The following is a 71,671-nucleotide window of genomic DNA, read 5'->3' as shown; positions in this document are numbered from 1 at the left end:
CCTATTATCTGAGCACTGGATGGCGATCAGAGAAGAAATGACATGGTATATTGGTAATTACTCAGTAATAATAACCTAGGAATTACTTGTTTCTTTGGGATTCATAACATTAAGCACCACTAGGTAGTGAGTGTGTTGTAGGAGCGGTTGTGATGTGGCATGTGAGTGATGTCTTCTGTCCCCCAACAGAGGCTGTGCTGTGGCCGTCATCATCTTCATCCTGGGACTGGGCACACTGCTGCCATGGAACTTCTTCATCACTGCCATGGAGGTACCACAGCTTATTTGTCACACCCACACAGCATCACTGCCGTGGAGGTACCACAGCTTATTTGTCACACCCACACAGCATCACTGCCATGGAGGTACCACAGCGTATTTGTCATTACCCACACAGCATCACTGCCGTGGAGGTACCACAGCTTCTCTGTCACACCCACACAGCGTCACTGCCGTGGAGGTACCACACCTTATTTGTCACACCCACACAGCATCACTGCCGTGGAGGTACCACAACTTCTCTGTCACACCCACACAGCATCACTGCCATGGAGGTACCACACCTTCTCTGTCACACCCACACAGCATCACTGCCATGGAGGTAGCACAACTTCTCTGTCACACCCACCCACACAGCATCACTGCCATGGAGGTACCACACCTTCTCTACCTCATCACAACCTGTCACACAGACTCACAACAACAATCTTAACTGATTGACATGGATGAATATTACACATTCAGGCAATACTGTCTAATATTAGTTTGTTCTGTGATGAGAGTATGGGGCTTGTGTCACCTCTGTTCTCCCATTGTTTTCTGCTGAAGTATTTTGACGACCGSCTCAAAGGGACCGCGTCAAGTATCGGAGCGACCTTGGTTACTAACGAGACCACCCCGGTTACTAACGGAACCACCCCAGTTACTAACGGAACCACCCAGTTTACTAATGGAACCACCCCGGTTACTAAAGACTACAAGTTTGCCAGCTGGATGACTCTTCTAGCACAGTTACCCCTGCTCCTCTTCACCCTGGCCAACTCCTTGCTGTATCAGCGGTGAGCAACATACTACAGGGTTCTATGTGTGTTACTGTTGTTTCCACCTCTATAGTGTAGTGGTCTAACTCAACCTTTTTCCTGTGTGGCGGTAGTATCAAAGAGAAGGTCCGGATTGCTGTCAGTATGGTCTCCATCCTCTTCCTCTTCCTCCTCACTGCCATCATGGTCAAAGTGCCCATGCAGCCCCACAGCTTCTTCTCTATCACCATGGCAACTATATGGTTCATCAACTGTGAGTTGGTTCCCACCCGTCTTCATGTCTATGGGTCCGGTTCCATATAATGTAATTAGTAATCATATACACTACTGTTCAAAATTTTGGGGTCACTTATAAATGTCCTTGTTTTTGGAAGAAAAGCAACAACAAAAAAGTCCATTAAAATAACATCAAATTGATCAGAAATGTAGTGTAGACACCCGCAAAACACCAGTCTCAACGTCAACAGTGAAGAGGCGACTCCGGGATGCTGGCCTTCTAGGCAGAGTTGCAAAGAAAAAGACATATCTCAGTCTGGCCAATAAAAAMAAGAGATTAAGATGGGCAAAAGAACACAGACACTAGACAGAGGAACTCTGCCTGGAAGGTCAGCATCCCAGAGTCGCCTATTCACTGTTAACGTTGAGACTGGTGTTTTGCWGGTACTATTTAATGAAGTTGCCAGTTGAGGACTTGTGAGGCGTCTGGTTCTCAAACTAGACACTCTAATGTACTTGTRCTCTTGCTCAGTTGTGCACCGGGGCCTCCCACTCCTCTTTCTKTTCTGGTTAGAGCCAAATTGCTTTTCTTTCCAAAACAAGGACATTTCTAAGTGAGCCCAAACGTTTGAACGGTAGTGTAAGTAGTAGCATCATTGTTTTGACTGTTTTACCTGATGAAAATGTGTTCCGAGGAGATTCCATGTGTAAATACACTAATTTCTCACACATCCRCTCTCTCTCACACATCCCCTCTCTCTCTCACACATCCCCTCTCTCTCACACACATCCCCTCTCTCTCACACACATCCCCTCTCTCTCACACACATCCCCTCTCTCTCACACACATCCCCTCTCCCTCTCTAGCTTTTGGAGCAGTGCTCCAGGGCAGTCTGTTTGGGCTGGTGGGTCTGCTCCCCCCGAGGTACAGCACATTGTTTATGAGTGGTCAGGGATTGGCAGGGATCTTTGCTGCCATGGCTAGTCTGTTCTCTATCCTCAGTGAGTACTACATTTCCATACTTTCACCTCTACCTTGTTATTATGTCAATTGTGTTTCCATCCTGATTAATGCTGAGTGTCTCTACATCCTCTGTGTAGGTAGAGCAGACAAGGCCAGTGCTGCTCTTGGGTACTTCATAACCCCCTGTGTGGCAACACTGATCACCCTGCTTAGCTACTTACTACTGCCACACCTGGTGAGTGGCTACAGCAGTTTCATGACAGGAAACAGGCAGTTCAACTACTATTGCTTAGGATATTACAGAGGAATGTACTCATAAGATTTTCTGTTGTGTTCTAGGAGTTTGCCCAGTTTTACTTTGAGAAAAGTAAGTGTCACCATGACCAACCTGAGACCACAGACGAGCTTCTCAAGGGAGCCGGTAGGTTTGAACACTATCTTCCATCTGTCAACTAACAGTATCTACAAGATAAGACATAAAAAAAGAGTCTTAAATAATACATCTCAGTCTTATCCCCGTCCCCCAAAACATGCACTCCCTTTACCTACTAGCACTGGCTTTCCTGATAACTACCTGATTGAGGAGAAATGTACTTACTACGACTGTGATATGTGTTTGTCTCACCTAGCGATCTTAAGATGAATGCACTAACTGTAAGTTGCTCTGGATAAGAGTGTCTGCTAAATGGTTAAAACAGGGGTGTCAAACTCATTCCATGGAGGGCCTAGTGTGCGGGTCTTTTCCTTTCAATTAAGACCTAGACCACCAGGTGAAGGGAGTTACTAATCAGTGACATTAATTCATCAATCAGGTACAAGGGTGCAGCGAAAACCCGCAGACACTGCCCTTTGTGCAATGAGTTTGACACATGGACTAAAATGTCAACATTTAAAACTATTAACGGGGCTTCCCAAGTGGCGCAGGATGTCTTAACACCATACCCAAACCGTGCGTCCGTGTGCGCCATCGTGGGCAAACGCGATCACGACACGCAGGTTGAAATATCTAAACAAACTCTGAACCAATTATATTAATTTGGGGACAGGTCGAAAAGCATTAAACATTTATGTCAATTTATCTAGCTAGCTTGCAGTTGCTAGCTAATTTGTCCTATTTAGCTAGCTTGTTGTTGCGATCTAATTTATCCTGTGATATAAACATTGAGTTGTTAGTTTACCTGAAATGCACAAGGTCCTCTACTCCGACAATGAATCCACACATAAAACGGTCAACCGAATCGTTTCTAGTCATCTCTCCTCCTTCCAGTCTTTTTCTTCTTTGGACTTAATATGGCGATTAGCAATTCACTTTCATAAGGTGTATTACAACCACCGACCTCCATTCATCTTTCAGTCACCCACGTGGGTATAACCAATGAGGAGATAGCACGTGGGCAATTGCTTCTAAAAGCCAATGAGGCYATGAGAGAGGCAGGACTTGCAGCGCGTTCTGCGCCACAAATAAAAGCAACTTCTATTTTAGCACCTGGCAACGCAGACGCCCGTTGGCGTGCGAGAGCAGTGTGGGTGCAATGATGGAATAACATGTATGTGTAAATTTATTTTGTGTGCGCGAGCGGTGTGGTCAACATGTAAGGCACTGCATCGCAGTGCTAGACACGTCACTACAAATCCGGGTTTGATCCTGGGCTGTGTTGCAGCCGGCCGCGACCGGGGGACCCATGAGGCGGTGCACAATTGGCCCAGCGTCGTCTGGGTTAGGGGAGGGTTTGGCCGGCCGGGATGTCCTTGTCCCATCGCGCTCTAGCGACTCCTTGTGGCGGGCAGGTACGGTGTTTCCGGGTTAAGCGAGCAGTGTGTCAAGAAGCAGTGCGGCTTGGTAGGGTCGTGTTTTGAAGGACGCATGGCGCTTGACCTTCGCCTCTCCCAAGTCCGTACGGAAGTTGCAGCGATGGGACAAGACTGTAACTACCAATTGGATATCCTAAAATTCGGGAGAAAAAGGGGTAAAAAAAMAATAAAAATAAATGATTAACAAATACCATATACCTTTATAGAGGAGCTATTAATAATTAATTCATTTTTGTGCAGTGATTTTCCTTAAAACTAAGTATTGTTACAGCCTAAAACTAAGTACTGACTATTTTCTCACTTCCTCTGAAAGACAAAGAAAAATTAGCGTTMGTCAATGGCGACCAAAATGGCTTCAACAATAAACCCATAATAACCAATGGTGATTTTGAGGCCAGTGGGACCAAAGAAGCCCTGTTCATGATGCAGCAGACTGACAGTCACAGCAGGTCATCTGTCCTGGCAGTCTTCAAAAAGGTACCTTGTCCTCCCTCTATCCCACTGTCATTCAAATCTCAATTCAAATACCATTATTTTCTCAAACATTTCCCTAACATTTTGTTTGTTACTGTTGTACAGATTTGGGTGATGGCCCTCTGTGTGACGTGTGTGCTGGCTGTCACACTGTCAGTTTTCCCTGCTGTCACAGTAAAAGTGAAGAGTGTGTATGGAAACAAGGAATGGGGTGAGCAAACAGTTGGGATAATAATAATAGCCTAGTTGTGTCCAGTTAAGACAGTTGTGGTTGAATAAAGCAGAGAGGGCGTGGGATTTAACTTTTTTAGCACGGCTCTGCTGCAGTCGAAAGCCGATTGGCAGCTTGCTATGCTGAACAAACTGGATTACACCTGTATGTCTGTCTTTCAGACCGATACTTTCTCTGTGTCTGCTGTTTCATCGTCTTTAACGTCATGGACCTGATTGGCCGCAGTGTCACCTCTATGGTTCAGTGGGTGAGTGACGTCTGCCCTCTGTCCCCTTCCTTTACTACCAGTAACTGCAATAAATAGCTGCTCCAATACCTCAAACATGTTTCTCCTTCCTAACAGTCTCTGTTTGTCTTTATCCATCCACAGCCCTCAAAGAGAAGCGGTCTGTTCCCTGTGCTCGTGGTCTCCCGTGTGGTCTTCATCCCTCTCATCATGCTGTGCAACATTGACAAACGCCAGTACCTGCCAGTCCTGTTCTCCCATGACATTGCCTTCCTTGTTATCATGACATTATTCGCCTTGTCCAATGGATATTTCATCTGTCTCTGCATGTCTTATGCACCTCAGTGAGTCACCAAATTGATATCTACCTGAATTTATTTAACAGTTTTGTCAAATTCTTCCTTCTGCTGTTTTTGATTAATTCAATGTAACTTGTTATTACGTTGTAGTAACAATTTGGTCAGTTTGTTCCACAGTATCTGAGCTGTCCTCTGTTCTCTTCCCCAGGTTGGTGAGGACTAAAGACTGTGAGACAGCGGGGGCCTTGATGACCTTCTTCTTGGCTCTGGGTCTGTCTCTAGGGGCAGCGCTCTCTTTCCTCCTGAGGAACCTGCTCTAGAGGCAACTGGCCCCTCACAAAAATGTTTTATGAATATTTATGATTTACTCACTGAAGGGAAATAGATGAGACACATCTTCCYTAATGCCAACGCATTATTGTACACTGTAAGGTTATTGTACACTGATCTACACTGAACAAAATATCAACGCAACATGCAACAATTTCAAAGATTTTACTGAGTTACAGTTCACATAAGGAAAACATTAGGCCCTAATCTATAGATTTCATATGACTGGGAATACAGATTTGCATCAGTTGGTCACAGATACCTAATAAAAAAAGTAAGTAAGTTAGGYCGTGGATCAGAAAACCAGTCAGTATCTGGTGACCACCATTTGCTTCATGCAGCGCAACACATCTCCTTCACATAGAGTTGATCAGGCTGTTGATTGTGGCCTGTGGAAGGTTGTCCCACTCTTCAATGTGTGAAGTTGCTGGATATTGACAGGAACTGGAACAAGCTGTTGTACACGTCGATGAAGAGCATCCCAAGAATGCTCAATGGGTGACATGTCTGGTGACTATGCAGGCCATGGAAGAACTGGGACATTTTCAGCTTCCAGGAATTATGTTCAGATCCTTTTGATATGGGGCCATGCATTATCATGCTGAAACATGAGGTGATGGCGGCGGATGAATGGCACGACAATCGGCCTCGGGATTTTGTCACAGTATCTCTGTGCATTCAAATTMCCATCAATAAAATGCAATTGTTCATTGTCCYTAGCTTATGCCTGCACATACCATAACCCCACCACCATCATGGGGCAGGCACTCTGTTCACAACGTTGACATCAGCAAAACGCTCGCCAACACGACGTCGTACACTCTGCCATCTGTCCGGTACAGTTGAATCCGGAATTCATCCGTGAATAGCACACTTCTCCAGCGTGCCAGTAGCAATCGAAGGTGAGCTTTTGACCAGGACAARGAGCACACAGACAGTTTGTTCAGAAATTCTTTGGTCGTGCCAGCCAACAGTTTCATCAGCTGTCCGGGTGGCTAGTCTTGGGACGATCCCTTAGGTGAAGAAGCCGGATGTGGAAGTCCTGGGCTGGTGTGGTTGTGAGGCCGATGGATGTACTGACAAATTCTCTAAAATTATGTTGGAGAGAAATGAACATGCAATTCGCTGGCAACAGCTCTGGTGGACATTCCTGCAGCCAGCATGACAATTGCATGCTCCCCTCAAAATTGAGGCATCTGTGGCATTGTATTGTGTGACAAAACTGCACATTTTAAAGTGGCCTTTTACTGTCCCCAGCAGAAGGTGCACCTGTGTAATGATCACGCTGTTTAATCAGATTCTTCATATGCCACACCTGTCAGGTGGATGGATCATCTTGGCAAAGGAGAAATGCTCACTAACAGGGATGTAAACAAATCTGTGCACAACATTTTGCGAAATAAGCTTTTTGTGCATATGGAATATTTCTGGGATCTTTTATTTCAGCTCATGAAGCATGGGACCAACCCTTTAAATCAAATCAAAATCAAATGTATTTGTATAGCCCTTCGTACATCAGCTGATATCTCAAAGTGCTGTACAGAAACCCAGCCTAAAACCCAAACAGCAAGCAATGCAGGTGTAGAAGCACGGTGGCTAGGAAAAACTCCTAGAAAGGCCAAAACCTAGGAAGAAACCTAGAGAGGAACCAGGCTATGAGGGGTGGCCAGTCCTCTTCTGGCTGTGCCGGGTGGAGATTATAACAGAACATGGCCAAGATGTTAAAAGTTCATAAATGACCAGCATGGTCAAATAATAATAATCACAGTTGTCGAGGGTGCAGCAAGTCAGCACCTCAGGAGTAAATGTCAGTTGGCTTTTCATAGTCGATCATTAAGAGTATCTCTACCGTACCTGCGGTCTCTAGAGAGTTGAAAACAGCAGGTCTGGGACAGGTAGCACGTCCGGTGAACAGGTCAGGGTTTCCATAGCCGCAGGCAGAACAGTTGAAACTGGAGCAGCAGCACGGCCAGGTGGACTGGGGACAGCAAGGAGTCATCATGCCCGGTTTGCCGTGACGTATGGTCCTAGGGCTCAGGTTCTCCGAGAGAGAGAAAGAAAGAGAGAACGAGAGAATTAGAGAGAGCATACTTAAATTCACACAGGACACCGGATAAGACAGGAGAAGTACTCCAGATATAACAAACTGACCCTACATGTTGTGTTTATATTTATGTTCAGTGTATATACATTATATCTATATATAAGGTACAGTACCAGTCAAAAGTTGACACACCTACTCAATCAAGGGTTTTCTTTATTTTTTACTATTTTCTACATTGTAGAATAATAGTGAAGACATCAAAACTATGAAATAACACATATGGCATCATGTAGTAACCCCCCCCCCAATTTTTTTTTTTTTTTAATATTTGAGATTCTTCATAGTAGCCACCCTTTGCCTTGATGATAGCTTTGCACGCTCTTGGCATTCTCAACCAACCAATGTAGAAAATAGTCAAAATAAAGAAAGACCCTGGAATGAGTAGGTGTGTCCAAACTTAACTGTTATTGTATATATTTTTTTTATGGAAGTATTTTGTTCTGGTTGAGGAATTTACTTTTMTATTTTTATACTGTATTTATTATTTTCCTTTTCACTATATTGTTATTGCATTTCATGATKATTTAAAGTTATTTCATACACAATATTTCAGCCTTTGTCGAGACAATTTTTACGGGAAAAGTCTGGGGTCTATGGCACATAGACATCATGTATTCAATTCATTTTTTGTCACTATCTGTGACATTTCGATGGTTTAAAAAAAAGTAAATTAAAACGTTTGCAGAAAGACAAAGAATGTTTTTCCTCTGTCTCTCTTCCATGTCTGTTAGCTAATGCAGGCAGCAGGGGAGTGTTGGATTCGGGGTACATTTTGAACATTGAGATATTGAAGACATGACAGATCAAACGCATAGTATATAAAGGAGTGAGAAGGTAATGGTTCTGTAGTAAGACAACTAAGGTTGGAATGTGCTGAGTGCAGGAAAACAATTGCATGTGACAGTACTGATAAGGGGAGAAACCGTTGAAGGCTCATATCACTTAGTTCCCTGCTTAGCAAGGATGCAATGTTTAGCGATAAGGAGGAGGCTCCACCCAAAGTGGGTTATGAATACCACCACGGGGGAAGCCATGTCTTTTGTCTGAATKCAGCTGTATCGACCCTTTGGGGAGAATTAAACTTGGTTAAGCTTCTCTAGTGTTCGTGAGTTATTTACTCTGATAGAACATAACAGGAGTAAATATGGTAGCTAATATCAAACTCCATGTGCTCTTATCCTAGGAGACATTACATGCTTGTCCTGACGAGAGGACAGTTAAACGTGTATCGAAAGCGTAACTTCTCAAATCATGCACTAATATAGGATGGTAAAGAGATGCAAAAAATACKATTTGAATGTGATCAAACACTTGTGTCATTTAACATAGTAGTAAAACCATGTTGTCTTTGTCAGGGTTCCTCCCATAGAGTTATGCCACCTCAGRGGAGTCTGCAGGTTCCTCATAGAGATGAGTATCCTCTCAGGCCTCCTGTGTGTCCTCTAGCTGTAAGTTCTGTTCCTGGAGCATAGCCTTGCTCCACAGCAGAACCTTGTCCAGCCCAGCCTGTTCCAGGATCAGGAAGAAACACTGCTCTGCCTCCCTCCGGGCCTGACACAGGACACACAACACAATTACCCTTTGATGTCATCTCCACTTCCTGAGACCGGGCACTGACATTATACAGTTGTAGGTACCTGACTTTAGATGTGCTTAACTCTGGCTGAATAGTGATTACTGGTAAGGAGGGATATCAGCAGAGTTGCTACTCTATGAGTAGAGTTGAACTCTGACCTGCCAGTGGTGCGGGAGCAGCAATGGTCTGCTYTTGACTTTCTCCATCACCTCTGCCAGCTCAGATTGATACTCAGCACTATGCACCCTCATCTCRTTCCTAAGTCACACAAAAGGAGGGCTGAATATTTTTCAGCACAGTATTCTTCTGTGAGCTGAGCTCCCCTCCCCCCATGGTCTTCAGATACAGTTACACCTGTAGTTGTTGTTGCCACTGTGCCCTGGCAGTGCTGTGTCTTGACGTTGAGCTACTTGGACACCTCTTTCTGAACCCTACACCTGGCTTCTGACTTCTGCTGCTCTGCTCTCAGGGTCTTCTCCTCGCTAGTTGCTTGTWATCATGTAATCAGAGAAGAATATGTTATCATTAAGTCTAGATAGAATCCTTCCACAGCTAAAAAGTATTTAAGTGAAGTTAAGAATTTATCAGAAATTCACATACTTCACTGCCTTCTCTCGTAACAGTGCAGGTAAGTCTTTGTGAGCTGGACATAATTCTAGCTAGGTCCCACTTCACCACCGGGTATGGGGTCTTCTTGACATTCTTCATGGTTTCCTTAGATGTACTGACAGCCTGATCCCCTGCAGCATTCACCTGGAAACTAGAAGGCTATGACACAGTGGAATACATTCCCTGCAACCTCRCTAAGTCGGATGTAGTCCGGTTGATGATAGGATGGAATGTGAGCTTCTTCTCCACTCTCGTTGGAAGGGGGCGACGAGTAGCCAGCTGGACACATCTTTCTACCTCTTATCACTCCATTCTCGCCGCTTGGAACAACTTGTTATTCTGAGAAGTAGAACACGCAGCACACCGCCTGGCACGTTATTTCACATGGGACAAACAATTTCAAATGATTTTTAGCTATCACATAATTTGTACCATTCATCTACAAGAGCAAAATATCTGTGAAAGCATTGGACTTTTTCTCAATTGTATCGCATTGAAATGAATATCCTCGGCCAGCCTTCTGTTCATGTCTACTTATGTTTAATGTGTTGTCGTCTTGTACCACATTGTTGATTCTCTCGACTGAATATGAAATCCTAATCGTAAGTACGAAGTTTAAAAGACATATTTGACACTTTTTTGTTTGTGTATGTGAAAGAGTGAGAGAGTGAGCGTGCAGGGGTTGGGGGAATTAGACACTCAACATATGAATTATGTTTGCCCAGTCAATGCTTCTGCATGTGAACCTAGCAGAACGATAGGCTACTGACACTGCTGTTATATGATGGACCAAGAGTAGGAAACCTTTCTTCCTCTCAGACATGGGCTGCACTGGAMGGTGGCTGGTCTGGGTTGTGTGCCTGGTGTCTCCCCCCTTGGAGTATGGTGAGTTGAGCTGTGGGGTTAATAGGAACAAGGGAACTGTAAAATATACATAACCAAACCTGATTATATGTTTTGTTGCCTCTCAGTAGGCTATCATTTCACTGGGTCATGATTATCATCTGCTATGCTAATTATGTTCTTTTTTTTAGAAGTGTAAGGATCATTTCTTTTTCTTAAGTTGGCTAAATGTTTTATGACTATGTGTAACCATTCATAACTCATTATGTAATGACATAGCCCCCCAAAAATCTGTTGAAGAGAAGATGCTTAAATTACCGTGTTAATAAATAATTTAATCTTTAAAACAAAATAGTATCTAATTGACAAGCACTAACTCCTTGGGGTCACTGATATTGGGGGGAGTGTAGCCCTCTCCTGTATGGTGGCTGAGGGGGTCCCCACCCCCGAGATGCGGTGGAATAAATTGGAACTAGAGCAAATCTCATTACCCATCCACATGGATGGAAAGAGTTGCCATGGTTACATTTGTGMTTATACGCAAATCCTTAAAAAAAAAAACTGTAGGTTCTGGGCTGATGAAACATACCTGAAAAGAACAGGAAGGCCAGCACACTGAATATGCTTCTAATTAGCATCTTAATTGACATCYTTTCAAAGGATCTTCTTCAGGTCAGGTCTGGATCAAAACGTTGTAAATATAAGGTGGAAATTGGGAGCATATTCKSTGTGTGGGCCTTGCGGTTCTTTTCGTGCCCCAGACACATCAACAACATGCTGCAGGAGCAGTAGAGCCTGTCTAATGGAACCTCATTCCCAGGCTCAACTGCTACGGCAGAGAGCGAGCCGGCTGCTGGACCAGTTAGTCTAACTGTAGTTTCGGCTACAGCAGAGCAATCAGAAAAAGACAGTTTGTCACTCACACTATTTTGATGTCACATGTTTAATTTAGGAATCAAAACAGTACTGTATGGTAGTAAATACAAACCAATGTTTGTATCCAATAATAACTGTTGTTCTGACAGGGGACCTATCAYGCTCTGTCCAGATAGTCAACATCTCATCTGGGAACTCTGGTCTGTAACGCTGCACCAACCTCCTGGGCACCCACAACTGTTACGTCAACCTGTCCATATACAGCTGTGAGTCCCTGCATGYTCCACATGCTCTTCAGTTCTCTTACCTACCAATTACTTATCAAATCATACGCATTCATAAAAAGGCATTCATAAAGATTTTGGGATGTTGATTAAACCTGTCAGAGCTACTGTAACTACTGCGCTGTGTGTTTGGAGTCTGAGTACCGCTCACTGGCTGTGCTCTTGCTGCAGCTCCAGACAGTTCCCCTGGGATTCTCCAGGTCCATGGSCCTGGTGCTGCTGTGGCTCCACCGCTCTGGCCAGGAGAGGATGTGGAGGGGAAGGAAGAGGAGTGTAATGAGGTAAGGTACACTCCCTCTCTGATCAAACACTCCTTTGTTTGATCCCTCAATCCAAGGAAGACAAACATCCATACACATTCTACAAAAAATAAGATAAAACTCATTGACATTGTACAAAAACTCATTGAACTGAACATTTGTTTCATAAAGTATTAAGAACGAACAAGCATTCCATTGGTTACCTCATTGTGCCCTGCAGGTAGACATTAGCTCCCATTTCAGGCAGGCAATCACATAGAAGCTATTGAAACATTTCAGCATAGAATACCTGATAACTGTACAATTTGTTTAATACATCATTTTGAAACAAATGTGTTTGGGTTTCTGTTCAAGACCAGTTCATTGCTAAGTTCTGAATGATAACATTGCCTGACAAAGGTTGAGGAACGGTAAATGAAATCACCCACAGCATTTAATTTGCAAATGATTAAACAAAAATCTTTAATTTAAATAGGGGGTGGGGGGAAAATCACACAAAAAAACTGTTAAAAAAAACTGTACAGAACTTTAAATGTCAACTGACAGTTTAAATAAAACATCCCCCCAAATGACTAAAATAATAACATTAAAAAAACATGTGGGATGGTGTACTAGTATACAGCATTAGTGCAAAGTAAGTATTAAATCGATTCTCCCCAAACTGCATGATTCAATGTGAAGAACGCCCTTCCACCCAGGAGCCAGATCTCTTCTGAGGGGTAAACATAAGAGAACCCCCTCTAAGACTCAACATAGTTTTCCATGAAAAAGAACCAGAAATGCACTAATAATAAAATAGATTTATATATATATTTTTTAATGTATATTTATATACAAAACATGCTGTACATAAATGGTAGAGATTAAGAAATCGCTTTTAATATTGACACCCAGGTCTGTCGAGTAACAGGTCTGTCCAGTGCTTTCCTTTCTCCCAGTAYTAAAAGTACTCCCTGTTGCTTTGGATATTACACTGAGAATGAGAAAAGAGAACCAGAAAAGGGCCCTGATCAGAATGGCTCTGCTTTTCCTAAGCCTAGGGTGGGCACACATGTTAAATTCTGGAAGGTGCCAGCTCCTCCTCAACAATCCCCATGACAGCCATGGAGTTAGATCCAATGATCTGACAAACAAAGAGACTAGATCTACATTAGCACAGTGCTTGTTCCAAGTCCTTTAAGATGTGTTTCAAGATGGTTCTAAGCCTGAATGGAATCACCTTGACTGCAGAGGAGGCTAGTGAGAGGAGCTATAGGACGGGCTCATTGTAATGGCATGAATGGAATGGAGTCAAACATGTGGTTTCCCTGTGTTTGATACGGTTCCATTCCAGCCATTACAATGAGCCTGTCCTCCTATAGCTCCTCCCAGCAGCRTCCACTGCTTGKCTGGTACTTTGAGTAGTGACCCATGAGTTCAACCATGAGGCTCAGACTTCCAATATCCAGACTAAAGTAACTGCTACTGCATAATTACCCATAGTCTAATGTATCTAGATACCATCTAACATAGTGCTGGAGAACTCTCATCCTTTTGTGTCTGTCCCCTTATAGACACAGTAAGATTAGTACATGGCATAGAATTCCCATTCTTTCCCAATYGGAGACCCTGTGAATGCCCTTTTCCACATATTAGTTGTCATTCATCCTGTAAGGACAGATCTAAGAGAAAGTTTAGTAGACAGTTCAGTCTAACTAAAAAGGTGACAAACAACTAAGATGGTTAGGGGTGAAAAGGAGCATACAAGGCAGTCTTCTAGGTCCAGCTTTACACCATGGCACAAGGTTATTCCAGATAGCTCTACCATTGATATAAAAGACTTGTCACAACTGGCCAGGGGACAGTCATGTGGATTACTGTAGTGCTGTAAGACCCTATAGCTCTCGGGACAGAACAGAGTTGGACAGCCAGCTTGWRTGATATGTGCTCTGGGTAGAGAGAGAAAATCATGGGAGCAGGACTCAGAAGTACATCAGCGCCTTAATTTGACCCTTAAAGCAGGTATGGCAAATGCAGGAGTGGGAGCAAACATTTTAAAATGACTTCTCAGGAACACTTCCAGTTATATTACACACCTTAGAAGAGAAACCTTGGTGAAACGTGTCAAATGACACCAAACGTGTGGCAAAAAAATWCAATTAAGAGCCAAGTCCAATCTCCACATTTCTATATCACATCAGCATGTCAAATAGACAAACCCTTTTAACAGTCTTCCAGACGTTATCAAGAAATCCAATGAATATGCCAACTTTGTTTTTCAGTATTTATTTAACTTGGTTTCCAACTAAAACGCTGGAGGTGTGTGTAGCACAAACAGTAGTTGTAAGTGTAGTAGTAGTAGCAGGAGGGGCTGTAGTTTAGTAGTAGGAAGAGCTGCCTGGAGCCAAGGAAAGCAGAAGGGCCTCTTGCTGGTGGCTATTCCACACAGAGCTGTCTGAGCCCCTCCCACTGCATAGAGTCCACAGCTGATTGGATCAGGTCAGGGAGGGAGCGTTTGGTCACTAGGGCAACTCAGTGGACTGGCCTATAGCCACTGAGGAAGTTGTGATTCTTCAAGTAAAGTAAAAAGACATTCCACTCACCCCAACAATAGGACACAAAAATCTAAAAGGCTTTAGAAAGAAGATTCCCAGTTTAGAATCCTGTGGTCTGAACAATGTCTCTGCCTGGTGAGCATCTCTTCTCTTTTCATTCTCTCTGTCCTGGTCCATCAGCTGTCCAGAGTCACCCCCCCACCACATCTCATTAGACCTCCCCAAATTCAGAACTTTTGTCCAGGCCTGACAGGACTGTAAACTCCACTGGGAAAAAGCACCAAATGTTGGGAAAGGTAGGAGTAGGCGGGAGTCTTATCCCTGAAACAAGCTCTTTGACAGAACACTTGAGATTGTTGATTGTGGTCAAGTGCCTCTAATAAATATCCAAATGAGTATGAGGATGTTTTTACAGGGAGGGGTGTTGGATTAGTTTTGGAATGTGTGTGTTATGCTAGTGATGTGGGGAGTTGATATTGACTGGTCATATGGCAGGGGTAAGCAACTAGATTCATTCACGGGCTGATTTTTGTCAGAGAGAATGGCGGAAAATAATTGTAATAATTTGTCCACTGCAAATTGACCAAAACTAAGCCCAAAAAGAGATTGTATTTGAAAATAATAATGTCATACAAAATTACATTCAGACACAATCATGTCTCTTTTTATTTGTGGGAATACTTGGGAACAGATTTCCTAAATATTTGTATATTTTTTGCTGAATTCCTGGTGATTTTACAGTCTTGACCAAAAACTATATAAAAATATATTATTTATATTTTTGCTAATAAAATGTTTCAAATCTGCCTGTTGCCAACCCCTGTCATATTGTAGCTGTTCAAGTCACTTGATGTGACCCTTGCAGTTTCAGAGAGGATATCCCCACAGTGGTGAACGTGAACTAGTTCTACAGTGGTGCAGCAGGTTGGTGCAGCAGGTTGGAGCAGCAGGTTGGAGCAGCAGGGATGGGCAGTGTGGGTAAAGAACAAGGCTTGTTATGGTAGTAACTCTGGCTTCACCTGTACATACAGCAACAGGGATATTACAGTTCCCTTTTCTGAGTCATTATGCTGTTGCTGGTAGGTCTCAGGTGAAGGAGAAGACACACGAACTAAACTAATTTTTAAAAAACTAAACATTACATAAGGAAAAACCTCCCTTACAATTGCACTGGCTTTTTGGCCTGCTAGGGTTACCATTGTTACAGAAACTCTTGAGGGCCTATCAAATAGAGGTCCAGTTTCAAGTCCTAGGAGGGGAGATGGTGGGATGGGTTAGGGATGGGGGCGTACATTTAGTTTTGACATGCATCCTTGTGGTGGTTCACTGAGGAGAACAGGAACGTATTTAGACCTCAGATCCATCCAGCATGGCAAAGGCTTGAAAAGAAATGTACTCGAAAACATGTTGAGATGTTGTGATTTGCCATCAGAAACGTAACAGACCTCAGAGTCCAGTCTCTTTGAGAGAGAGAAGAGCATTGGAATGACTCTGGGAAGCTGGAATAGGTCCGGTCGGAGCCGGTCAGGCCCACTCTAGAACTGGCCATGGTGGTGCTGTGCTTTGGCTGCAGGGGTTCTCCAGAGCAGACTCAGCCCAGGTGCTCAAGTAAAGGCAGCTCGGTGGACTCCTCCCCGGGCGTGGTCTCAGTGGACTGGGTGACCCCCAGGGGGTCCTGTGTTGGGCTGGCCCCAGGCGGCAGTGCAGGAGGAGTAGACTGAAACACAGATGTAAATATCCYCAACTAATGAAACCTCTTGAGTTTCCATCGCAACAAACAACCGTCATTAAGCTGATCTGAAAGCCATAACATCCTGTTGTAAGAGGTAGCTACATTATTTTCATGCTGTTGACAGCATACTCCACCTTCCAACAGACTATATATTGAGTGTACAAAACATAAAGGACACCTTCCTAATATTGAGTTGTGCCCGCCCCTCCCCTTTTCCCCCTCAGAACAGCCTCGATTTGTCAGGGCATGGACTCTACAAGGTGTCGAAATGTTCCACAGGGATGCTGGCCCATGTTGACTCTTAATACTTCCCACAGTTGTGTCAAGTTGGCTAGATATCCTTTGGGTGGTGGACCATCCTTCATACACACGGGAAAGTGTTGAGCGTGAAAAACCCAGCAGTGTTGCAGTTCTTGGCACCTACTACCATATCTCATTGAAAAGGCAAATATTTTGTCTCAATTTSTTCAAGGCTTAAAAATCCTTCTTTAACCTGTCTCCTCCCCTTCATCTACAGTYTTTGAAGTGGATTTAACAAGTGACATCCATAAGGGATCATAGCMTTCACCTGGATTCACCTGGTCATGTTTTGTACACGCAGTGTCTGTTCTACCTTCACTCAACATGTTASACCGTTTCACCATCCTCACCTGTGTCCGTATGAACTGAGAAGCTCCACCGTCACTCTCAGCTGCYGCTGGCCCGTTGAAGCCCTTCCTGCCTGACATGCTCCACTTCCCGTAGAGACCCTCGTAGGGCAGGCCATGTCCCAGTCCTGCCCGCCCGGACCCTCTGTGCGCTCCGTCCAGGAAGCTGCCTGGGCCAGGCAGGGGAGCCATGACCACAGAACTGCTGAAGGACAGCTGGGAGCTGGACAGGTGCTGACCCAGGAGACCCTGGATGGATGAGGTCCGGTGGAGGGAGGTAACTAGCCCAGCGTCCATCCTGCCCTCTGACTGGCTGAGCAGAGCCAAGGGGAGGGGCTGAGGGTGGTGGGGCCAGGTGGGGGTGGGGCCCACAGGGTTGTCAGTTCCTACGGAGACAAAGCAACTTATTTCATTCACTTCAAAAATATCATTATACAAACATTGCTATGTTATCAGCATACTGTCAGTATTGATATTGTTATAATAGCTAGCTGCAGCTGAACAGTAGACATCATTAGAGGTTGTAGTTGAGTGGTGGGGTCCTGGGCTCACCCATGGGGGGGTGGATGAAGGTGAAGTGGGGCTGGGGAAGGCTGGAGGCCGGGGTGCTCTGGGTGGTGTGAGCCAATGGGTTGTTGGAGATGGATGTGGAGCCGCCGCCGCCGCAGTCAGAGTCCTCGATGTTTCCCCCACTATTACAGCCAGCTCCACAACCCTTCTGTAACCTGCAGGAGAAACACAGGGATTTCAACAGTCTTATCACACACGGTCAGTGTGTGTTGTATGTACAGTGCATTTGGAAAGTATTCAGACCCCTTCATTTCCCCCACATTTTATTACGTTACAGCCTTATTCTAAAATGGGTTAAATGGTTGTTTTTTCCCTCATCAATCTACACACTACCTCATAATGACGATGCAAAAACAGGTTTTTAGAAATGTTTGCAAATATAAAACAAAAATCGTAAATATGACACTTACATTRAGACCCTTTACTCAGTACTTTGTTGAAGCACCTTTGGCAGCGATTACAGCCTCAAGTGTCCTTGGGTATGAAGCTTGGCACACCTGTATTTGGGGAATTTCTCCCATTCTTCTCTGCAGATCGTCTCAAACTCTGTCAGGTTGGATGGGGAGCGTTGCTGCACAGCTATTTTCATGTCTCTCCACAGATGTTAGATCGGGTTCAAGTCCGGGCTCTGGCTGGGACACTCAAGGACATTGAGACATTCCTGCATTGTCTTGGCTGTGTGCTTAGYGTCGTTGTCTTATTGGAAGGTGAACCTTCACCCCAGTCTAAGGTCCTGAGCGCTCTGGATCATGTTTTCATCAAGGATCACTGTACTTTGCTCCGTTCATCTTTCCCTCGATCTTAACTAGTCTCCCAGTCCCTGCCGCTGAAAAACATCCCCACAGCATGATGCTGCCACACCATGCTTCATCGTGACAGTTGGCATTCAGGCCAAAGAGCTCAATCTTGGTTTCATCAGACCAGAGATTCTTGTTTCTCATGGTCTAAGAGTCTTTAGGTGCCTTTTGGCCAACTCCAAGCGGGCTGTGCCTTTTACTGAGGAGTGGCTTCCGTCTGGCCACTCAACCATAAAGGCCTGATTGGTGAAGTTGATGGTTGAGATGGTTGTCCTTCTGGAAGGTTCTCCCATCTCCACAGAGCTCTGTCAGTGTGACCATCAGGTTCTTGGTCACCTCTCTGATCAAGGCTCTTCTCCCCCGATTGCTCAGTTTGGGCGGGCGGCCAGCTCTAGGGAGAGTCTTGGTGGTTCCAAACTTCTTCTATTGAAGAAAGCAACCGTGTTCTTGGGGACCTTCAATGCTGCAGACATTTTTTGGTACCCTTCCCCAGATCTGTGCCTCAGCACAATCCTGTCTCAGAGCTCTTCGGACAATTCCGTCGACCTCATGGCTTGGTTTTTGCTCTGACATGCACGGTCAACTGTGGCACCTTATATAGACAGTAGTGTGCCTTTCCAAATCATGTCCAGTCAATTGAATTTACCACAGGAGGACTCCAATCAAGTTGTAAAAACATCTCAAGGATGATCAACGGAAACAGGATGCACATGAGCTCAATTTCGAGTCTCATAGCAAAGGGTCTGAATACTTATGTACAGTTGAAGTCGAAAGTTTACATACACGTAGGTTGGAGTCATTAAAACTTGTTTTTCAACCACTCCACAAATTCTTGTTAAACAACTATAGTTTGGGCAAGTCGGTTGGACATCTACTTTGTGCATGACACAAGTCATTTTCCCAACACTTGTTTACAGACAGTTATTCACTTATAATTCATGTATCACAATTCCAGTGAGTCAGAAGTTTACATATCACTAAGTTGACCCTGCCTTTAAACAGCTTGGAAAATTCCAGAAAATTATGTCATGGCTTCAGAAGCTTCTGATAGGATAATTGACATAACTTGAGTCATTGGAAGTGTACCTGCGGATGTATTTCAAGGCCTACCTTCAAACTCAGTGCCTCTTTGCTTGACATCATGGGAAAATCTAAAGAAATCAGCCAAGACCTCAGAAACAAAATTGTAGACCTCCACAAGTCTGGTTCATCCTTGGGAACAATTTCCAAAACGCCTGAAGGTACCCACGTTCATCTGTACAAACAATAGTACGCAAGTATAAACACCCATGGGAACACCAGCCGTCATACCGCTCAGGAAGGAAACGCGTTCCGTCTCCTAGAGATGAACGTACTTTGGTGCGAAAAGTGCAAATCAATCCCAGAACAGCAGCAAAGGACCTATTGTTTTTGAAGATGCTGGAGGAAACAGGTATAAAGTATCTGTATCCACAGAAAGAGTCCTATAATCGACATAACCTGAAAGGCCGCTCAGCAAGGAAGAAGCCACTGCTCCATAAAAAAGCCAGACTACGGTTAGCAACTGCACATGGGACAAAGATTGTACTTTTTGGAGAAATGTCCTCTGGTCTGATGTAACAAAAATTGAACTGTTGGCCATAATGCCATTGTATGCTTGGAGGAAAAAGTGAGAGGCTTGCAAGCCGAAGAACACCATCCCAACCGTGAAGCACGGGGGTGGCAGCATCATGTTGTGGGGGTGCTTTGCTGCAGAAGGGACTGGTGCACTTCACAAAATAGATGCATCATGAGGCAGGAAAATTATGTGGATATATTGAAGCAACATCTCAAGACATCAGTCAGGAAGTTAAAGCTTGGTCACAAATGGGTCTTCAAATGGACAATGACCCCAAGCAATTTCCAAAGTTGTGGCAAAATGGCTTAAGGACAACCAAGTCAAGGTATTGGAGTGGCCATCACAAAGCCCGGACCTCAATCCTATAGAATTTGTGGGCAGAACTGAAAAAGGAAAGCGAGCAAAGAGACCTACAAACCTGACTCAGTTACACCAGCTCTGTCAGGAGGAATGGCCAACATCACCCACTTATTGAGAAGCTTGTGGAAGGCTACCAAACGTTTGAGTTAACAACTTAAAGGCAATGCTCCCAAATACTAATTGAGTGTTGTAAACTTCTGACCCACTGGGAATGTGATGAAAAAATAAAAGCTGAAATAAATCATTCTCTCTACTATTATTCTGACATTTCACATTCTTAAATAAGTGGTGATTCTAACTGACCTAAAACAGGGAATTGTTACTGGGATTAAATGTCAGGAACTGTGAAAAACGGAGTTTAAATGTATTTGGCTAAGGTGTATGTAAACTTCCGACTTCAACTGCGCATATATACACATACATACACACACACACACTATATATATATATATATATCTCACAGCCTTAGCATGACTACCGCAGGCTGTGTAGTGTAAGTGTACCTGTCCCAGCTGCTGATGAGCCAGGCGTAGATGTTACGGGGGCTGACAGGCCCCCCCCAGACTGAGCGGAGCTGGGTGTGCCCGCCTGCAAAGGAGGTGGTGAGGGGCGACACGTAGATGGGGTAGCCGATGGGCTGGTCACATGACGAGTTGATCATGTTCCTCAGGGCCTGCTTGGCYTTCTGTATGCTGCCGCGCTCCGGGTTCCGGTTCCGCAGGAACACCAGCTCCTGCTGCTGGCCCGCCCACAGCCCGCGGACACACTCCCTGTTCACCTGCAGGGGGCAGGACAGTGTGGGTCAGCAGGGGGGAGGAGCACAAGAAGTCACAAATATGCAAATAACCTCTTCTACCGCACGGCAAACGGTACCAGAGCGCCAAGTCTAGGACCAAATGGCTCCTTAACAGCTTCTACCCCCAAGCCATAAGACTGCTGAACAATTAATCAAATGGCTACCAGGACTATTTGCATTGACATCCCCCCTTTGTTTTTACACTGCTGCTTCTCACTGTTTATTATCTATGCATGGCCACCTCACCCCTACCTACATGTACAAATTACCTCAACTAACCTGTACCCCCGCACAATGACTCGGTACTGGTACCCCCGTATATAGCCTCATTGTTTTTTTACTTTAGTTTATTTAGTAATATTTTCTTAACTATATTTTCTTAAAATGCATTGTTTGTTAAGGGCTTGTTAGTGAGCATTTCACAGTAAGGGTACGCCTGTTGTATTCGGCYCATGTGACAAATACAATTTGATTTGACCCAGAACTGGTGACACACAACTAGAGATAGAAGCAGAGTTAACAATAGAGCACTAGAACATTCCTGGCAAATATCTACTGARATTAATCAGTCTCAATGTGATCCATGGTCCTGCTACAGCAATACCTCCATTGTCCTCCTGTTCATTTCAGTGCACACCACTAAAAGGCTGTGACTGTGGGAGTCTCTACAGTAGCTGCGGCTGACCTTGATGACCCTGAAGCTGAGGAACCTCTTGTTGAGCATGATGATCTTGTACTCGTCGCTGCCGTCGTCCATGACGTGGCGCAGGGCCAGCAGCGAGGGCATGTTGGCCAGAATGGCGCRGCGCCACACCGGGTCGCCCTCGTGGCTGATCACCATCTTCTCTTCGTTGGCCGTGATGGCGTCGTACAGAACCACCGGGTCCTCGTACTCGTCTGGAGACGTGAAGTGGTCCTGTTGGGGGGGGCAGAGCGATGGGCTTAGTGTGGGTGATGTCACCATTAAGCTTCTTAGTCTTAGCTCTGTCCACCATACTGTCTCTAAAATCAGTCAATTCTCTACATTGAGGTCATTAAGCTGGTTACTATCGTGTTTGTAATGAGTCATGCCAGTATGTCTAACCTGGTGCAGTTTGAGGGACATGCGCACCCCGGGGGCCACCACCCTGTTCAGCAGGTCCATGTCTGCAAACACCCACTCATCCCTGGGAGAGGTGATGCGGAAGTCCCCCTTGAACAGGGCGTGGAGGCCGTACAGGAAAGGCTCCAAGCTGAAAGTCGTGGCACAAACAGTCACCTTTGGTATACAGTATCACAGAGGCAGACATACTCCCTACAGTTAGACTTCAGAGTGTTTAGTCCTGGGTCTTACCTGGCAGACATACTCCCTACAGTTAGAGTGCAGAGTGTTTAGTCCTGGGTCTTACCTGGCAGACATACTCCCTACAGTTAGACTGCAGAGTGTTTAGTCCTGGGTCTTACCTGGCAGACATACTCCCTCCAGTTAGAGTGCAGTGTTTAGTCCTGGGTCTTACCTGGCAGACATACTCCCTACAGTTAGAGTGCAGTGTTTAGTCCTGGGTCTTACCTGGCAGACATGCTGTGGGAGGCTGTGCCCAGAGCCCTTCTCCCCAGGACACACAGGCCAAAACACAGGGTGACCAGAGGAGAGTCTCTCTCGCTCTCCTCCACCGGCTACAACAGAAAACACACATGAAGCACGTCGTGAAGTTAGTCTGCTGATGACACTAATTACATATGGGAAGTAATGGTCAAATCAACATGTCACCTTTTCAACAGTAACATGACAAGGGACACTGACCGTCTGGCGTCTGCTGTTACAGTACTGGATCCAGTCCAGGTAGACCATACAGAAGGAGCTGGGGGTGACGCCAGAGGCCCTGTGGTCYTAGTCTTCGTCWATGTTCAGGTTGAAGGTCGGGTCACTGTCCACGTAGGCGGGGCCTAGGCAGGGCCGCAGCGCCTCCTGCACCATCTCATTGGCCAGCCACTCCTCCAGTTTAGGAGATCGACTGACGTAGTATARGATGCTCTGTGGTAGAGGAAACACGTGTTACAGACCAGGCCACCTACTGTTCAAATAAACTGCTATTGGATCTCATGTCATAGTTAACTGTAAGATCAGTGTGGATCACACACCTTGACGTAGTAGGTAATGAGGATCTTGCGCAGGTCGAACACCTGCAGCATGGAGGCGGCGTTGTTGTCGCTGATGCTGTAGCCCTCCAGGACGTACTTGGTGGCGGCCACCTCCCAGGCCAGCCAGCGCTGGCCGAACGCTGCGTTAAAAGAGAGCATGTGAGGCAGGTGGCCTGGCTCACAGCAGCAGCAGCCCTCATCCTCCTCCACCCCCTCGGTGATGGCCTCCACCTCCCGCTGCTGGCAGTAAGTACCTGGGGGAGAGACAGGGAGAGGGGGATGAGAGAGAGAGAGAGAGAGGGGGATGAGAGAGATAGAGAGAGAGATACAGAGATAGAGAGGGAGATATGAGAGAGACAGGAAGATGAGAGAGCGATATGAGAGACAGGGAAAGAGGGAGATATGGAGAGAGAGAGAGACAGGGAGATACAACAGAATGAAAAGGAATAGCATTCAGACAAGTCCAAAACACTATCTCATGTTCAAACCATCAAAGCTTACTACACTGAACTCAGTTCCATAAAAGTTCCTTCTACCCCAAACCCCTTCCCTCCCTCTCACCACCTCCCCCTCACTCCATGCTCACCCCTGAACTCCAGCCCCCTCAGCTGGAAGGTGACCAGGCCGTTGCCGATCTCGATGATGTGCACCAGGGCGTTGAGGTAGTCGGAGGCCAGGATGAAGCAGTCTCCTGTGGTGTAGTTRCCCCAGCGGCCRAGCAGCAGATCACCACACAGGCTGTGCTGCAYAGAGCGCGTCAGGTGTTCATAGAAGATAGAGTTCAGGTTGTTGTCATCAGCACCTGGAAGAGAGGAGAGGAGACCACAGGCATGAGAACAGAGTCCTTTTAAAGAATGATYACTTGTGTTAGATGAGGGAAGGTTGTGGTGGTAGCAGCTGACCTGGGTTGCGGTCCAGCTGGGTGGCCAGTCGAGTGTTGGAGTGATCAACCCGCTTGGTGCTGGAAAGACAGACATGATGTTAACTGGGTGACAGAGGCTCTAGCAACTCCTATACAGTACTTGGATTTATTATGGATCCCCATTAGTTGCTGCCAAGGCACTCTTCCTGGGGTCCAGCAAAATTAAGGCAGTTATACATTTTAAAAACATTACAATACATTCATAACAGATTTCACAACATATAAAGTGTGTGCCCTCAGGCCTCTGCTACCACATATCTACAACACAAAATCCATGTGTACATGTGTGTATAGTGCGTATGTTATTGTGTGTTTGTATGCATGTGTCTATTTTTGTGTTGCTTCACAGTCCCCGCTGCTCCATAAGGTGAATTTTTATCTGTTATTTAAATCTAATTTAACTGCTTGCGTGTGTAACTTGATGTGGAATAGAGTTCCATGTAGTCATGGCTCTATGTTGTACTGTGCACCTCCCATAGTCTGTTCTGGGGACTGTAGAGACCTCTGGTGGCATGTCTTGTGGGGTATGCATGGGTGTGAGCTGTGTGCCAGTAGTTCAAACAGACAGCTCAGTGCATTCAACACGTCAATATCACAAGTAGTGATGAACTCAATCTCTCCTCCACTTTGACATGCATATTATGACATGTATATTATTAATGTTAGCTCTCTGTGTACATCCAAGGCCCAGCCATGCTGTTCTGAGCACATTGCAATTTTCCTATGTSCTTGTGTCACCTGACCAGYCGACTGAACAGTAGTCCAGGTATTACAAAACTAGGGCCTGTAGGACCTGCCTTGTTGATAGTGCTGTTAATAACGCAGAGCAGACTTCTCCCCATCTTAGCTACTGTTGTATCAATATGTTTTAACTATGACAGTTTTACAATCCAGTGTTACTCCAAGCAGTTTAGTCTCCTCAACATGCTCAATTTCCACATTATTCATTACAAGATTTAGTTGAAGTTTAGGGTCTAGTGAATTATTTGCCCCAAATACAATGCTTTTAGTTTTTGAAATGTTTAGGACTAACTTATTCCTTGCCAGCCATTCTGAAACTAACTGCAGCTATTTATTACGTGTTGCAGTCATTTCAGTTGCTGTAATAGCTGACGTGTATAGTGTTGAGTCATCCGCATACATAGACACACTGGCCTTACTCAAAGCCAGTGGCATGTCATTAGTAAAGATTGAAAAAAGTCAGGGGCCTAGACAGCTGTCCTGGGGAATTCCTGATTCTACCTGGATTTTGTTGGCGAGGCTTCCATTAAAGAACACCCTCTGTTCTGTTAGACAGCTAAATCTTTATCTGCAATGTAGCAGGGGGTGTAAAGCCACAACACATACATTTTTCCAGCAACAGATTATGATCGATAATGTCAAAAGCCAAACTGATGTCTAACAAAACAGCCCCCACAATCTTTTTTRCCCATCAGTCATTTGTCTAAGTGCTGTGCTTGTTGAATGTCCTTCCCTATAAGCGTGCTGAAAGTCTGTTGTCAATTTGTTTACTGTATAATAGCATTGTATAGCAAAAATAGCAAAAGTTTTGGTAACAGGCTGATTGGTTGGCTATTTGAGCCAGTTAAGGGGGCTTTACTATTTTTATGTAGGGGAATAACTTTAGCTTCCCTCCAGGACTGAGGGCACACACTTTCTATTAGGCTTAAATTGGAAATATGGCAAATAGTAGTGGCAATATCGTCTGCTATTATCCTCAGTAATTTTCCATCCAAGTTGTCAGACCCCAGTGGCTTGTCATTGTTGATAGACYACAATCCTTTTTTCACCTCTTCCACACTTACTTCACAGAATTCAAAATACAATGCTTGTCAGATATACTTGGAAGTGTAGTGTCAGCGTTTGTTGTACTAGACATGAGACAGGTGGCGGCTGTGTAAAAGGATAATGCAGTCAGCTAGCTATCACTGCAACAGATGGATTTAGACATGGCATTAATCGCCTTCATCTGGTTAACATTAACCTCTTAACTGCAAAAATTGTCCTGGACAATGCCGACGTCTGCCTGAAGTTACATCTCTACATCTCCCTGACTCCTGGAAAAGGGAAGAACTRACTTGTAGTCTCTCTCCCAGAACTTGACAGGCCTGGTGTAGGAGGTGACGAACACAGCACTGCCCAGGACAGGGTTGAGGGGGGTGGAGAAGAGAGCAGAGAACACAGCCTGGACAAACAGCATGGCTGAGTCTGAGGAGCAGAGGGGGTTAAGGAGTTCTGACAGACACCACTAACACACAGTGCAGCCAATGGACACAGCATGTACTGTTATTACACACTTTGTTTCACTGGCAAATGAGCAAGTGGTAGCGCAGAAAGACTACATCCTTGTTAAGTTCAAACAGTTTTCTACAGATCACAGTGCCAGGGTAAAGGGATACGGGGCACAGCGAAGGGCTGGGCGAAGGCGTGGAAGGCGGAGCCCCAGGTGATCTGCCAGGGAGCGATGTAGGTGAGAACAAAACGCAGCTTGTAGAGCAGGTCCCAGAGCTATCAAGAGAAACCATACAATCCAATATCAGGTATCAAGTACAGCCAGAAATGACTTGAGGTCAGTGCACTACAACTAAACACAGTTCAGTATGTGCAGATGCTTTCATCTGGTTGAATGTGTGCTAACACAAAGTCCCAGGGAGGAGTACGTGGAGCTAGGCGGTGGCAGGTACCTTGCTGAAGAGGATAGACATGAGGTAATAGTCGAGCAGGAAGGTCTCTGAGAAGTGTGGGTAGTCGAAGAGGAAGAAGAGGGCGGTGAAGGACAGCGTGACGTACTGCCAGGACGGGGCGCAGAAGAACAGCGCCCAGCATAGCTTTCAATCCCCGCAGATGATGAAACCAGAGAGCCGGCCACTGGAGAGGAGGGACAAGAGAGTGAGGAGAAGGGAGAGAGTGAGGAGAAGGGAGAGAGTGAGGGGAAGGGAGAGGAGAGAGGGGAGGGAAGAAGAGAGAGGAGAAGGGAGAGAGTGAGGAGAAGGGAGAGAGTGAGGAGAAGGGAGAGAGTGAAGGAGAAGGGGAGAGAGTGAGGAGAAGGGAAGGAGTGAGGAGAGGGAGAGAGTGAGGGAGAAGGGAGAGAGTGGAGGGAGAGAAGGGAGAGAGTGAGGGCGAAGGGGAGAAGAGAGAGGGGAAGGGAGAGAGTAGAGGAAGGAAGGGAAGAAGGGAGAGATGCTGAAGAGGAGGAAAGGGAGAGAGTGAGGAGAAGGGAGAGAGTAGAGGGGAAGGGAGAGAGAGGGGAAAGGGAGAGGAGAGAGGGGAAAAGGGAGTAGAATAGAGATAGGGAGAGATAGAACAGGAGAGAGAGATGGGGGAAGGGAGAAGAGTGAGGAGAAGGGAGAGAGTGAGGGAGAAGGGAGAGAGTGAGGAGAAGGGAGGAGTGAGGCAAGAAGTGAGTAGAGGGAGAAGGTAGAGAAGGAGAGAGTGAGGGGAGAAAGGGAGAGAGTAGGAGAAGGGAGAGAGTGAGGGAAGGGAGAAGAGAGAGAGATGATGGGTGAGAGAGAGACCTGGGAAATGGAGATGAGAAAGATCGGAGAGAGTGAGGAGAAGTGAATAGACGTGAGGAGAAGGAGAAAGAGAGGGGAAGGGAGAGATAAGCGGAGATGATAAAGGAGAGAGGGAAGGGAGAGTAGAGAGGGGATGGAGAGGGAGAAGGAGAGTGAGGAGAGGGACGACGAGGAGAGAGAGAGGGAGAGATCGAGTGAGGGGTGAGTATCGAGAGGGGTGAGTGAGGAGAAGGGAGAGAGTGAGGAGAAGGGAAGAGTAGAAGAGAGAGTATGGAGAGGAGATGAGTAGGAGGGAGAACGGAGGAGTGGAGATGAGATGAAGAGACCTGTGGAATGGGAAGAGTGAATGGAGAGTGGAAATGCAGGAGAGGACGAGTGAGAGAATGGGAGAGAGGAGGCGAAGGAATGCGAGGGGGCATATGGGAGAGAGTGAGAGAAGGAGAGAGTGAGGGAAGGGAGAGAGAGAGGGAACAGGTGGAGGAAGGAGAGAGTGGAGAATCGGAGAGAGTGGAGTGAAAAGGGAAGAAGTTGAGGAAAGGGAGAGAGTGAGGAGCACTATGGGAAGAGATGTATGATGGAAGTGATAAGGGATGGATGAGATGAGGAAGAACAGGGGAGATGAGTGAGGAGAAGGGAGAGCAGTCGCAGAGAAGGGAGACGATGTTGAGGCAGAAGGGCTAGAAGAAGTGACAGGAAGGCGAGAGAGAGAGGGGAAGGGCAGAGTAGTAAGGATGAATATGGTGAGAGAAGATATAGAGGGTGGAAGAGGCGAGAGAGTGATGCCGAGAAAGGCCGTATGGCTAGAGTGAGGAGACGGGAGAGAGAGGAGGGGAAGGGAGAGTGAGGGGAACAGGGAGAGAGTGAGGAGAAGGGAGAGAGTGAGGGAATAAGGAGAGAGAGGGGGTAAGGGAGAGAGAGAGACACGGTTTAAGTAAATGGTGTGAAGATCGGAGTGATGGAGAAAGGGAAGGAGATGCTGACCGACGAAAGGGAGAGGAGTTGAGGAGAAGGGCAGTAGAGTGAAGGAGAAGGGAGAGAGTGAGGAGAGGGAGAAGAGTGAGGAGAAGAGAGAGGGAGAGGAGAGAGTGTGCGAAAGGGAGAGAGTGGGGAGAGTTCGCAGAGAGGAAGGAGAGAGAGAGGGACGAAGGAGTGGCAGCAGAGGAGGAGTAGAAGGAAGATGTGGAGAAGAGCAGATGAGAAGGGAGGGAAGGAGAGATAGTGTAGGTAGCCAGCAGGGAGAGTGGAGGGGAGTAAGCTTAGACCGGCAGTTGGGGAAGGGAGAGCAGTGTATGAGGCGGAGAGGGAGAGAGGTGAGGAGAGGAGAGAGCAGTGAAGAGGAGAAGGGAGATGAGTAGAGGAGCAAAGATGGTAGAGAGAGAGGTTGTAGGGGAAGTGAGGATGAGACGAGAGAGGAGAAGGAGAGAATGCCAGATGTGAGGAGAGGGAGAGCAGAAGTGAGGAGAAGGAGGAGAGAGTGAGGAGAAGGAGAGAGTGGAGAGAGGAGAAGGAGGGAGAGAGTGAGGGGAAGGGAGAGAAGAGAGGGGAAGGAGGTGAGGAGAAGGGAGAGAGTGTGAAGGAAGAGGGAGAGAGAGAAGGGAAGGGAGAGAGAGAGGAGAAAGGGACGAGAGTGAGGAGAAGGGAGAGAGTGAGGAAGAAGGGAGAGAGTTTGAAGGAGAAAGGGATGAGGAGAGAGGGGAAGGGAGAGAGTGAGGAGAAGGGAGAGAGAGGGGAAGGGAGAGAGTGAGGAGAAGGGAGAGAGAGAGGGGAAGGGAGAGAGAGAGGAGAAGGGAGAGAGTGAGGAGAAGGGAGAGAGTGAGAGGACGGGAGACATTAAAATACATATGATGCAAATACAAAGCGTGTTCTCACTGAACTCTGATTAGACGGATGGATGAATGGGATGAGATTCAGAAGAGGAGGGTGTATGTATGGTGAGGAGGTTGGTAGGGGATGGCTGGGTTGCTTACTAGATGTCCAGTTTCATTGGGTTCTGGCTGACAAGCTGGGCTTCTGTAGTGAGGGAGTTGAGCACCACCGCCGGGTAGATGAAATACTTCTCCAAACACTGCAACCACGCATACAGCTTCTCAAACCACATCAGCTGGGCGGCATCTGGGAGGAACAAGGCACAGCAAAAAATCTATGACAAACCTGAGGCCTTGACACATTTCTTACGGATGTGTGAGTGAGTTTAGAGGTGGTTGTGTTGCTACTCACCGCGGACCTCAAACTGGCTGTACTCTCGAGAACGGAGGACAGGGTGGGCCAGGCAGAACCAGGGCAGCTGCTTGCGGAGCTGAGGCAGCAGGTAGTGTGTGAGGAAGCCCACCCCCCCGGCCACCATGTACAGGACGTAACTTAGAGCAGGCTGGAGGGGAGAGGAGGAACAGGAGGTCTCAGAGATCACACACGCGGAGTGCCATAAACAATCAGAAGGACTCCCTCTATACATTGAAACATCCCATTTCTTCCATATCCGGTCGACCAGGTGTTGACTGACCTGCAGAGCGATGAAGACAGTGCTGGCACTGATGGCAAACGTGATGACAGCCATGAGGGGACACATGACCAGGTCAGAGTGGAACATCTCTTTCTGTAAAACACAGACAGAGACGGGTTTTAAAACCTCAGAACACCAACAGCAGGGAGGGACGTCTTGGTATGCATCCCAAATGGACCTTGGTCAATAGTAGTGCACTATATAGTGAATATGGAGCCATTTGGGACGCAACTTACCACAGAGTTGCGTAGTTTCTCAGGCAGGGGGTCTTTGATCTCCAGAGGAGGCTCCTCAGGGGTCCGACCCAGCAGCTCAGGAAAGAACTTGGAGCGGACCAGAGACCTAGAGCAAAACACATACAGGGAGATGTTGAACATGAGAGAAGAGGGATGGAGAGGTTGTTCAAATGACAGCTAGGATCTGGGAATGTTAGCTACATGTACGACAAGGTACCACTAGGTATATACAGGTAGTAGAGGTARACAGACCACAGGATGATGGGGTCGCTGCTTTGGCGGCTCAGGTGGTAGGAGAAGGCCAGGAGCAGACCACAGAACACAGAAAACAGTACTGGCACATGGGGATGTTCCCAGGGAGCAATGATAGCACCAAGACAGAACCCATAGAGCAGCGCGGTCACCAACACACTGCGTAACAGGCTGTACAGGGACGACAGGGGGCTGGTGGTGGCTGTGGAGAGGAACACACACACACCAAAGTCAACAGGCATCACTCAACAAATGACAGTATGTTGTGTGTAACTGAATTACAGTGAATGTTATGGACCCGTCATACCCGTTCCCCCAAAAATGTGCATGTCGACCTGCTCCAGAAGACACATGAGGAAGGTGTTGACCTGAGGTACAAGCCCAAACAGGAAAATGATGGGGAAACACAAGGTGAACACTGGGGGGAAAGAAAGAGATAGAGAAAGTGTGTGAGTGGGTCTGTTGGTCATAATACATCTGCAAAAGCGCACAGCTAGAAGAGTCTAACTCAGACTGACCTATGAGCACATCCCTGGCACAGAGCAGGAAGTGAGCGGAGAAGAAGGTGACGCCGTAGAGGGAGAAAGGCTGCAGGTGGCCCGAGCGCCCAGCCAGGTCAAACACCCAGACGTGAGCACAGCACAGGCAGAAGTAGACGGGCCGACTGTACACGATGACCCAGTTATGGCCCTGATGGGTTAGACCAGACAGTCATCAGGTTGTGCCATCAAAACAAGAATCAACAATGGAACGGTTACAAACTGGATAATGACCAAGACAGATGTTTGGATGACATCTACCTACATGCATTGGGGAGGCTGCATCTGGTTGAACACTCTGAGGAAGGAGACCAAAGTGTCAGTTCAGACACTTTAACACATTACTTCACTTCAAGTTAACGCTGGTCTATAACAGTTTTAACAACTAAAATGCATCGGCAGTTGATGAAAAGGACCAGATACCTGTATTAATAATAAAAAAAGGGAATAGGAATTGAATAGGGACTTGATTCCTTACGACTTGTGTTGCGTACCTTTAGTAGTGAGTACTGACAGCTGGCGATGACCAGGCAGAACTGGAAGACCCAAATGTCCCTGAAGAAACCCTGCAAGAGGAGCAGGAACCCCAGGAAGGCCACCATGCTGGCCAGCACCACCGCAAACACATTCTCCCCTACACCACGGTTCCTACAGGTGACACACAATGGAAGTAGGTGGTCATTTATACTGTTTAGGGTTGCAAAATTCCAGWAACTTTACCAAATTCCCAAGTATTGAAACCCTAACAATGTCTTTCCACAGTATAGACCTCTAACGGAACTATGGCTTTCTCCTCAATAACGATGACAAACATTGGGTGATTCTGTGCCTCATTGGGTGACACTACCACTGAGATAAACTAGCTAGCTGCTGTGCCTCATTGGGTGACACTACCACTGAGATAAACTAGCTAGCTGCTGTCGCCTCATTGGAGTGACAGCTACCACTGAGATAAACTAGCTAGCTGCTGTGCCTCATTGGGTGACACTACCACTGAGATAAACTAGCTAGCTGCTGTGCCTCACCTGTCCAGTAATGCCAGCAGGGCCAGACGGTCGTAACGCACCCTCAGCCACTTGCCTGGCAGCACCCAGAAGCGGTAGTAGTGTTTGGGCTTGGCCTTCTCTTCGATCATCAGCGTGTTCTCCTGGGACTCATGCAGAGATTCATGGTCCAGGTCAAACTAGACACAGGGGCGGGGGTTTGAGACAAATATCATGCATATTCTACAAAAACCAAAGCCATATACAAGAAATGTCCAGCGGGTTGATTTGTCAAAAATACATGATACGTTGCTGAAACAAATTCTAATGGTGTCTCACCTCTGGCATATCTGACATCTCCAGGGGCACCCTGCGCACCTGCATGCCCTGCAGAACCACAGGCCTGGGCTGGAGCACTGTGAGCACCGGTGCCCCATCCTGGACATCATTGGAGGTGAAGCTGGAGGACTGGGACCGTCTTTCCCGCTCCCTAAGAGGAGAAAAAGAGGGAGTGGCCAAGACATTATATCAATATCAGTTTCAAACAAAGAGTCTGAGGCTCATCAGAGAGACACTTACACCACCGGGTCCTCATAACCGCCTCCTGCAGGTCCAAACGTGTACGATCTCTTCACTCCTGACAAAACAAACAGCAATGAATGGAGAGCATTCACTACATACACCGAAGTATCTAACTCTTCCCTAAAGCTAGCCCCAGTCTAACATCCCCACACTCACCACCCTCATCATAGAAGTAGTGTCTGACATCACCACACACTCACCACCCTCGTAATAGAAGTAGTGTCTGACATCACCACACACTCACCACCCTCGTCATAGTAGTAGTGTCTGACACCTCACACCACTCACCACCCTCATCATAGAAGTAGTGTCTAACATCCCCACACTCACCACCCTCATCATAAGAAGTAGTGTCTGACATCACCACACACTCACCACCTCGTAATAGAAGTAGAATCTAACATCACCACACACTCACCACCCTCGTCATAGTAGTAGTGTCTGACATCCCACACTCACCACCCTCGCATAGAAGTAGTGTCTACATCCCACACTCACCACCCTCGTCATAGAAGTAGTGTCTAACATCCCCACTCACCACCCTCGTAATGAAGTAGTCTGAACATCACCACACACACTCACCACCCTCTCATAGTAGTAGTGTCTAACATCCCCACACTCACCACCTCGTCATAGAAGTAGTGTCTAACATCCCAACACTCACCACCTCGTAATAGTAGTAGAATCTAACATCACCACACACTCACCACCCTCATCATATAAGTAGTGTCTAACATCACCACACTCACCACCCCGTCATAGAAGTAGTGTAACATCACCACACTCACCACCCTCGTATAGAAGTAGTGTCTAACATCACCACACTCACCACCCTCGTCATAGAAGTAGTGTCTAACATCACAACACTCACCACCCTCGTCATAGTAAGTAGTGTCTAACATCACACACTCACCACCCTCTCATAGAAGTAGTGTCTAACATCCCCACACTCACCACCCTCGTCATAGAAGTAGTGTCTAACATCCCACACTCACCACCTCGTCATAGTAGTAGTGTCTGACATCCCCACATCACCACCCTCGTAATAGAAGTAAGTGTCTGACATCACCACACTCACCACCCTCGAATAGAATAGTGTCTAACATCACCACACACTCAGCACCCTACGTAATAAAGTGTGTCTAACATCCCCACACTCACCACCCTCATCATAGAAGTAGTGGTCTGACCATCACCACACCACTACCACCCTCGTAATACGAAGTAGTGTCTAACATCACCACACACTCACCACCCTCGTCATAGTAGTAGTGTCTGACATCACCACACTCACCACCCTCGTCATAGAAGTAGTGTCTAACATCCCCACACTCGTCGTAGAAGTAGTGTCTGACATCACAACACTCACCACCCTCATCATAGAAGTAGTGCACAGCCCCCTCTGTGGTGTCGTCGAAGGTAGAGGCGTCGTGGACCCCCSCGCGGGGCAGCAGTAGTGAGGTGGCAAATTGTAAGGCAGAGGGCAGGGTCCGGGTCCGTGAGTGTGAGGAGGTACGGGCACGCTGGAGGTCCTGGAGACTACAGGAAGACACAGGAGATGGCCTTTATGTAGCATGGACATACAGAGGTGATTGGCATAAGGGACATGGCTAGAGCAGATGGTGTGGAAGTGTTACACTACACCAACCTGGGTGGGGAGCCCATGGTAGAGGGGGGTGGTGTGGGGTTGCTCCCCGCGTTGTGTCGCCTGCGAATGGCCTGGGTCCTCTTCACACTGCTCACTGAGTCCCGCTTGCCCCCCTCCTCTGGGGCCAGGGCTGAGGCAGCAGATACTCACATTAGTACCAGGATGTACATTTCAGATGTTGAGTTCTAGAAATACCAACCTGGCCCTTATTAATCTAGTAAATACAGCAAACAATCAATCTTTCAATGACACTTGAGTCATTTAGCAGACGCWCTTATCCAGAGCAACTTACAGTTAGTGCATTCATCTTAAGATCGCTAGGTGAGACAAACACATATCACAGTCGTAGTAAGTACATTTCTCCTCAATAAGGTAGTTATCAGGAAAGCCAGTGCTAGTAAGTAAATTAAAGTTTGAGTGTTATTTGTCGCCATTTTTTCKATTTTCTTTCCATCTTGAATGGGACTATCAGAGTAGGAGTGCTAATCTAGAATCAGTTTTGCCTTTTAGATTATAATGAATGGACACGGGGGACCTGTTCCTAGATCAGCACACTTTATGAATACAGGGCCAAAGTTAGCGTGAATAGTATGTGTCTCACCTCCCCCCACAGCTCCCTCCTCCACCAGTTCCCCGGCCCTCCAGCCCATCTGGTTGCCAGCCCAGGAGCCTCCCAGAGAGTCCAGGCGATGGTGGTGAGTTCCAGGGAAGCCGTCTGTGTGGCTGGTCCGGGCCTCCAGGTCTGACTTGGAGATGGTGAGGGGTCGTGGGGCAGGGGTGGTCAGCATGGTGGAGGGCAGGACCACAGTGTTAGTGTGGCCCCCACCGGCCTCGTCCATACTGAGCACCCTGGCATGAGTCTTAGCACTAGCCGTGCTGGCTGACCTCTGTGGCCTCTGGGAGAGGATGGGGCCAGACGTCTCGGACAACGTTCCTTCCCTGGGGATGGGCAGCTGGGTGGAGGGGGGCGGGTTCGTAACGCCAGTGTTAGCGAGGTCGGGGGAGTAGCAGGAGGTAGAGGAGCTGGAATCATCATCGTCAGAGCTGTAGTGTCTCTGGGAGCCCACACTGGAGCCGTCATCCTCGTCACTGGAGTCCTCAAACAGGCTCTCGCTGTAGGTCTTAGCCTCCAGCCGACTGCGCACTGGGATGTAGTCTCTGTGCTGTCCGTGGTGGCTCCTGTAGGAGCCACAGTCAAAGCTGCTGCTTCCCCCTCCACCTCGCTTGCGAGGGGCTTTCCTGCGGCCAGGCTGGTGGCCAACACAACCACCACCGGTCCGCAGCAGCTTCAAGTCTTTGGGGCGCACGACCTGCTGGGCCTGCAGAAAGGGCTGCTCAGAGGGCAGGAAGGGGATAGAGGAGACAGGATGATCAGGTTCAGAAGACACTAGACCCAGGGCCAGRCCTGACGGCAACGAGCTAGCCTGCCGCGGAGGGGGGAGGGGGGGAACGGGGACCGTCCTGTCCAGATCACATGCCTCTGAGTGCCCACTACTGGAGGGAGACAAGTCCTGGAGGGAGGGGGGCTGTGTAATATCTGGTGGCAAATCTTCCCCTTCCACTAGTGTCTTATCAAGCCCCTGGCCCAGAGAGAGCTCTTTGGAGGGGGAGCGCAGTAGTTCGCTGTCCGACAGATCGTCAGTATCACTGCCCCCCTGCAGTACAGGCTCCTCTGCTGGCTCTAGGGTACCGGTGCCCAGGGCTGGGGCAGAGGTTGGCGCCCCTGAGTCTATGTTATGTGTCAGGCTGAGTGAAGGGCTCTCCAGCTGGGTGGAGTCAGTCTTCTCACTGCGGTAGCTGCTGACWGTGCTGAGGGTCTCACGGTCCGTGGTCACTCCGCCCCCGCTGAAGCAGCTGTCTGTGGAGCCGGCAGTCATGGCCACTCCACTGCGGCCGCCTGGGTGCTCTGTTCCCGGGGCGAAGGCCACGGGGTCAAGGCCCAGCCCAAGCAGGTTCTCACTTAGCTCCTCACTCAGACTGCTCTTTATAAGAGGGCTGATGGGAGCGTCCCCCAGGCTCTCTGACTCAGCAGAGGGGCCCAAGGGGGAGTAGGGCTCCTCAGGACTCTGCTGGGACAGCTGCTCCAGCATGCCCTCAATCTCCTCCAATTGGCCCTTCTCTCCTCCGTCTTCCTGACTGGAGGGGGACGGGGGGATGGAGATGCACATCCCAGGTTGGAAGCTACCAAATCCCCCTGCTATCCCTGTTCCTACTCCCCTTAGATCAGGGAACTCTCCCCCTACAGRAGCAGCCAAGCAGGACGGGACCATGTTGGCAACATCTGTAAGTGAAAGCCCAAACTTAATACACACATGCCAAAGAAAAGACAAAATATGAGATGTCTACTTGCAGTTTAATGCTTACGGATGGGGTCCTGGGAGCTGTGGCAGAAGATCTCCCGGCGAGCTGACGTGACAATCAAGTTATTGCTGCATTGCTCTCGCATCAGATCCTTCATATCTGAGAAGAGAAAAAGCAGTCCCTAAATTAGACTGCTAACCATGTTGGACAAAGAAATGATCATCCGTCAGTCAGATCAGCTTTACCCAACCACAACACTGAGGTTAGAGTGGGGTTAGATTAGATATACTATACCCTTGGAGCRTCTACTGTCATCAAGCTGGGGCAAAAACTCCTGAGAAAAAAATAAAACATTTMTTAGATTAAGAATGAATATCATAGGAATATAAATAATTTGCATGGGAATACGGGGGTTCTAAGCTAACATATGCTATTATTTTAAGATGGTCATATCAAGGATCATTTAGCTATTTGATTTTGAATTTCAAGACCCCTTAAGCCTTAAGGTTTTGTATACCTTAAGGCTTAAGGTATACAAAATATATAATGTATAAAGAAAATATTGGATGAAACACTGAATTTGGCATTACTGCTATTTGCCAATCGAAATGCATTGAATAACAGATTCACAGCATGGACCAACAGATAGTCCGAAAATAAATCAAAAAGAAGTTTGTTCTGAAGTGTCTGTCCTATATCTGAGAGAAATAAGAAAGATCAGGAAACACATTTTTTTTGTTATACATGTATTTATCCCTTATTTAGGCACTAAATTATCTCCATATACACTTCCATAAAACATGTTTGCTGGTACCAGGGACCTTCAGGCGAGTCTTGTGAGTGTCAGAGCAAAATCGTGTTTGTCCACAGAGGGGTCATATTAGTGTGTAGCCCAAACAGTTTGGACGCTACAGACAGAAGTTTGCAGAAGAGGCTGTACCGACTTCAGAGTTTTGTGAGTGTTCTAGAGCAAAACGGAGAACACCATCATGTTTGTGAGAGTCTCATCTTTCAATAGAGTGGCCAAACTGTGAGAAGACCGATTTTCAGGATGTCTCATGGTCTGACAAACACCGCTCTAGCTCTGCCACCTTTCACCGCAGGTGCGGAAGGGCGATATCAGCGTATTGAGACGCAGCCCATGCAAAAAAAAACATCTCTATTCTCTAGCTTAAACAGACCGATCTTGATGGAGATTTTTTATTATGTTAATTTGATTTCCGCGGGGGCGCAAAAATTGTAGGGGAAGGGTTAAGAGAGAGTACGTTTGTGTGCTGTGTAAATGCAAGTCAGTTCTCACCGACACCTGATTGAGTCCAAACAGAGAGTGCTGGGAGCTGCAGCGAACTGGAGGTGTTGAGTTGACCTTTCTGAACACAGTCATCTCCACACCAACATTGCTGTCCCTGAGAGGGGAGCATACATACCAGCATGAAAAAACATAAGACTCAAAATCTGTCCACAATCATGTGAAATAACAGCCCTCAAAGCATCAACACAAATGAGCCTCTTCACATCGTTTAATTTTATTTTATTTTTTACAAAGTTTGACAAAAAATTATTCCATTAGGATATGGAAATCTCCATCAGTACCTATGCTGGTTCCCATCGTGGCCTCCTGACCCATCATCCCCCTCTTCTAGCCGTGGGGCGTTGGTTATGTGCGAGACCTGCCTCTTCTCCACCATCTCCCCCAGGTCGAACATGGCATGGAGGTGGAAGTTCACTGCCTTTATGGCTGTGAAGAAGGCTGCCACCACAGTACAGTAAACAGCTGCCACAACCAGGCTGGGGGGGAGAGACTGGACAGGATGACCAGAGGGGACAAGAAAGAGTGAATCCAGAGATAGGAATATTAAGTAGGCTAGCCCTTGATAAGGGTACAGAAACAACACCCTGTCRTCAATAGCAATAAAATAACCATAACACAAACACTTCCCCTAGATAGGCAAACACGTGGAAATATTGGACATATTACAGACTAGGAAGGACCACTTCACAAAGATTACAGACACAATAGCTTGAGGACATAACAGGCCTGGTTTCCAAACAGCACTCTTCACTAGAGCAAATACTAAGGCGTAAACAAAAGCTCAAACATTAAGGTAAAGAGAAGCAATAGGACAAGTGTGGAAGAAAATACAGTTTTGAATTAATACTGAGGGGAAAATGGTACTCTCCTACTCTGTTACCAACATGGTTCTGCTCCTCCGTTCTATGATAAAACCAGTTCTCATTTGATCTGAATAATGGCTGTCTGATATACATTTATTAGTGCAGTATGTAAAAAGTGCCTGACTAACTTGACATCCAGTTCAAAGAGAATTCCTAGAGAACAGGAATTCTTCCATCTATAGAAATAACCAAATTGTCACCTTCATGAATCCTCACCATGTATAGCAGGAAAGGGAAGGCCAGGAGAAAGATCCAGAGGTACAGGTGGAAGCAGTTGGAGAACGTGCTCTGGTGGGGYTCCACATACCAGCCTCCTGTGATTGAAGCCCACACCCCCTGCCGCAGTATCTGAAGAGCTTGGGAACCCATCGTCCCCCTAAGAGCAGCCAACCCAGGGTTGCAAGGCTTCCTCTAAGGCTGGAGCTCCTAATGGCACAGTTGTAGCCACCCTGTTACATGTCTACAATGGCACTTCCATTGAGGAAAACAAGTTAATAACACAGTTCTCTTCACTTTCTGGTTTATAATCCTTAGTGTATCTCAAGGGAGTCCGTGCATGCTCTTTTTCAGGGATGGGCTGCTTTGCCGTGCAGTTCTTGCAAAAAAAGTAATCCTTGCTTTGTTATCTGGAGATTGACATTTTGGCACACTGGTGGTGACCCACTGACTAAGTAACAACATTAATTTGGAAGAAAAATCACAACTGCTTTGGTTGGTTTCTTCACACATTTCGAGTAGCACTTCTGTAAATGTAAAGTGGTTTCTGATAACATCATTCATAGCAAGACGCTGTAGTACACCTGTCTAACTTCACAGAGAATCTTAATAATGCTCCTCATCTCCTACTCACGTGGAGCTGGAGCTGTAACTGTGTTGGACTGTTCCAACTTCAGTGGCCAAGTGTAAATTCTTCAGATATGTATTTGGAGTGCTCAACCTCATGAGATCTGAATCGTTATGCATCCTGATAGATTTTCAAAATAAACATCTGCAAAAATACTCCATAGATATGTATACTAGCAACGAACATAATCTGTTGGAATATGCCAATGCAGAAAGCTAGTTATCAATTAGTTAGGTCTATTAACTTGTTATAAACCAGCTAGATAGTTTCAAGGCCAACCCTACTTCAACTATCCTGTCACCTAGTTAGTGATTGATAGACAATCTAACGTAACGTTACTGTTTTCTACAGTTAGCTGGCTGGCTAGGTCATGCTAGCTAGCAGTTGTCTACATGTTATTCTAGCTAGCCATCACAATTTCCTTCAGAAGTCATTTGCCAACCAATGCACTTCACCAGCAGACATAAATTAGAAAACGAACGTTACTTATCTAGCTGATTTGTCAACAGAAAAACGTGCCAGTTTATATCTTATAAATCATCTACGTTAGTTAACTAGCTATAGCTATTTGTCTATCTGCGAACCATTGCTACTTAACCAACTTAGCTGGCTACTAACGTTATGCTTCCAAAACAAGACAAACGTGTAATTTAGAGATAATACTACTTATAAACAACGCATTATAATGTGTTGGATTAAACCAAATCGCTGACAGTTTTGGTAGCAATCACATCAAGAAAGATCCCCACTAACGTTACGAACAGAAACGGGCTACTAGTACTTCAGTTTACAAAAGGAACGCTCGATTAGCATGCTAGKTAGGCCACATAAAAATAAAACAGCCAACGCGATCTATCAGAATTGGGACGGAGTGTGGCTAGATAGCAAGCTAAAAAAAGTTGGTAACCTATCGTGACAGATATATTAAATTGTTTGTAAACTATTCTAAATCAACACCTCCCAGATTTGCCTCTTCTCTTCCGTGTTGAGCAGTTCTGAATAACGTTACGTTCGCTAAAGAATCTATGCTTTTTCCTTACCACCACGGGTTGCTAGCTTACCACAGTTACCACACAGGCTAACAATATTGTTTTTCAGATGATTATGGTCTTTCTTCTTTTGAAAGACACATTGAATATATATTTGTTGAGAAACGGGCAGTTGGTACATATTTGCGTCATTGCCCTTATCATGTGTCCGCTGGTTAGCTAGCTTTAAAAAATCTCCTCCTCGTTATTATCCACACGCGAAGCAAAAAACCAACATTCCACAGTCAAAGATGGTGGATAAATGAAGATAGTTCACTCAGGTCGTTTACCATTGAAAAAATMTTACGTTCCGGTCTACCTAACGGGGTGGGTCTCATGTAGATAAGAGAGTCGCACCAAGAGGGAAGTTTTATTGGCATTCACTAAGTGGAAGTAGATTGGGAAAAGCATGGTACCAAACAAGGTTAGAGGTCCATCATTCTGAAGGGATTTCATAATAATATACATATATATGCAACAAATGCCTTTATTACGAAGTTCACAGATGTGGATGAGAATGGCTCTTTTTGAGGTAATAAATCATTGAGTCATTGTGTCACCTTTTTTATGAATGTAATGTAATATCCAAATGCTGGGATGATCTTGTTGTATATTTCTCAAATAAGTATATTTATAACTTTACCTAGCAAAAAAAACTATAACATTTTGATTACAATAATAAGTCAGATTTCATTGTTAATGTCTTAATACTAATGAGTAATTTCACAAGTGTACATTTTCAAAGAAGACCCTCAGATTTCAAGCCTTAATGTAATAATAATAATTAATTAAACTTCTATAGTGTGCGTGAACGTTTAGCTTGATTAAATTCCCTCAAATTACATAGTAAAAGTATCTGTACAGTAGAATATTATAATGTAAATGTTGATGATGAAATGTGATCTGTCATCTCTTTTCCTTTTTCTATTATTAATGTTATTTATGTGTATCGTGGGTTTTGATATATTTATTCTTACCTGATTTGTATATTATTGCTTTTCAACAACAAAAAAGGTCTGGAAGTTCTGGAAGTTAGGGGGAAAAGGATATTGTTGATTTATTCTCACATTACTGAGCTGTGAACACATACACATAGAACACGTATAGGCTTTATATCTATGACTGAGCACATGACGCATTTAATTCTGAGGTGATATTCACAGGAAAATAATAGAATATAGAATGCAAATAGAATGCTGGTCCTTTCATCCCCATTTTCTTTCCCCTGTTCTGTGACTATACCTTTGAAATAGGCCTACTAGGCTTCCTATGTTACAATGAACCCTGCAACGTGTGCCTGAATATCATGGGCAATGTTGTCAGTTTATTTAGGACATTATATTGACAGTAAATTGATCTGATGGTTCTCTGAAATATATTCTGTAGTGTCTGTACAATTGCAGCAACATTTAAAAATMAGGTATCAATGCATTGATCATGGTTATGTTAGAACATAACTGATTAGGTGGAGATAGATAAAGGGTCAACTGAGATTATCTTTACTGAGAAGCCTCACTTCAAGAAGTCGACAATAGATTGGAGCAGACTGGCAACATGCCATCTAGTGAGAGACRAGTGAGAGACGATGAACCTACAGTTTTGGGCTGCAGATGGCACTGTTCCCATTCCAATATGCCACTGGCTGTGATGTGTATCTAGACATAAAGCAGGCTCAACTAGTCCTGTAATGTGTATTATGTGCTGATTGATTACATCCTGAGAAGCAGGGGAAATGGATCCACTCCCAAACCATTCATAGTTTTAATGCAATCAGAGAAACTTCCGTAGGTTGCTCTCTTCCAACCCAATAGTCCTGAGCCTGAAAGTCAGATGCAATGGCTTATATCTGCACAGTGGMACATCTGTTAGTTTGTAAAGACTAGAGAGTTATATTTTAAAGGTAAAATGGTCTTGTAACTAACCTGCTGGTCACCCTGATAGTCACCCTGCTAGTCACTCTGCCCACTGCCTGCTAGTCACCCTGCTGGATAGTCACCCTGCTAGTAACCCACCCTTCCCGCTAGCCACCCTGCTAGTCACCCTGATAGTCACCCTGCCCGCTAGTCACCCTGCTAGTCACCCACCCTTCCTGCTAGCCATCCTGCTAGTCACTCTGCCCGCTAGTCACCCTGCCRGCTAGTCACCTGCTAGTCACCCACCCTTCCCGCTAGTCACCCTGCTAGTCACCCTGCTGAGGGGCCCCATTTTATTTTTTACTTTAGTTTATTTCGTAAATATTTTCTTAACTCCATTTCCTTAACTGCATTGTTGGTTAAGGGCTTGTAAGTAAGTAAGCATTTCACGGTAAGGTCTACCTGTTGTAATCGGCTCATGTGACAAATAACACTTGATTTGATTTGATTAGTCACTCATAAGCTGACGGCAGWTTATGAAATGACTCAACACAACCTTACTTGACATGGGATGTTACATTGTCATGTGACAGTTCAGTTTAGCTAGTTTGATAGACAAATTAGATTGCCTCTACCGTTATTCACTTACTTTCAAAAGCTGCTAAGGAGGAGATAGTTGCAGCTTTTGTTTTTCTCTTTATTTATTTTATTGCTGTCATAACAGAGAAACTGTATACAGTCGTGGCCAAAAGTTTTGAGAATGACAAATATTAATTTCCACAAAGTCTGCTGCCTCAGTGTCTTTAGATATCTTTGCCAGATGTTACTATGGAATACTGAAGTATAATTACAAGCATTTRATAAGTGTCAAAGCTTTTATTGACAATTACATGAAGTTGATGCAAAGAGTCAATATTTGCAGTGTTGACCCTTCTTTTTCAAGACCTCTGCAATCCTCCCTGGCATGCTGTCAATTAACTTCTGGGCCATATCCTGACTGATGGCAGCCCATTCTTGCATAATCAATGCTTGGAGTTTGTCAGAATTAGTGGGTTTTTGTTTGTCCACCCGCCTTTTGAGGATTGACCACAAGTTCTCAATGGGATTAAGGTCTGGGGAGTTTCCTGGCCATGGACCCAAAATATAAATGTTTTGTTCCCCGAACCACTTAGTTATCACTTTTGCCTTATGGCAAGGTGCTCCATCATGCTGGAAAATGCATTGGTCGTCACCAAACTGTTCCTGGATGGTTGGGAGAAGTTGCTCTCGGAGGATGTGTTGGTATCATTCTTTATTCATGGCTGTGTTCTTAGGCAAATTTGTGAGTGAGCCCACTCCCTTGGCTGAGAAGCAACCCCACACATGAATGGTCTCAGGATGCTCACCTTGTCTTCTCCGGACAAGCTTTTTTCCGGATGCCCCAAACAATCGGAAAGGGGATTCATCAGAGAAAATGACTTTACCCCAGTCCTCAGCAGTCCAATCCCTGTACCTTTTGCAGAATATCAGTCTGTCCCTGATGATTTTCCTGGAGAGAAGTGGCTTCTTTGCTGCCTTTCTTGACACCAGGCCATCCTCCAAAAGTCTTCGCCTCACTATGCGTGCAGATGCACTCACACCTGCCTGCTGCCATTCCTGAGCAAGCTCTGTACTGGTGGTGGCCCGATCCCGCAGCTGAATCAACTTTAGGAGACGGCCCTGGCGCTTGCTGGACTTTCTTGGGCGCCCTGAAGCCTTTTTCACAACAATTGAACCGCTCTCCTTGAAGTTCTTGATGATCCGATAAATGGTTGATTTAGGTGCAATCTTACTGGCAGCAATATCCTTGCCTGTGAAGCCCTTTTTGTGCAAAGCAGTGATGACGGCACATGTTTCCTTGCAGGTAACCAGGGTTGACAGAGGAAGAACAATGATTCCAAYCACCACCCTCCTTTTGAAGCTTCCAGTCTGTTATTCGAACTCAATCAGCATGACAGAGTGATCTCCAGCCTTGTCCTCGTCAACACTCACACCTGTGTTAATGAGAGAATCACTGACATGATGTCAGCTGTTTCTTTTGTGGCAGGGCTGAAATGCAGTGGAAATGTTTTTGGGGGATTCAGTTCATTTGCTTGAGAAAGAGGGACTTTGCAATTAATTGCAATTCATCTGATCACTCTTCATAACATTCTGGAGTATATGCAAATTACCATCAAACAAACTGAGGCAGCAGACTTTGTGAAAATTAATATTTGTGTCATTCTCAAAACTTTTGGCCACGGCTGTACATAGATATAAGTACAAGATGTGTATGATCAGTTCATACCAATGTTTACTTTAAAGGGGCAGTGCAGTTACAAACATGATTTTTCTGCTTATTTCATGATATTTCCATACTTTGAGGTAACACTCTAAAATAGTGAAAATTATTGATAATGCCACTTATGTGAAAGTGCTGTTTGAAAAAAGAAGCCTGGAATTTCAGCATGTTCAGGTGGGATGGAACTTTTGGCACACATCATGATGTCACAATGTGATCGGATTATAATAGACCAGCAGATGCTGTGTATTTAAATATCTTCACATTTGTTTCCTAATGGCCACCTAGGTCGAAAATATACAGATTAAGACAATGTCGTCACAAACCTGGGACCAGCGGCGTCCAAAACGTTGGTCGCATTGTTGCAAAGAATGATGAGATCTCTTGAGTGGCGCAGTGGTCTAAGGCACTGCATCGCAGTGCTAGCTGTGCCACTAGAGATTTGCGGGGATGTCCTTGTCCCATCGCACGCTAGTGACTTCTGTGGCGGGTAGGGCGCAGTGCACGCTGACACGGTTGCCAGGTGTACGGTGATTCCTCCAACACATTGGTGCGGCTGGCTTCCGGGTTACGTGGGCATTGTGTCAAGAAGCTGTGCGGCTTGGTTGGGTTATGTTTCGGAGGACGCACGGCTCTCGACCTTCGCCTCTCCCGAGTCTGTACGGGAGTTGCAGCGATGAGACAAGACTGTAACTATCAATTGGATACCACGAAATGGGTGAGAAAAAGGGGTAAAAAAAATAATTATAATAAAAAGAATGATGGGATATTATAATCCCCTCCTGTCTCAGCCTCCAGTATCTATGCTGCAATATTTTGTGTCGTGGGGCTAGGGTCAGTCTGTTATATCTGGTGTAATTCTCCTGTCTTATCCGGTGTCCTGTGTGAATTTAAGTATGCTCCCCCTAATTCTCTCTCTCTCCCTCTCCCTCCCGAGGACCTGAGCCCTAGGACCATGCCTCAGGACTACCTGGCCTGATGACTCCTCGCTGTTCCCAGTCCACCTGGTCGTGCTGCTGCTCCAGTTTCAACTGTTCTCCCTGACCTGTTCACCGGACGTGCTACCTTGTCCCAGACATGCTACCTTGTCCCAGACATGCTGTTTTCTACTCTCTCTCTCTACCGCACCTGCTGTCTCGAACTCTGAATACTCGGCTCTGAAAAGCCAACTGACATTTACTCCTGAGGTACTGACATGTTGCACCGTCTACAACCACTGTGATTATTATTATTTGACCCTGCTGGTCATCTATGAACAGTTGAACATCTTGGCCATGTAGTGTTATAATCCSCACCCGGCACAGCCAGAAGAGGACTGGCCACCCCTCAGAGCCTGGTTCCTCTCTAGGTTTCTTCCTAGGTGCCTGCCTGTCTAGGGAGTTTTTCCTAGCCACCGTACTTCTACATCTGCATTGCTTGCTGTTTGGGGTTTTAGGCTGGGTTTCTATATAGCACTTTGTGACATCTGCTGATGTAAAAAGGGCTTTATAAATACATTTGATTGATTGACTTTTGTCATCTTCATCCTAGGGTGCGTTCGTAAATTGCATTCACTGTGTCAGAGTGCGCTCTGGGTCATTAGTGAACTCAGAGCGTTGTCAGATTGTCCTTTTGTAAATTCAGAGAACACACTGGACGCTCTGGAGGAGTAGGGTTGAACCAAGCATTGCGAACGTCAGTCAAGCACTCAAGCTAACTGGCTAAAGTTTGCTAGCTACTTCCAGACACAAATGAGAACACCTCACTCTYACCATTTTTCTCGCCCTAGCAGAGCTGGTTAGTCTGTTCTCATGTTATCCAGACCGTTGGTGACTGTTACTGTGCTGCTGGAAACAATTTAATATTTTTTTTGCCTACGTTCATGGATACTACTCATATTCAAACGGGTGTTGTGCATTCGTAAATTCATCAGTTATTCTGCGCTCAGGCACACTCAGATGAAGGTGCTCTGAAATCAGAGTAGATAGTCTGAGTGAATTTACGAACGCACCCGTAGACACCCACACGATCAAACTGAGCATTTCAAGGGCCAAAGGAGGAGTTATTTTCATAAAATATTAGACATACAATGATGATTTAAAAATACAAATAAAAAGACTGCATGGGGGCTTTAAGTCAAGTCAAGTTTATTTGTCATATGCAGAGAARACACATCATGGTACACAGTACAATGAAATGGTTACTTGCAGGTTCACTCTAGGAAATACTGCATTCTAAGAATAGGACTAAAGACTACACCACATTATTTTCAAGTCCATTTTTTTGCTAAAATACCACAGCCATTATTTTTATTTAAAGAAAAACATGTTCACAGAGCCCTATTCCTGGTGAATTTTACAGATACATGACATAGATACAGATACATTACATATGTAAAAACTATTGGTCACTAAACCCGGAGAAATGACGGACCATGTAAAAAACTGTTGGTCACTAAATCCGTCTAGAAGGACCATGTAAAAACGGTTGGCTGGTATGCCCTCACCCGTCTGAGCGGTCGGCTGTGAATTCCCTCACCCGCTATATACTTCTAACTGACTYGTTTGGTTCTGTCCTCTATAGTGCTGTCCGATTAAAACACGATGTTGAGTCCCATCACTGTACTCTTGATAGTCACCACACACACACACAGACACATACATGTGTTTCCATTTGAGGATGTTTATATGATTCTGGTAATCTGAATGATTTGGAATKTTATTGTTGTGGTTCTATAATACAAAGATACGTACACATGTAAACAGTATTAGTTAAGGGTTATAACTATGGAATATACATGTACATTAATAAATGGCAAATGGCATTACATTTACAACATGCCTATAAAGGGCTATAAACACAGCATCAATATAAACATAAACTTTATTTACCTCTTGGAAAGAGAGAGAGAGAAACGAATTACTTGGATTGACAAAAGGGCTAAGATTTATGGCACCCTCTCTCTCCAGCGTTTTGAGAATCTGCCAGGCCTGAGACCTTATCAGATCTGCCATGGCGCGCAGGGTCGTAAATTACTCTGCGCATGAGCAAGTTCCAAGAACTGTCTGGGAGTACTCTAGAAGCTCGCCCATGACATCACAAAAAACACCTTAATAAGGCCACTTGTAAAACGCGGTGTAGCGTGTGCATTGCAATAACTATGTCTTACCAATACAAACAATTTAAACCACTCTGCAAAAGTATCGGGCAATCAATGCAATAATACAGAATAATGCTACATACGATAAACAATACGCAAAGCAGTATTTGCAACTCTAACATTAAAAATTACTAATAGCCATACAGTAGAACATATGGCTGAAACAAAGTAACGTCAAGTAATTCGTGGTAATTACCTTATTAATACAAGCATGTAAAACCCCCAATAACCCCCCCCCGCCCCCCCCCCCCCCCCCCCCCCGCAACTTATATTTCGATCCATGCACAACATTCAGACGTTTGTGTTACTGTCGACAATGAAAAAGTCCTCAGAAACATGGGTCTCTCCAATCCGACGACGATAACACTCGACCTGAGGGCGTGCAGTGTCCAGATGGATATTTACAAGGACTCTGATTGGTTGGGAATGGCATGGCTAATGATTGGTGAGGGATAACTAAGTAGTAGGGAGCGATACCTAATGTAGGCTGAGCAGCCAAACTAACGGACTTAATAAGGGAAAAATGAAGAACCGTGAGGGCAGCCTTTTTTTACAAATAGATACATACAGACAATTGTTATATGTTTTATCATTAGCCAGCTTTTGACATTCTTTTCAAATTAATTTATGGTCAGTATGGCTTTGAGTTGCTGTGGTAGTTGTTCCACTCTACAGCGCCATTAGCCTATATAGAAAAGGTGTTCTTACCAGATTGACTCTTACATTTAAAACATACAATATCCATCTCTGTGTTGTATGGTGACATCTCTAATATACACTACCGGTCAAAAGATTTAGAACACCACTCATTTAAGGGTTTCTTTTGTTTACTTTATTTTCTACATTGTAGTAATAATAGTGAAGACATCAAAACTATGAAGTAACACATATGGAATCACTAGTAACCAAAAATGTGTTAAACAAATCAAAAATATATTTTTATATTCTTCAAAGTAGCACCCTTTGCCTCTATACAGCTTTGCACACTCTTGGCATTTTCTAATGTGTGGGCAAGGCAAAGGCAATGCTACCAAATACTAATTGAGTGTATGTAAACTTCTGACCCACTGGGAATGTGATGAAAGAAATAAAAGCTGAAATAAATCATTCTCTCCACTATTATTCTGACATTTCACATTCTTAAAATGAAGTGGTTATCCTAACTGAAGACAGATCATTTTTACTCAGATTAAATATAGGATTGTGTGAAAACTGAGTATAAATGTGTGTGCTAGGTGAAGTGTGAACTTCTGACTCAACTGTATATATTTTTTAATTTAACCAGGCAAGTCAGCTAAAACAAATTCTTATTTCAATGACGGCCTATCGGGAACAGCGGGTTAACTGTTCAGGTGTATAACGACAGATTTTTACCTTGTCAGGTCAGGGATCGATCCAGCAACCTTTTGGTTACTGACCCAACCTCTAACCACTAGGCTACCTGCCACCCGTATAATAGTCATATACACATGATATACTTTACATGCAGTACAGAGTGCAACAAAATGCTTACTGCAGGTTCACTTCTCCACAACAACAATATAAAAAAAATACTAAAAATTAAAGCTCAGTTGTTAGAGGATGGAGATAGTTATGACAGGGTAGTGGTTCAATTTCCGGGATCAAACGTATGTGAAATGTATGCACGCATGACTATATATTGCTTTGGATTAAAAGCATCTGCTAAATGGAATATATTAATATTAGTGTCAAAATTGTGCAAAAATGTAATACAAGAAGGCACACAAATTAATTGAAGTAGGATATTTACACATGTTGTGTAGTATATTGTGCAATAATGAATAGACATTTGGCAATAGTATAAATAAGAGCCAGCAATCATGGAGTGTGTGTGTGTGTTTCCATTAACTGGTAATAGCTGGCTTTTGGCTGCAAAGAAAATGAAAAGCTGAAATAAAATTGCGGCTGCCAATTGTCCGTAACAAAGAGAACGACCGAAACAGTTCTGGCTGTGCAGACACATAACAAAGGAACTAAGGTCAGGGTGTGACAGTACCCCCCCCCCCCCCCCCCCCCAAAGTGCGGACTCCGGCCGCAAAACCTGAACCTATAGGGAGGGTCTGAGTGGCATTCACTGCGGTGGCGGCTCTGGTGTGGGACGTAGACCCCGCGCCACCTCTGGTGTGCCCACTAAGGTGGCGCCTCTAGAGCGAGGACCCCACCACCGACCCCGGACTGGGGACCCTCGCAGCGGGCCCCCGACAGGAGGCAGACTCTGGCAGCTCTCGGACGGAGGGACTGCATGACAGAGGGCAGACTCTGCAGCTCCGGACAGGAGGGCAGACTCTGGTAGCTCCGGACAGAGAGGGCAGACTCTGCAGCTCCGGACACGCTCTGGAGGCTTCGGCTGGAGGCAGGCTCTGGCTGGAGCCGTCTCTGGAGGCTTCGCTGCCCTGTCTCACCACTGGAGGCTTCGTGCCATGGATCATCACTGGAGCTTCGTGCCATGAGTATACTGAAGCTTCGTGCCATGATCATTAGGCTTCGTGCCATGGATCACCACTGGAGCTTCTTTCCAGGATCTCACTGGAGGCTTTCGTGCTGGATCATCACTGGAGGCTTCGTGCCATGGATCACCACTGGAGGCTCTTGCCATGGATCATCAATGGAATGGAGAGACACACAGGAGGCCTGGCTCTGGGAGAAGGTACAGGACTCACCAGGCTGGGGAGACATGCAGGAGGGTTAGGGCTTAGCACAGGCACAGGACTCACCAGGCTGGGGAGACATGCAGGAGTCCTCTTCCTTGGCCGAGGCACCGGAACACTGGGCCTGGGAGGCGCACTGGCGGTCTCGAGCGCAGATCTGGCAACACCCGTTCTGGCTGCATGCCAGCTTCACCCAGCAAATGCAGGACGCTGGCACCGAGCACACCGCCTGTGGATGCTCGGCCAAGACACTGTGCGCATCACCCATAGCACGGGGCCTAACCAGTTACATGCTCGCCCCGGTAAGAACGGGGAGTGGGCTCAGGTCTCCAACCTGACTCCGCCACACTCCCCGTGTGCCTCCCCAATTTTTTTGGGGGGGCTGCCTCTCGGGCTTCCTTGCCAGCCGTGTCCACTCGTACCGCTGGTTCCCTTCTCGCTGCCCCCGCTCTCTGGCTGCTCCACCCTGTTCCATGGGAGGCGATCCCTTCCAGCCAGGATCTCCTCCCATGTGTAGGATCCCTTCCCGCCAGAATGTCTTCCCATGTCCATTCCTCCTTTTTTTCCACGCTGCTTGGTCCGTTTCGTAACGGCTGTTGGAAGGAGAGGACCAAGGTGGCAGCATGGTACGTGTCCATATTTATTTAATGAGCACTGAAATAACAAAAATAACAAAAAACCGACCGAAACAGTTCTGGCTGGTGCAGACACACAACAGAAAACAACTACCCACAAAACACAGGTGGGATGAGGCTACCTAAGTATGGTTCTCAATCAGAGACAACGATAGACAGCTACCTCTGATTGAGAACCACACTKGGCCAAACACATAGAAATATAAAACATAGAACAAAAACATAGAATGCCCACTGCAGAAGATCGATTTTCTGGAATCTTCCAAGATCTTCCATGTACATCAGATATGTGGACAGACATATCTGAAAGATCAACGGGTCAGATGGAGCACCTCACAACTGAATATTTCATGATCAAATCAATGCAATTTTATACATAATACTTTTGAAAACAATCAATACAAAGTACAGTAACCCAGCCTAAACCCCCAAAGAGCAAGCAGCAGCACCATGGTGAAGATCCAAACTATTTTCAAGGAATAACCTGACTCAGAGAAGAGCCAAATTATTTTCTGGCTGTACCAGTTTGAAGTTTGCAGTAGATTTGACCATTTAGGTTAGACTGTTCCAGATGAAGCAACAAGGTAATGTTGGATTATTTTATTTTTATTCTTACTTGTGTGTTTACTGTGATGACCAGCTTCTATACTACTTCTCAAAAAAAAACAAAAAAAGCATGTATTTTACCCCCTTCCAATTGCGATCTTGTCTCATCGCTGTGATAATAGCTGTACAAATAAAAAACTGAAATATTACATTTACATAAGTATTCAGACTCTTTACTCAGTACTCAGATCCTCTCAAGCTCGATCAGGTTGGATGGGGAGTGTCGCTGCACAGCTATTTTCAGGTCTCTCCAGAGACGTTCGATCGGGTTCAAGTCCGGGCTCTGGCTGGGCCACAAAACTTGGTTTTTGCTCTGATGTGCACTGTCAACTGTGAGATTTTATATAGACAGGTGTGTGTCTTTCCAAATCATGTTCAATCAATATAATTTACCACAGGGGGKCTCCAATCAAGTTGTAGAAACATCTCAAGGATGATCAATYYAAACAGGATGCACCTGAGCTCAATTTCGAGTCTCATAGCAAAGGGTCTGAATAATTATGTAAATGTGTTTTTTAATTATTTAGGTTTTTCAATTTTAATAGATGTGCAAACATTTTTTTAAACCTGTTTTCACTTTGTAACAATGGGGTATTGTGTGTAGATTGATGAGGGGGAAAAAATATTTAATCAATTTTAGAATAAGGCTGTAAAGTAACAAAATGTAGAAAAAGTAAAGGGYTCTGAATACTTTCCGAATGCACTGTATTCAAAAATTAACAACTCAAATAAATGAATTAAATGCAATGACTCAAATGACTTAAAATGCTAAATGCTATCTAAACCTCCAAAAACGTAATTATGATAGCAAAATATATAATAAATAGTACTGTTATGGAAAAACAAGTTAGAACTAATGTATGCTAAACAACATTCTGCAGTGATATTTAACAACAACAACAACAACAACGAAAAGTGTAGGCAAAGAAAACAGCAGGAATAGCGCTGTGACGGGTTCGTAAACCTGGAAATCTATTATTTGWTTCCTTGCTTTTTACATAACCAACAATAGTTTTTCCTTGGATTTTTTTTTTGGTATGTATTAATGAAAATATTGCTATACTTTGCTCACATGCAGAACCCTCAAGCATGATGTTTTAGCTCTTATTTGCGGGGAAAACACCGTTCCGTTGATTTACGATGTGTGTAGCCTATGTGACTTGTGTTAGCAATCTAGCCTAACCTGAAAAAGTGGTGCTGGTCGCCGAAAAAGGATCCCGGTTTAAGTATAGTAACTGTATCAGCGTCCAGGTTAGAGGTTAGAGTGTCCAGATGGAAGCCACTCTTCAGTAAAAGGCACATGATAGCCCYCTTGGAGTTTGCCAAAAGGCACCAAAAGGACTCTCAGAGAGAAACAAGATTCTCTGGTCTGATGAAACCAAGATTGAACTCTTTGGCCTGAATGCCAAGCGTCACGTCTGGAGGAAACCTGGCATCATCCCTACAATGAAGCATGGTGTGGCAGCATCATGCTGTGGGGATGTTATTCAGCAGCAGGAACTGGGAGACTAGTCAGGATCAAGGGAAAGATGAACGGAGTAAAGTATGGAGCTCCTTGATGAAAACCTGCTCCAGAGCACTCAGGACCTCAGACTGAGGCGAAGGCTCACCTTCCAATAGGACAACGACCCTAAGCACACAGCCAAGACAACGCAGGAGTGGCTTCGGGACAAGTCTCTGAATGTCCTTGAGTGACATCTCTAGAGAGACCGGATAATAGCTGTGCAGCAACGCTCCCCATCCAACCTGACAGAGCTTGAGAGGATCTGCAGAGAAGAACGGGAGAAACTCCCCAAATACAGGTGTGCCAAGCTTGTAGCGTCATACCCAAGAAGACTCGAGGATGTAATCGCTGCAAAAGGTGCTTCAACAAAGTCCTGAGTAAAGGGTCTGAATAATTATGTAAATGTGATATRTCCGTTTTTTATGTGTAATAAATTAGAAAAAATTTATTAAAATCAGTTTTTGCTTTGTCATTATGGAGTACTGTGTGTAGATTGATGAGGGTAAAAAACTATTTAATCAATTTTAGAATAAGGCTGTAATGTAARAAAATGTGGAAAAAGTCAAGGGGCCTGAAAACTTTCCAAATYCACTGTACTTTAACACAAAACAAGTATGATATTTACAGACTCTCTGCATGATAAGTGGAAAGCTGTAGGTGCACCGCTGTGAAATCGTGATTTGTCAAAATAACKAGTGACACAAAACCAGCGGCCTGGAAGAATGGTTCTTCATTACAGTGCCTTGCAAAAGTATTCACCGCCTTGGCATTTTTCCTATTTTGTTGCATTACAACCTGTAATATACATTTATTTTTATTTGGATTTCATGTAATGGACATACACTAAATAGTCCAAATTGGTGAAGTGAAATTTAAAATATTATTTGTTTCAAAAAATTAAAAAATGTAATTAACGGAAAAGTGGTGCGTGCATTATTCACCCTTTTTGCTATGAAGCCCTTAAATAAGATCTGGTGCAACCAATTACCTTCAGAAGTCACATAATTAGTTAAATAAAGTCCACCTGTGTGCAATCTAAGTGTCACATGATCTGTCACATGATCTCAGTATATATACACCTGTTCTGAAAGGCCCCCAAGTCTGCAACACCACTAAGCAAGGGGCACCACCAAGCAAGCAAGCAGCACCACGAAGACCAAGGAGCTCTCCAAACAGGTCAGGGACAAAGTTCTGGAGAAGTACAAATCAGGGTTGGGTTATAAAAAAATATCTGAAACTTTGAACAGTCCACCCAGCACAATTAAATCCATTATTAAAAAATTGAAAGAATATGGTACCACAACAAACCTGCCAAGAGAGGGCCGCCCACCAAAACTCACAGACCAGGCAAGGAGGGCATTAATCAGAGAGGCAACAAAGAGACCAAAGATAASCCTGAAGGAGCTGCAAAGCTCCACAGCGGAGATTGGAGTATCTGCCCATAGGACCACTTTAAGCCGTACACTCCACAAAGCTGGGCTTTATGGAAGAGCGGCCAGAAAAAACTTTGGTGTTCGCCAAAAGGCATGTGGGAGACTCCCAAAACATATGGAAGAAGGTACTCTGGTCAGATGAGACTAAAATGTTGCTATTTGGCCATCAAGGAAAATGCTATGTCTGGCACAAACCCAACACCTCTCATCACTCCAAGAACAAAATCTGCACAGTGAAGCATTGTGGTGGCAGCATCATGCTGTGGGGATGTTTTTCATCGGCAGGGACTGGGAAACTGGTCAGAATTGAAGGAATGATGGATGGAGCTAAATACAGGGAAATTCTTGAGGGAAACCTGTTTCAGTCTTCCAGAGATTTGAGACTGGGACGGAGGTTCACCTTCCAGAAGGATAATGTCCCTAAGCATACTGCTAAAACAACACTTGAGTGGTTTAAGGGGAAACATTGAAATGTCTTGGAATGGCCTAGTCAAAGCCCAGACCTCAATCCAATTGAGAATATGTACTATGACTTAATGATTGCTGTACACCAGCGGAACCCATCCAACTTGAAGGATCTGTAACAGTTTTGCCTTGAAGAATGGGCAGAAATCCCAGTGGCTAGATGTGCCAAGCTTATAGAGACATACCACAAGAGACTTGCAGCTGTAATTGCTGCAAAAGGTGGCTCAACAAAGTATTGACTTTGGGGMGGTGAATAGCTATGCATGCTCAAGTTCAGTTTTTTTGTCTTATTTCTTGTTTGTTTCACAATAAAAAATATTTTGCATCTTCAAAGTGGTAGGCATGTTGTGCAAATCAAATGATACAAACCCCCCAGAAATCTATTTTAATTCCAGGTTGTAAGGCAACAACATTTACATTTAAGTCATTTAGCAGACGCTCTTATCCAGAGCGACTTACAAATTGGTGCATTCACCTTATGATATCCAGTGGAACAACCACTTTACAAGGGGGGTGAATACCTTCGCAAGCCAGTGGATCTGTCAGATCTCCGTCAGATCCCATAGTCTTCAAACATTTGAATGTTTTTTACTAATTGCTGTTGTTTTGTAGGGTCATTGTCTTAGCAAACATTTGTTGAGCCCTGAGGGCAGGGTCAAGGTAAATGTGAAATCCTAAATACAACTTTCTGCTAAAAATTCTTAATTTCTACAACACTATGTCAGTTGGAAACTTGTTTAAATGTTGTTGAAACACTTTCTCTCCATCACCCTGTTTTGCAGAGTCAGCGTGGGGACGAACCTGGGGCTGATCCTGGAGTCAACGTGGGACCCTCTGAGGAAACACAGCCTTCTGTAAGAAACACATTGTTATTGTATTTATTATGTTTATTTACCATCACCTATTAATGTAATAACTTATTATCTACAAAGATAATTTGTAGATATTTCAGTTGGGAGCTAGCTGAGTCACCTCACTTGACTGATGCAGATAGTTTTCTAGGGTCCATCTCAGTGCGTTGACGACCAGTTGGGTGTTCCTGGAGTGGTAGTCTATGACCAGTGGACATCTCCCATGAACCAGGCACCTCTTCATGGATCTTCATTGATTGATTGATTGACTGACAGATTAATTTATGATAGTATGTCTACTGGAGACTGAAACATGTGATAATAAAAGTTAACACACATGGGAGATGTCAGTTAATAATTGGGTGTGTCATGTGACAGGGCTGTCAAAAAGAGAACAKAGTTGAACCCACCCGTTACCAACCCAGTCAGAAAGTGATTCTACACTCATCTCACTCACACATTACACTATGTTTAGACTAGGGCCCTGTGTTTTMCACAATCATGTGACATGCTGTAGCAAGATTTCGTCTTGTATTTAAGCCTTATCCAGAAATGAGAATTACACAAAAAATGAAAGCGATTGTCTAATGATGGTGCTGTAGAATGTGACATAAAAGAAAAGGTTTGATGAAAAAGCTCTCAATAAAGGTTAAAATCCAGGCATATCATGACTGCACAAAACACAGGTTCTTAATTCCGCTTCAGTTCCGGTGCTCTGCATGCAAATGAATATGGAACAGTGGTCCTGATAGAACATGTTTGTGACTCCCAGAGATAGTTTTGGAGATCTATCACATTTTTTTCAGTTAATCTGTTCTGTTGTATTGTTATTACATGTTAAGGTTGAACACTGACACTTTTGAAGCTTACACAGTTGTAGAGTTCCTCAAGAGCCTATGCATATCCCAATGCTGGATATGTAAATAATAATGTTATGAATTTTACCCCGCTCTCTCAAACAGAGAATTAGTGAACATAAAAGTTRAATCAGGAGAAACGACAGGGATTATCCAGTCGCTGTACATTTCAATGACCTGAAGTATGACATTTCCACCTTTAGATTTTGTGGCATAGAGAAAGTTAAGATATCAGACAGGGGAGGAGATATTAATAATACTCTGAGTAAAAGAAAATGTTTTMGGATTTTCACCCTCCAGATATTATTTCCTAAAGGACTTAATGATGAAATGCCTATGTATGTTATGTTGTGAATTTGAACATGAAATATGTGTCTATTGTAGATTACTCTGACGTTTTTCGTACGATGTACCCAATGACTAATGAAAACTTGCTATGCCCTCCCTCATTGAGGTTTTACAGACGTGTTCAATACGCCTTATTTATACACTTTTGTAATATTTATGAAATGCATATTGTTATATTTGGTAGCACTTATTTGTTTTTCSTTTGCCTCCAACCCCCTTCGATGTGTAGAACYGATGTGGGTGGGGCCAGGTCTACATAAGGGTGCAAATAAAAAAAAATCACAAAAGCTCTGACGAAGGKCGTGTGGCCGATACGTAAGCTTATTAAATATCGGTGATACTATCAAGAMCAGTGTGCGGTTTCCTTTTTCCTTCATCTTGTTCAATTGTTGCCATGCACCTGCAAATAAGATTGCTCAGATGTGCGAGTGCCTTTTGCATTTTATATTAGAATATGTAATGTGCAAAAATGTTCAAGGAAAATTGAAATTTGCAGTGTACAAACTTAACTTGATGAACAGGAATGACATTTACTCTTATTTTATTTATTCACCTTTATTTATACAGGTAAGTCAATTAAGAACAAATTCTTATTTACAATGACGACCTGTCTTACGGGTGGCCAAAAATAATTATCTGAAAGCCACGCCCCTAATAGGCCACTTGTGTGTTCTGTCCAATATTTACCCAGCGTTGGGTTACCAAATAACCCAAATTGGGTTGTTTTTAACCCAGAGAGTGTAGTAGGACCAAGAACATGTATTCAAAATAGCTTCTGAAGTTTTGAAATAGTATTTTAAAGGTCCCGAACAGTCATTCTGATTCCTATGTAAAATAGAATTTTGAGTGACTAAAACATCACCCATAATATATTTTTTCAGATAAAAATGCTCGAAATTTGAGAYAAAATAATTTCTCTCTCATGTCAAACTACCAAGGACTGAGCGGGCGAGGAGCTCATTTTGACTGACGGTTATTTGAAAACACCTATGTCAAGCATCATGGACGCAGTGAGATTATCTTAAGCAAATTTGCTGATACACAAAGCACTCAAAGAACATTGAAAATGCATGCAACATCCAACATACATCACATCATGGTTTCACTTTTTTGTTGATCCAACTGCTTGGTTATTGTAACAGCATCAGTATAGACAATAATTTGTCATAGCTTGCCCAAATGGAATTGTCAGCACTGCTTTATCAAGCTAGCTATCTAGTTAATCTTGGACAATTACAGTTGACACTGGACAGGGTGAGGTCTGGGTATACTTCATTAAAAAAAAATAGAGACTGCCAGACAATGTTCATAAACCATGACTATCAAGGATGTCAAGAGTTTTGCATGTCTCTTCATGTGACAAATGCACCAGTTTTGAGTGATCCTTCCCCCTGTTTGTTCCATCCTGGCTGAAGACCTAACTAACAACTAATTAGCTAGCACCAAACACAGATGAAAGGGGAAACCAATATGTATTTTCCGCCTTAGATGAATAGGGGAAAATGATATACGCTGACAAGTCAAATATTGGCACCTGTATATTAGCTACCTAGCTATGCATTACCTACCACTAAATGAATGCGCGTGTCATTGGAAGCTAAAGCTGAAGATGTCAAGTCATGTTTATGCTGTCATTATGGTGGCTAGGTGTAGTAGTGCGACCGATTCATTTGATAAGGCATTTGTACCCATAAAAAAGCCACACAACACAGGAGTATACAAAGTATATTACCAAGTGTATTTCCCCTCTGTCAATGTACTGTACACATATTAAGATTAATTTCACAGGAACACTTTACAATATCAWTGAGTGAGGACAGGAATATACTCTGGAGCAGTGGCACTTCATAAAAGAATAAAAGAATAAAGAGGAAATCCCAGAAATTGWAAATATTAACATAATACAACGGAGAGAATGTCAACACGACAGACAAAGAAAGACATGTTTTTCAGTGTACATAAAATGAAGAACCAAGAAAAAAAAAAGTACACATCATCCTTTGTGTTTTCTCTTGAAACGTTTACATACAATCACTAACCAGTCCTTAATGGAAATGTAATGCCATTCAACATTGAAAAAGAAAATGCTGAATATGGGTTTCTGTAGTCAGACAATGTTGTCTCATCATAGACAAATCTGTATCTGATTATAAAAGGCAACATAAACAACTGAACGCCTTATTTTGTTAAGGAGGAATGCTAACAAGAGAAACACTGAAATATCTGAGAAATAGCTATACAATTCACAAACCTTCAATAATGTCTCACAGAATAGTATTGTATTAATGGGTATAAAAACCAGAATACATGTTCAGTTTGCTTTCTAAGGAAACACTTGTTTATCTCTCAAAGATATGTTTCTACTGTTTGTGCCTTTCCAGTTTTTGTGTCAATATTGAAGAAGGAAGGGAAAGCCAGCCTCTTGACACAAGGTTGGGCATCTCCCCCTACCCAGGAACCACTAGAAAAAGTTCTTCAAAAGTGAATCTGTGTCCTGAAGCTCCCTTTCATATTCACTCTCTACTTCTCCTCATGGGGGATCTGGCTGGAGTGTTGACAGTGGTAACCGTGGAGGCAGAACATCTCTCACATGAAGTGTATTTTTCATGTCTGTTAGTCTATGTACTCCAGAGAACAAACGAGCAAAGCTTTTTCAATCCCAAGACGTCTTTACATACAAAAATGTTTACAGAGCAATGTCTTTGCTACAGTAGCATTTTGAGGAACTTCTTCTTGGATGGAATGACACACTGTAGATCTCTCCTCACACAGAGATGAGAGAATCTGGCTCATCTCATTCATCCAGATAGAGGGGTTGTTGGCTAAATTAGGCTGTGAATTGTATATTACTTTTGAAAACCTGTATTTTCCATAAGGAAAGAAATACATCATTATGCTTAAAACATGGTTCAATGATATTCAACTAGCAACATTTCACCATGGACAACCAGAGAGATAGACTGAGTGGAAAGTTGTTAACACGAGATAACACAAAATGGGGTAGACTAGTCTGCTGAGAAGGTGGGTCACTCAGTCTCCAAGTATGGGTATGGCTTTTGTTTATTCTAGTAAACGCTATTGGGTTGCTCTGTTGTTATTTACCATAATGACCAATCGGTACACACCGATACCTCTGACGTTATTAGAAGACAGAGAGACTTGAGATTCTTGAGAACTGACATTCATGCAAATCTGTTTCTATAGTACAATGGTCTTTTTTTATAGTACAATGGTCTCAGCTCAGTTTTCACTGTGAACCATAACCATACAGTTGATAGATGGGGTGCTATATACAAAGACAGCAAATGGATAGGCTTCTAATCCAGTATGAAATTGTATGTTAACCAATACAGTACTTGGTATGTGATAGAAATMAAAAATATATAATTTACCTGGAACTGTGAAAATACTGATGGCAAGTAGTTTTTTTTGTTAGTTTTTTGTGGCACAAATGTAACAATTACACCCTAAACTTTGGATGTTTATCTAGTGGATCATGTGGAATTTTAATTGGGAGAACCCCCTTTCCATGATTTTCCTCTAGCCTATCTCTCTCTTGCTCTCCTTCTCTCTTCTTCCCTCTCTCAGACYTAATACTCTTTTTGTTTGTTCTTGTTGCCCTTGGTGACAGCCTTGGCTACTGTAGCCGTTATACTTGGTGTCTTCTCTAGCTTGACCATGGCCCCGTTGCCCTCAGCAACTGGGTTGTTYATGAAGCTGTGTCCCTGGTCCGTCCGGTAGGAGCTCTCGTCACGGTTGCGGTACTTGTACATGGCGTAGAGGAGGATGAGAATGCAGAGGGCAGCAGCTGCCACAATGCCAACCACCATCCCTGTGGTGCTACTGGACTCCCCGATCCTATCCACCAGGCCGGGGTGCATGACCTTCTCACCGGGGGCTGTAGGGTCGGCTGTGGGCACATGGGGGAAATTGGGGGGGTAAGTTAGTCCAGGTGTATACCGGGATGACGGAGGGGCAGGGGGCAGAAGCACCTGGTCACGGGTGTTCATTTTGCCCGCGGGGATGTGGAGCTGGTCAGGGTTGGTGGTGGGAGCAGAAGGAGGGGGGCGGGGATTATGGGGTTTCTGGGCCCGGCCCTCACCAGCGGCGGGGGGAGGAGGAGGCAGGACTGTCCTGTCAGTGACCAGAGGGGAGTTTTTGTAAAAGTCCTCATCATCTGATTCCGTCAACTCCCCCGAACCAAAGGCTGAGACCTCCACAGGGTCACCGCAGTCCTCCTGGTCCGAGGGGCAGGGAGGGTGAGGGTTGGACAGCATCAGGGACTCTTTGGTGGTCTCAAGTGGGGACAGGGAGGTGGGAGGAGGGGGGAAAGCAGGGTGACGGGTGGCGATGGATGGGGGCTCAAGGGAATCCACTGTTATTATAGGCAACACTAATTCACCTCCTAGAAAAGAAACAGAGAAGATAGGAGGAGCACACATTAGAGGAGCATTACGAGACCCCAGACACGACTAATGAACAATTGTGCTCCTTATATTACAAACACAATGAGTGTTTAGAATGTTCCAAATAATCTAATATTACGCCCTGTAGGGGCAAGATAATTAATATGGAAGATATTTAATTATACAGTATTATCATCAATATGGATTTGCTTACAGGTTCATATTTCTGGACTTCTCTTTATCAAAAAATACATCAAATCACTTACGCACATCAACATATTGCCCCATGATTTTTGCATGAAGAGAAAAAAAAAGCTGATATATTTACTGAACAGAAATATTAACGCAACATGCAAGAATTTTAAAGATTTTACTGAGTTACAGTCATATAAATCATATAAGGAAATCAGTCAATTGAAATAAATTCARTAGGTCCTAATCTATGGATTTCACATGACTGTGCAAGGGCGCAGCCAGGGGTGGGTCTGGCRCCCAAGTTGGTGGGCCTATGCCCTCCCAGGCCTCCAAGTGGGTGGGCCTATGCCCTCCCAGGCCTCCAAGTGGGTGGGCCTATGCCCTCCCAGGCCTCCAAGTGGGTGGGCCTATGCCCTCCCAGGCCTACCCCTGGCTGCGCCCTTGCCCAGTCATGTGAAATCCATAGATTAGGGCATAATGAATTTATTTCAAMTAACTGATTTCTTTATATGAACAGCCAATCAGAATGAGTTTTATTTGCAGTTTTAGGCGGTTGTTTCCATGTGAGTGACAACATTTGTTAGAGTACTAAGGTTGAACATCTTTCATGTTTGTAAACCCACATCAAGCCTTTCTTGTAAGTATTTAACCTCTCATAGCAGGAGTTTCAGTTTTAATATAACCAATAACAAAGGCACACATGTATTAGGGAACAAAGCTGTAAAAATATCAAGGTTAGGAAAACAATGAAAAAATCTAATAAAGCCGATATATATACTGAACAGAAATATTAACGCAACATGCAACAATTTWAAAGATTTTACTGAGWTACAGTTCATATATGGAAATCAGTCAATTGAAATAAATAAATTAGGCCCTAATTCACCTAACTCTACTGACAGTGTTGTTAGTAAAGGGAGTGTCAGGGAAGGGCAAGAGGAGACGTGGAGAGAAAGGGATCATGACAATGTCCGTTTATCTGGATAATCTGTGACATCCTACAGGACATCCTGCAAGACATCCTACAGGACATCCTACAGGACATCCTACAGAACAAACTGGGGACAATTAAGGCTGACCGGTCTGTCATGATCTAACGTCGCTTCTGAAACACTTTAAACATTTTCATGAAAACAAGAATTCCTGTTATTACAAAATGAAGTAAGAAAAAACAAACCTTTCTGCATATGGAACATGTAATACATTTCACGAGTAACCCTAGTAGTGACATATGGAGCCAGAGGCAGTGAATATGAAGATAAGTCATCCACACACACCAGGGTCAGAGCCTTCTGTGAGATGGATATMAGCACTGCCTCTGCCAACCAGCTGTACATTGAAGGTCCCAGCTGGGTCGTTATTGAATTACGGTAACATTTGAGCATGGCATTTGGAAAGGAATTACTACATTTTTCTAGATTCTGATTTATTTACATGTATTTGYGTACATCTTTCCATTCTAAATCAACTAATAATGGTAGCTTAAATGACTAAATCATATTTATTATTTGTTTTTACCATTATGATAACATTGTGCCACCAGTAGGAGTAGTAACCCCAATGATGGTAACACCACTGATGGTAGCACCAATGATGGTAACACCACTGATGGTAGCACCAATGATGGTAACACCACTGATGGTAACACCACTGATGGTAACACCACTGATGGTAGCACCAATGATGGTAGCACCAATGATGGTAACACCAATGATGGTAACACCAATTATAGGTACATTTTCTGAAATGGAGGCCACACATGCTCAAATGTAAGGTCATTAAACCTTAAAAATTGACGAGACGGATATGATTTAAATGGACTAACCCCAAGTGACATTTAGGATTAAGACACCAAATTATCAATGGAATCCTGAAATGTATGACATAGACCCKATTTACCACTGCAATTCAAGAATGACCCAGCTGTTTCCCCCAGTTGTTTATTTATTTTGTTTAGGGGAGTGGACACAAAAGGGTAGAAAGAGATTGTATAATCTTCAAATAAGATCCTTGGCAGTAATGACATCTCTCCTAACAGTGAGTTCAGAGCAGAGTTAGTAGCTGAGGAAAAGACTAGCAATGAGAAGAGACAAAATGGCAAACTTAAAAGTAGCGATAATAAGGCTAGCTAGATCAAGAACCATACAATGTATCCATGAGCTGGTTAAAACTAGCCTACTGGTCCCTAGTGTAGGAAGACACCCGGTACAGTAGGGGAGCTCCTGCTCCCTCCCGGTCCCTCCTAGGGCCTTGATATGACACTAAACCCCAGGCCAAGGCTGACAGACAGACTCACCTGTTCCAGGCTCACACTCCTCCAGATCCTCGTCATCACTGGGACACTCAGCAGACGCCACCAAGATGTCATCCGAGTTCTGAGACTGAGGAGAAGAGGACACAACGTTGTTGGCTTTGAGATCTATACTGCCTTTTACCAGGATCTTTAAAACTCTTAGTTGTCAATGTCAGACATGAATAAAACAATAATACAAAGGTYTTCCAAAAAAATAAACTTGAAGTGAAACTTCATTATTTGAGAATTCTAAAATGGCTAGTCTGGAGTATTGCAGCCATTGCTGTTTCCACCAGATCAATAGTATAATAAAAATCCATTATGGGCATGGATTCAATTTCACAGGGTTAGATCCATGATGCAATGATTGTGCTTAAATGTATGCATTCAACAATATCCTGGACTACAGAAGCTATATAAATATCACACTGTTTGACCAGGAAATTACATTAATGCATCACTTGGTCCTCACATGTCAAGGCACAGACACCTCATGATAAATCATATCCACACAGGTTGGGTATGAGACACCGCTATTTGACAGCTCTCACATACAGTACATTATTCATTGGCCTGCCCGGAGCGCTTTTCAAAGAATGTAGTTACTACAAGCAACCAGTAGGTGTAGCCAAAACCTAAAGCTGTCTGGCATTATGACCTTCAGAAAYATCACTGAAATTCAACAGGGGCTTGAGAAATCTAGTCTATGTAAATCTATGCTAATGCTCTCGATTTACATAGACAGGGAAGTAAGCAGTTAGGCCATGATTGACATCAATGTATCTCCTTCATTATCGTATGGACAGGCCTATTACCAACTTATTCAGCTGGAGGAAGGAGCCTTTCGCCCGCCGCACCATATCAATTTATTTACAGACAGACACATGGAATGTGTCCGGAACTAGACATGCTTACTGGGCCATAGCTATTACAGAGTACAATCATCCAGCAAATGTGCTTTTAAGACATTCATCCAGCAAATGTGCTTTTAAGACATTTGGGGCCATAGTTAGTGTTTTAAAGGGTATCAACGCTATGTTTTGTTCTCAATAAACCTTCAGTAACTGCGATCAGAACAAATTGTTTTGCCGTTTGAAACGGGAGGACGATAAAAGAGTTGTCTTGTTTGGCACTTGTGTCTTGCTCTCTAATCCACACAGCACCGTTGTGGCATTTTGAGTCTCTATTTAAAATATGCTGCTGTGCTGTTATTAGATCTGCCTGACTGCATTCATAAAGCAATTAGTACCTCCTCCCTGTGTTTGTATATGCAACGCCTGTAGTTTCATAAGACATGTTTATTGTTTATGGTGGCATTGTAGGTTTTATTAACTTGGTTTGTTTTGGAAATGTATGACATGACACCATAACTAATGTTCAGCCCGGAGACTGATACACAAATCCCATTAAAAGGAAAACCACTACCTGAGAAATAAATACAGCATTTCATATTCCACTACTGTCGTCTAATGGTACAGAGGCAGTTGACCGTGTTGTTCTGTAACATGCCCATAGGAGTCCTGCTGTCTTAACCCTACGGAGTACAGGATGGAGGATACATTCTAACCACAACAGAGGGGAGAGGATTGCCAAGTGATTACACAGGTGTTTGTCTCTCCTATTCAGAGTGTTAGAGAAAAACATGACAAACAGTCATTTCCTACTTTAAATATATTTTAGACTTGTACTGAATATTTTGATAACCTCTCTTTCCATGTGACTGATGTTGATTTAAATATTCAGATAGCTCATGAACATAACTTATGTTTTCATGTGTTGAGAGGGCAAGCGTGGTAGTTAGCCACATTCTGCTGGGAGCCTAATAACAGTCTCTCTGTAAACCCTCTCCTGGTCTCCCTAGGGCTATTTACATTCAGCAAGACTGGATTAAAGCTACTTAAAGGTTCTACGTGGGGTTGAATTTAGGTTCATCAACATTCATGCAAATGACTACCGTATCGCTGGATATGGAAATAGGCAGTTTAGCCGTGATTGGCATAAATTGTTATTGAGCGTGACCTTCCTTCATCTCTTGATGAACAAAGTCGAAGGCTGAGCATATAAGGTTTAATTCCAAGGAATGGGGGAACAGAGGATGGTGGTCTCTTGACAAGCTACACTGAACGTGGTGTGGCCTTCTGCTTGGATCTATGTGCCCAGGGGCGGACTAATAATAGGCAGTGTAGAAAAATATTGTAGCTTTATCTGCTAAAATCCCTGTAAATCTAGCTTTTTGGGGATTTGAAAAAAAAAGAAAGAGAGCATCACATCTCTGAGGCAGTTGACTTCCACAGGGTCTGCTAGTTGTGTAACTGCTGTGCACTGTTACCATGACATTTAAAGGCACAATACAAACAGACAAATGGAAGTGAATGCATTTCCCCATCAGAGAGTAGCCCATATTTCACCTTGGAATGAGAGTTTAACAAACCAGCAATTGGAAAAACACGTTCAATAGAGCTAACTTATGTTCAAAAACATGTCTAGGTCCAGTGCCTTGTCTGTGTTCCCTTATTGAAAATCTCTTGGTTTTAATGAGTAATTACTGCCTCTTATTGGCAGAGGCAAGCAGCATGGTTATGTTGAAAATGTGCAAGGGAATTGAGAGACATGGAGATTGTTCCTGTGAAAGTGTTCTTGAAGGGTCATTTTTGTAGTGCTCTCTGATTTGTCTGCCTGTTGAGCTTTTATGTAGATGGATGTCTCATGCAGCCAACCTCCTGGGAAAGGACACACAGTTTGTCTGTCTATCTGTCTGGCGAAGTATCTTCACAGAACTCTCCCATCTAAATGGTTACTTATGCTGTCGGCCTAATGTTTATCCCTCAAACTAGCTCACCCACAGTCCTGTCAGAATCACCTCTAGCATTAGGAGAAGACCGTATAGTTCCTTATAATACAATGTTAAAGCCAGGATTACTGAATGGGGGACTGTTAACATACTGATAAAATGGCTAGTCTGAGTCATTAGCCATCATTACATCACCTCTTGCACCATTGGTCACTAATAATGTTCAACATGGCCCTAGTACCCTGCCCTGCCCACAAGCCCCCACTCGCCCCTCCCTCTGACCTGGGAGATGCTCTCCCTCATGCTGGGTGAGCGTTGCCTGCGGGTGGTGGTGGTGGCCATGGTGGTGGTGGTCTCCATGATGGTGGTGGACATGTCGGAGACAGCCAGTGGGGTGGTGGAGGTGGTCTCAGTGGTCAGCACTGACAGTGAGTCTCCCACCAGCCTCAGGTTCCCCTCAGCCTGGACACTGGGGTCACTCTCTGCCGCCAGCTTAAGCACCTGCAGGCCGTTATAGTAGAGACCAGAGATCTGGCCCTGGAACGGCCGGCCTTTATCCTGACCCCCGATCTTTATCGCTGCTTGGCTGTTGAAGATGGTCAGCTGTCTTCCTATAGTGAGGTAAAGGAAGAGGAGAAAGAGAGATAGAGAAAGAAAGAGATAGAAGTGGAGAGAGAGAGACAGACACAAACAGGCAGACATCCAATTACATTTAAGCAATAAGGCCCGAGGGGGTGTAGTATATGGCTAATATACCACGGCTAAGGGCTGTTCTTATGCACGACGCAAAGCAGAGTGCCTGGATACAGCCCGTAGCCGTGGTATATTGGCCATATACTGTACCACAAACCCCTCGAGGTGCCTTATTGCTATTATAAACTGGTTACCAATGTGATTAGAGCAGTAAAAATAAATGTTTTGTCATACCCGTGGTATACGGTCTGATATACCACGGCTGTCAGCCAATCAGCATTCAGGGTTTTTGAACCACCCAGTTTATAATATGAGTTATACCGTGCTAAAGACTCAGAAGGGCCTTAGTAAAATGTTGTGATAGGCATGTTAACACCTTGTCTGGAATGTTTAATTCAATCAAAGTGGTCTGGTTTGTATTTTGCATATTTCTATTCAGTCGTCTTATTGGCACAGAGATAAGGGCCTAATATGCTCTGAGGGTAAGCTGTGGTTAGTTTGAATGTTAGATTGGTACATCAACTGGTTAGTGTTTAAAAGCAGAGTTCGTGACTTGGTTTAATCCTGGTCATAGGGTCAAAAAAGGGTATTTTCAAATGGGTTAAGTCTTTGCAAGAGGGGAAGGTGGCACAATAGTGGGTATACTTTGACTTTATAGATATCAGTGTGTTCACAGAGAGTAATGGGGAGAAAGGAGAGTCATGGGAAAGTGTAAACACATAACTTCCCTTCATAAAACACAGGAAGTCGTTTCTTTGAATTGATGGACAACTAGGGACTGGGCATTTCCCTTCATCCTCTCGGTCAGAGGCTGGTGGACCAATCAGTGTTGTTTCTCTGGAGCAGCACTGACAATAAGCACTYTTACTGTTAAATCATCACTCAGTGAGATCAGCATGTTGAGAGAGGGTCATGTAATGTGTGTCCTTATCAGGAGAATGCCGATTAACTATGTAGCTATGCAGTGTTGCAGTGGCAGTAATTTACCTGTCTGTCAGGGTCTCAGCCCCTTTGTCCCTGAACATGTCTGTGATATGGTTGCCAAGACACAGGGAAATCATCTGGAGGTATAGTAGGGAGAGTATAGTGGTGTTTAGTGAGGTCACATTAGCGTGGGGCTTTTAGCATTGCCAATTAACCGCAGCGTGGACTATACATGAACCATCCAGTTTAGAGAATTTAGAGAGACCAGGATGTTAATTTAAATGGAAGGTTTACTGTGAGATACTGTAATACCTTGTTGCAAGAACCACCAGCATTAGATGAAATGTTCCTTTACAAGCTAATTATTCCAGTTGTTTAGCAGGTTAGTTATTATCATCAATGATGTTCGCATCACAAGAATAATAAACAGATAATACCAATGTAATAAAATCAGCAGCATCTAATTAAACACAGTAATTAGGAGGGACTTTGTTGGAGGGTTAGTCAGGGGTTATGTTTATTTAGTTAAATAGTTTTAAAATCTCTGAAGAGGTGCAGCATTCCCAGAAGGGGATGGCAAAGGATACCTGGTAGATGTACGGTACTATCACTCATGATACTAAATGGCATTAGGTAAGTTATTCTAAATGGCTATCGGTTATATGGCTGAGATGGCTGTTTCCCATCATAGTCACAACCATCCACAGTCAATTTCAGTCCAGTCCCAAACAAACCCAACATGCMGACATCTGTATCTCTATACTGTACATACAGTAGGTAACAGCATTTGATCCTTTGCTTGTCACCTTTGTCTCTTAGCACTGCACCTCTTACAGGGATTAGACAGAGGGATTTAAACTGGATTTAGCAACTGTTTAATGGATGAATTAATTTGTTGTTTACCTTTGTCGAGTAGCCACTCGTCAACTACCCGACCAAGTCGGTATGGGATTCTTTGTCTAGCAATAGCCAGGCGCTCATTATCAAAGTTCCCTTCAGAGAATTTGGAGAGACAGATTAGAGGTTAAATCTGGAAGTTGAAAGATCACAAGGTTAGAGACAGGGCATCATGGCTAACACGTTTAGCAAGTTATCAATTTGAACCCAGCTTSAGGTTTAAAAAAACTTGTGCTTTACTTAGTGGTATTTATTAAAGGGATAGTAACAAAGGGCATACTAGTTAGAATGGTGTTTAGTTCTATTTATAAAGTTCTGAGCTGGTTCATTTGGTGGGGATTGGTGTATTTATGAACTTTTTAACCAAGCATCAGGGCTTAAATGCAAACAAAATAGAAGAACAGATATAACTGTAATTGGGAGAAATCAGCAAGGGAGAAACAACGCATGCAACATCAATTCACAATTTAACCTTTAGAACCATGAACACAGTTTAAGTAAATTGCAGGAAGAGGTTTTCTGGTTGTTATCATCTCAATGGAAGGGCATGACTATGGTGATTATTACTGTTAGGGGAAGTAGCCTAGCAGGGTTCCTTATTCTTGAAGAAAGTGATTCATGATAGCATAAAAATTTGATACACAGACATTACAATCAACTGCTAGTTACTCTGAAAAAATAAATATATACAGTACCAGTCAAAAGTTTGGACACACCTACTCATTCAAGGGTTTTTCTATATTTCAACTATTTTCTACGTTGTAGAATAATAGTGAAGACATCAAAACTATGAAATAACACATTATGGAATCATGTAGTAACCAAAAAAGTGTTAAACAAATCAAAATATATTTTATATTCTTCAAAGTAGCCACCCTTTGCCTTGATGACAGCTTTGCACACTCTTGGCATTCTCTCAACCAGCTTCATGAGGAATGCTTTTCCAACAGTCTTGAAGGAGTTCCCACATATGCTGAGCACTTGTTGGCTGCTTTTCCTTCACTCTGTGGTCCAATTCATCCCAAACTCAATTGTGTTGAGGTCGGGTGATTGTGGAGGCCAGGTCATCTGATGCAGCATTCCATCAATCTCCTTCTTGGTCAAAAAGACCTTACACAACAATCTGAGGTGCAATCTGAGGTGCAGTTAACTCTAATGAACTTATCCTKTGCAGCAGAGGTAACTCTGGATCTTCCTTTCCTGTGGCGGTCCTCATGAGAGCCAGTTTCATCATAGCGCTTGATGYTTTTTGCGACTGCACTTGTCCTGGTAATCCGTCTGGCATTGCGGCCTTGTGAATGTTAACCTGTTTAAAGGTCTTACTCACATCGGCTACGAAGAGCGTGAACACACAGCAGTCTGGAACAGCTGGTGCTCTCATGCATGGTTCACTGCTAGCGAAACAGTCATGTAGTTTATCACCTGCTTCATCTGACCACTTCCATATTGAGCGTGCCACTGGTACTACCTGTTTGAGTTTTTTCTTGTAAGCAGGAATCAGGAGGATAGAATTACACTTAGATTTTCCAAATGAAGGGAGAGGGAGAGCTTTGTATGTGTCTCTGTGTGTAGAGCAAAGGTGATCTAGAGTTTTTTTTACCTCTAGTTGCATAGGTGATATGCTGGTAGAAATGAGGTAAAACGGATTTCAGTTTRCCTGCATTAATGTCACCGGCCACTAGGAGCTCCGCCTCTGGGTGAGCATTTTCTTTTTTGCATATGGCCCTTTACAGCTCGTTGAGTGCGGTCTTTGTGCCAGCATCGGTTTCTGGTGGTAAATAGACAGCTACAAAAATATATATGAAAATTATCTTGGTAAATAGGATGGTTACAGCTTATCGTTAGGTATTCTAACTCAAGCGAGCAGAATTTTGAGACTTCCTTAATATTTGAGATTGCTCACCAGTTGTGAGCCAACCCCTCCCTTGAGCTTCCCCGATGCCACCGTTCTGTCCTGCTGATGTATAGAAAAACCAGCTAGATTTATAT

The 71,671-nt window shown here is 44.4% G+C and overlaps 3 protein-coding genes across 8 annotated transcripts in view; 1 reads left to right on the top strand and 2 right to left on the bottom strand.

The window, feature by feature from the left end:
• The window catches only part of LOC111964344 (equilibrative nucleoside transporter 2), a 7,800-nt gene extending 1,633 nt beyond the window's left edge, over positions 1-6,167 (top strand). For both annotated transcript variants that reach the window (XM_023988207.2, XM_023988208.2), the window contains exons 3-13: positions 190-271; positions 829-1,058; positions 1,154-1,293; positions 2,124-2,258; positions 2,358-2,455; positions 2,560-2,641; positions 4,346-4,509; positions 4,612-4,717; positions 4,900-4,985; positions 5,109-5,308; positions 5,472-6,167. In XM_023988207.2, coding sequence (XP_023843975.1) covers positions 190-271; positions 829-1,058; positions 1,154-1,293; positions 2,124-2,258; positions 2,358-2,455; positions 2,560-2,641; positions 4,346-4,509; positions 4,612-4,717; positions 4,900-4,985; positions 5,109-5,308; positions 5,472-5,583 — 1,435 coding nt within the window. In that variant the 3' untranslated portion in view covers positions 5,584-6,167. The remainder of the gene's footprint in view (positions 1-189; positions 272-828; positions 1,059-1,153; positions 1,294-2,123; positions 2,259-2,357; positions 2,456-2,559; positions 2,642-4,345; positions 4,510-4,611; positions 4,718-4,899; positions 4,986-5,108; positions 5,309-5,471) is intronic.
• A 6,271-nt stretch (positions 6,168-12,438) lies between these two features.
• On the bottom strand, positions 12,439-41,103 carry LOC111964343 (pecanex-like protein 3). Its single transcript, XM_023988205.2, has 34 exons — positions 39,169-41,103; positions 38,371-38,579; positions 38,078-38,183; positions 37,072-37,111; positions 36,841-36,936; positions 35,078-36,757; positions 34,477-34,606; positions 34,198-34,367; positions 32,826-32,883; positions 32,586-32,736; positions 32,289-32,446; positions 31,758-31,911; positions 31,529-31,561; positions 31,243-31,414; positions 31,032-31,142; positions 30,725-30,926; positions 30,473-30,578; positions 30,237-30,329; positions 29,954-30,104; positions 29,704-29,848; positions 26,906-27,089; positions 26,621-26,729; positions 26,300-26,429; positions 24,202-24,260; positions 23,886-24,101; positions 23,300-23,553; positions 22,962-23,192; positions 22,728-22,834; positions 22,263-22,410; positions 21,864-22,094; positions 20,886-21,160; positions 17,611-17,783; positions 17,062-17,444; positions 12,439-16,396 (listed from the first exon to the last, which is right to left on the bottom strand). Exons 1-21 carry the CDS (start codon positions 39,319-39,321, stop codon positions 27,053-27,055), a joined length of 4,155 nt encoding a protein of 1,384 aa, XP_023843973.2. The 5' UTR covers positions 39,322-41,103; the 3' UTR covers positions 12,439-16,396; positions 17,062-17,444; positions 17,611-17,783; positions 20,886-21,160; positions 21,864-22,094; positions 22,263-22,410; positions 22,728-22,834; positions 22,962-23,192; positions 23,300-23,553; positions 23,886-24,101; positions 24,202-24,260; positions 26,300-26,429; positions 26,621-26,729; positions 26,906-27,052.
• Positions 41,104-59,198: 18,095 nt separating this feature from the next.
• Positions 59,199-71,671, bottom strand: part of nrxn2a (neurexin 2a) — a 365,106-nt gene continuing 352,633 nt past the window's right edge. For 4 of the 5 annotated variants that reach the window (XM_070443705.1, XM_070443701.1, XM_070443702.1 and 1 more), the window contains 4 exon segments: positions 59,199-61,888; positions 64,381-64,465; positions 67,451-67,779; positions 69,689-69,778. In XM_070443705.1, the coding sequence (XP_070299806.1) occupies positions 61,068-61,888; positions 64,381-64,465; positions 67,451-67,779; positions 69,689-69,778 (1,325 nt within the window). In that variant the 3' untranslated portion in view covers positions 59,199-61,067. 5 annotated transcript variants of the gene reach the window in all.

This window comes from Salvelinus sp. IW2-2015, linkage group LG5 (genome assembly GCF_002910315.2).
Source record: "Salvelinus sp. IW2-2015 linkage group LG5, ASM291031v2, whole genome shotgun sequence".
Lineage (NCBI taxonomy): Eukaryota > Metazoa > Chordata > Actinopteri > Salmoniformes > Salmonidae > Salvelinus > Salvelinus sp. IW2-2015.
This window is presented reverse-complemented; position numbering and strand designations above follow the sequence as displayed.